The following is a 72,089-nucleotide window of genomic DNA, read 5'->3' on the forward strand; positions in this document are numbered from 1 at the left end:
CTGCTCTGGCAAACTTGCCACTTCCATGGCAGGAACAAGCACAGCCATGACCAGGTCAAGAAAATCCCCAGTGTGGGGAGAGGTTTTATGATGGCTTAGAGGCACTAATCGGTAAAAAAGGTGTCTGGTAAAGATAGGAGGTTGGGTAATCCTCAAAAGCTCAGCATTTTGGTTCAGATAGCAAGCTAAATAGTTTATCTGGAATCTTCTGAATCCCACTGAGGTGAAGCTCAAGCAGCAATCTTATGAGAGCAAGGCTTCATGTGGCATTTTGAACTTCTGCTTTTGGTCCATTTAAAAATTAAACAAGAAGTGCAAGAATGAAACACTTCCATAAAAACGAAGTTAATTCAACGTGTTTTAGAGTTAACTGAGTTTTGAATTGGTTAAGTTTGGATTTAGGTGTGATTTTGGACCATTTTATGCTTGTTTTAAACCATTATCTGTTCTCTAAGTAGTTCGGGAAATTTTTGTAGCTACCTGGACAAAATCTACATCAGATTCCAAACACAACCTGAGGTTAGCATTAAATGGAGTTAGTAATGCAAACTGCCACATCCTTTTTTTTTTTTTTTCTCCTTTTGGAGCTCTCTTACTTCCCTCACAGCTATTTATCATTGGAAGGATAAAGGAAAAGAGAGAATGGGCAAATCAAAATAAATTTTTAGAAAACAAAACCAAACAAATCCATCTTCCCCAATCAGACACTGTTTTCTTTTCACCCCACAAAAAAGATAAACCGCCTGAGAAAATCAGGTTAAATGAAGAGCAGTGACATGGTGGTAACTGTGGACAGAGACTTCAAACAAAGTGGTCTAGCTATGAGGAAAAGACGCTGATGGTGTTTTGCAGCAGAAAGGATTGAGCGTCGCTGAGTTAGGTTTTGGAGACCACATGAAATCCTTCTGCAACTTTCTCCGCAGATTCTGCTTTCGCTAGCTAAAAGTCATGCTATTTTATCCTGGCTGTAATGAATGTGAAACCAGCAGTGAACAGGGAATGTCCAGATCTCACCACAACGCACAGCCTTGCTGCAGATGTGAAGTAGTTGCTTCTCCACTTGTAGGTAACCTGCTATAGGTTGCGATGTCTCAAAATTCTTTGTAGCATTTCTGCCTTTTTGCAGCAATTCTAGAAAGGCTTATGGTTTTAGCACAGGGCTGTTGGAAAGGCTCAGCTTCCCAAAAAAGCTCGAGAGGTAGATGGATTTTCAGAGGGAAATCTGGCTCCGTATCTTGCAGCGGGAGGTCACAGATATGGACTGGTCTGTAAAATTTAGTTACCCAAACAAGAGCTGTATTGTTTTGAAATCCTCACCTCAACTGTAAAGCCTGGGACTCTGGAAAAATATCTTAATTCTGCTTGTGAGTCCTTTTGATTTGCTTCTGCTTGTGGATGTCATCTCCTGACTCCTGCCTGTGTCCTTCTGTCTGTCTTGCTCCCACTGAGAGGGTGCCTGAGCCTGGGTCTGCAGAGTTTTGTTAACTCAGAATCCCTCATGCATGAATTGATTTCATTGCTTGAAATTGCGACAGAGAGCTGCTTCACCTCAAAGAGACTTTGTTTACTGTTCTTTTTCTTTGCAGAGTAGTCTGAAATGATCAGAGGATCCATGGGGATGGAAGTGCTCTGAAGGTGGGAAGGTATGGTTTCAATTGATATTCAATTTGGCAGAGTCAAAATGTTTCACAAAAATACACTAATTTTGACAGGATTAAGGCTTTAAAGTTCAGTTTTGGTTCTGGCCTGGGAGAAATAGGACACAAAAAACTGTGAGATTTTTTAAGAGAATACAAATCAGTTTTTAAAATGTTTGAAAAAATTTTAGTTTTCCAGGATTGCAAAACAAAAGCAATGCTGGGGAATCAGAAATAGTGTAGAAGCAAATTTGGCATTCACTGGCTATTTCCTTGAAATACAAACATGGAAACCAAAGAATCTATCTGATTACCTTGGTATTATTGCTGTCTTCCAAGCTCTTCCACTCTGGAAGTGTGACTGATCTGTAAAGCTTTAAATGGTAATAAAGTGTTAGGAACAGGATTTCTGTGTGGTCCCTGTGCCAGCATCAGAGAAAAGATCCAATGCAGCTTATCTGTTCAAGTTTAATGAATGTCCTGCTGACTTTTAAGGGAGCTGGCTGCCTGACTACCCTCTGAGACCTTAAAAATCTCCTCCTATTTTTGTAGGATTTTGTCAGGAAACCAGATTGAGCGAGCCCATATAGAAAATGCCATTGCCATTCCTACAGGTTTCCACAAGACATTTGACCCTCTCCCCTCCCTTTCTTTCTTCTTTTTATACCTCTCTGGAATGCAGATATTTTGGTTAATTTTCTCCAGCTGTCACAGAGTCTCACAGGAAAATGACCTCGCAGAGTGACCACTTCCCCTGTTCCTTGACTTAAGTAGATTTTTTTCTTCAGAGCTTTCACCACATCATCCACATCACTGTCTGGTGTCTTTCATGAGTCAGGAAAAAAGCAAAACAAAATTTTCCACCCTCTAGAAAAAAAAAAGGGGAACCAAATCAGATCAGTTTGGGTTGGTTTTACCAATTTACATTGGTATTTCAGAGCAGTAAGTGCAGCAGAACTTTAACATCACCCATTTCTACTAAAAAGTAGGGAGATATTAATATTTCAATATTTTTCTTCTAAGAATGACTTTCATCACAAAATTAGTTCATTCATTTAGTAATGACAGCAGTCTCAGGAAGTCGGAGAATCAGAACTCTTAATTCTTTTGTTCTTTTCAATATACAACCCAGAGGGGGAAATTTTATTGCAGAAACTTATTAAATTTAGTTTTCTGAAATAGCATTCTGGAAAAAAAACCCCAAACCAGCAAAGCCCTGTATGGCAAATATCTATGGCTTATGAAATATGTAAATATATACACGAGATGCATCTATCTCAAAAGCTAATGGTTTATTAAGTACCAAGGACCTGTTAAGCATGACTTCCCTCTTCCTTCAAGTTCCTCCTCTGTTTTCATGAATACCTGGTTGGGGCTTGTAGAATCCCAAGGATTTCCAAGCACAGCTTTTCCACACTGTAACAGCTCTTCTCTACCTTGTGTTTTGGATGCATATCCCAAAGTCGTGGTGCTTTCTGTGGCATTTTGAGAATTTTCCCCCAGGAAATTGTAATGAATGTGTTCTTTTTGAGTGTCCTTGTGTTTACATGAGTGCTTCATCAAGACTGTCCAAGGTGAGTAGGTTGTAGCTGTGCCTCATTTCTCTAATCTTCCAAAGCTGGTATCACCACATGCTATTTTTGTAACATAGACTTTGAAATTGTTTCATTTCAGAATTTTGGGAATGATTGCTTGGTACAGCCCCCAGCAATTTTTATAAAGAAATTCAAGATAGATTTTCATGGTTTGTGGCATCAAGTAGGTCATCTGGTATAAATATATGCCTGATAAAGGTCTAAAAGCAGGTTACTCTTGTGCAGTGACAAGATTTTGGGCTTTTCTCTCCTCTGTGCAGAATGTCCACCAGGCAGAGTAATGAGCTGGCAGATTGAAAGAGCAGCCCAAGGTGCAAAGACCCAAGTGTGGATTGTGGAGGTCACTATGGCATGAGCTTGGTATGTATCTCCTGGAGTTGGGATGAATGGGAGCTAGAAAATAAGGAGATTTCATCATGTCTCAAAGGCTGCCATGAAGGACCTGAATTAGGTAGAATTAAGTGAGCAAAATCATGGTGTAACTGATGAGCACTTGGTTTATAACCCTACTGACGGTGCCACTGTTGTGTACAAACTGTAAATCCTTACTCTTTCTCTATGTTTGTGACTACACATTGCAGTGATACCTCAGCCTTGAATGGGATCATCCTAGTTTGGGATGGGGCTGTGTGTTCCCCCTCCTCATAGCTGCTGATGTATGGGAACAGCAGCCTTGAAGATGCCCTCAGCTGGATCCCACACAGGAGATTTCCAGCACTGCTGCCCAGGTTCTGTGTGTGAGCAGATGTGCTGCCTCGGCTGCTGCTGATCCAGGTTACCCTTCCTGTCCATCCCAACCACTTCACTCATCCTCTAAAGCCTCCAGCTGGAAGGAGGTTCTGTCAAAAGATGTGGCAAATCCGAGGAAGTGGAAGGGAAGAGGGATGGTGAGAGAGTCTCTGCAGGAATGCGATGGGTCACAAACTCCTAACTGGAAGTAGCCATGGCCTGGGCTGTGCATCCAACTGTGCTCTTGGAGGTGCTCAGTCATGTGCTGATCCCACTTCCTGGAGATCCCATCTCAGCCAGGAATGTGCTTTTGGAGCAGCACTCCAAGCTGTGAGCCTGAGAACTGAAGTGGCCATCTTGACTATATTGTAACTTGGGAATAAGGGAGTAAGAAAATGCCTCAAAATTGCGTGCAGCATTCCTTCACTTGTATGTATGCTGAATAGACCCGACGTTGCGAACAATCCCATTTATTTCAGTGGAAATTCTTTCAGAATAAGCTTTGGCTGAGATTAGGAAAAATGATGGCATCTTTTCCTGGATGATTCCTTTTTGCCGGAGCTGAATTTTTACAGCTAAAACCTTTGGAATTTAAGAAATCCGATAAACAGGTTTCCCAAGTCTTTCTAGTCTTAACCACAGAAGTGAAGGAGAATGGTTCTAATGGTATGATAATCTCATATCCATGCCCTATTTCAAATGCTTGCTTTGCACAGGATGGAAAACACTGCTAATAATAATAATAATAATAATAATAATAACATTAATAATATGGATGATAGGTGTAATAGCTATTTTCTTGGAATTAGTACCTGGGAGATAGTATGGCTTGGTTACTTTGCTTCAAAGAGAGACACGAAATTTCCAACTTGCAAATTTTTAGATAGGTCAATATAAAACCAAATGATCTTAGTAAATTGCTTAACCTGGAAGGTGACCATCATGTTTATGGTATTAAAATAGGTTCTTTGTACCTGCTACACACATATAATTACATAAACATCTCCCTATTAGCTTAGATGGACTCTTTGCATTTCAGACTCTAGAAATTCTAGGAGGAAAAGAGGGGATGAACCAGAGAATGAATCCCATATTCTAACTGATCAGTGTTTCCTCATGTGTATCTGTTTCAGGAAGAGACCTCAGCATATGTTTAGCTTTAAGCCTGTGCTCAGGTCTCTCTGGGTTTAAACATGCACTGGTCAGGGATGCTTTCTTAAATAGAAGCAACATGTTATCCCACTGAAATCCCCTTGATTTGCCAGCTACACCCCTCCTTTGCACAGAGGTGATTTCTACAGGCATCTGTAAAGACAGGGGAAGCTGAGGTCTTTAGAGCAGCTCCTGCCTTCAGAATGGATTTAGATCTCTGTGGTACAAAGTGCAATCTTCTTCCAGTGCCAAAGCTTTTTCCTACCAAAGTAAACGTAAAGTAGCATAATGGGACTGCAGGCTTATTTTCTGGTCTATGGGAAAATAAGAAATCACTTTATTAGGGTATTTTGCACTGTCCCTTTTTGTTCCCTGTCTTTACCATCTGACTACTCTCTCTAAAGACCAAGGCTGCACTAATGCAGGAGAAGTTGCTTTGTTATGTAAGGGGAGAATCAAAGGTGTTGAGAGTGACCAGGTCATATTCCCGTCGGTCTCCTGCATTTAGACTCCTTTCAGCTTGGTTTTTGGTGACAAACTGCACAGCTGCAACGCCTTACATTGACCAGCCTGCATGTATGAAGGATGTGTAATGTTAACTAAGCCCTTTCCCGTCCCTCATGGAAGACCACCCTGCCTGCAAAATCTCCAGAGGAAAGCACGGCATGTCCTGATCAGAAACCGCCTTTGTTGGCAGAAGTACAGTACGTTGCATTAACCAAAACAGCATTTTAAAAAACATTTTTGATGGTGGCTGCTTTCTATTTAAATATCCATTTTGCTTGTGTAAACGGATCTTGTTCGGTCCTTGCATCCCAACATCCCAGGACTATCTGAAAGCCTTGTTAACATTTAGCATTGAAAATTGCTTCAAGCCTTGCACGAAATCCTCAAAACCTGATATGCTTAGGGCAGAAGAAAGACTGGATTCTCCTCTGAACTTCCCCAGACAGCAGTTTTCTCTGGGACAACCTTTCTGGTGATGCAAGTTTTCCCTTATCGTTCCTCACCACCGACAGTGCAGTTTTTCTATTGGGTGGGAGCTGTTATTAAGCAAAAGCCACTTTCAAAACTTGTTTTGCTTCTCTCATGTTGGTTTCTCTGTGCCTTCACTTGTTGCTGTATATTCCCCAACCATGAATTTATCACTTGTCTCTTGAACAGTGAGCAATGCAGCCCCCAAAAACTGTACTTACCATAGAAATGAATCATATTCTGCTGGACACAGCCACTTACTGGCTGTGAACACAAATGTGACAACACCATTTGGTCTCTAACTGGACATCGAAAGGGAAGACCTGGGATAATTGTGTCCAGGGGAGTCACTTTTAATTTGGGCACAACTGCATTTAGAACCTGGCCCTGGGAAACTCATACCAGCACCACCAGTGTATCTGAGGATATAACAAACGTACCTGAACAGTATCCTTCTTGTTCCTGCTCAAATCATGGATATGAGGCTTCTTGCTTCAACTGTTCCTCTATATACATGTCAGCACAGCATAAAATACGCTGTCTAGACGGGCTACTTGAACTTGCAAGGTGCAAGATTTGTAGAACTAAACCCTTCTCTCTTCAACACCGTTTCAGCAGTGTAATTTCACTTAAAACAAATAAAACAAACCCTTGGTTTACCTCTGAATAACCTCAGGGACACTTGGCCAGTCTCAGGGTGTTGGGTGGAATCCTATGTTAGGAAACTAAAACTTGAATTGGTGTTTTCTGACAAGTGATTTACCCATCAGAAAGGTCTGGGCTGTAGGGCCAGTGGTGACAATGAGCTGCTTCTTTGCTGTGTCCCAGTTTTCTCAAGTGTGTGATGGTTGTAATTAAGTTAATTTACCTGTCGTGGATACTGTGACATGTAAATTGCAGGAGGGCTTATAAAGGGCTATCAAATGTGTGATTCTAGATGTGAAATCTCCAGGTTTAGACAGCTACTTTTGAAGGTCCCAGGAGAAGTGTCTTTCTTTTCCTGCCCACTGTTCCTTCATTTCACAGTTCATGGAGCAGTGGCCACCCTACATCAAAATCTTGACTTCGTTTTGTGCATCTGTCTGGGGTTTTTCCATGCTCGGAGGCAGCACTCTCATCTCTCTAATCCTAAAATCCTTTTCTGAAAGAAAAGTGAATATTGCTCTTTGCAGATGGAAAGACTGAGCAAGGAGGTTAAACCCTGTAGTTTAATAACAGACAGAGATAAGAAGCATGGGAACGAGACGGATGGGCAGAAATTTCAGGCCTCTGGAAGGGTTCAGGATCACCCTGCAAATTCACCTCAAGGCTGAACACTGCATTCCTGTGCATCCAGAAGTGTCTGCTTCCCTGTGTGTCTCCTTACAACCTGGTGTAAATCCTCCCAAAGCCAGGTGCAGATGTCATTATGGTAATAATGTTACAGAGCTTTATTAGAGCGCATTTTCCATCCTGATTCTGATCCACTCAAATGTCCATGGAATATTACCCCAAATTTTCTTTCTTGTTGTGTATCATCTCCCTCTCTTCCTGTGAGATTTAAGACCAGTTTTTGGATATATAGAGGAGGTAGCTGGCATCCTCAGCTTACTCTTCACAAACTTGTATCTTCACCGGGGATGGAAAGACCAAAATCTGCCAAGTTTCTTGAAAATCTTCCGGACTACGAGGATTTGGGGGTTTTTAATGGCGGTGGTGATTTTCAGAAAGGCTTCACATAGGTCACCTCCATGCCTTTCTGTGCACAAAGCACAAGGGATATTTTCCACTTCGGTAAAAAACCAATCATATGTATTTATTTAATCTACTTCCTGTGGTAATGTTGTGTACCAATGAAGTTAAAGAGAGAGCCAGAGCTGCGGTGACTTTCATTCACTTGGAAAATAAGAGGAGCAAAACTTCATTAGCATAGCACAGTCTGTTAGGTCCCACACTTATACCCCCCAAAAGGTCTTCCTGTTTCCTTGTGTTTTGATAAAACGGCTGATACGCTGCTAAATTGCTGGGAAAGTCAGGAATAACATTAATTTAATGAGGGAGTTAGATTAAAAATACGCCATAGAGCTGGACTGCTGCTTTTTTAACTGCTTGGCATTCCTGATGCTGGGTCTTGGTTTCTGTAGCCATGCAGCATATGAATCAGAGAGAACCCACCCTGTGCTTTGGCATAACTCTTTAAAGCACTGACAGTTCCTCTTTCTTCAGCAGTAATTAAACAAGTAAAAACTGGTTGCTTTGGTTAGCAGATATAAATGTGGAAAATATTCACAAATACATATCACTGGGCGTGTGTGTCTAAGGAATCTGGATGAGCTGTGGCTGGACTCTCCTTTCCCACATTCTTACAACAAAGGTGCTTTATCCAACAAAGCAATCTGGCCAAGGTCTTTTATTTCAGCTAATTCATGTTCTCTTCTCTCTTTGTAAGGCTTGAAGGTTTGCTGATAGTGCAGTTCAGTGCAGCCCTTGATGACAGGAGGCACTGTTGGGGATAGGGCTCTGTAGGGGGAAGAAATCAGTTAAAACCAGGATGAGACAGCCCCTAAAACTAAGGCCAGGCCTATCCTTAATTTATTTTTTTTTTCACTGATTTGACTCTCCCAGCGAGCCTGGCTACAGAGCTCATAGTTTGGTGCAATTGTAACTGAAAAGGTACCCCTTACTAAAATCAGCCCTCAGGTAATAACGATAGTGGTGTCAAGGTGTTCATGGTGGCACGGAGAGGTGGTGTGCTCTGGCTGCACGGGCAGGCACCTTCCAGAACAGGGCTCAAATGACTGCAGTCACACCCCAGCTGGCTGGTTAAACACCTCCAACTTTTGGGAGGAAGCCTGAGCTAATGACAAAGCATTAGCAGAGCTTCAAGGGCAGTGCACATAACAAGGACTTTCTTGGAGCCTCCATTTACAGCCATAGGACAAGACCACTCCCTTTGCCTCAGTGACTCCTCTATAAAATGGGAATAATCAGACCATGGTTTATAAATCCAGAAATCCTTCGTGTGATGACGCTTCGTGCTCACCTTTGCTACTCACTTTGTAGTGCAAACTACAGAACTTCCTCGGATTAGCTCCTGTCAGAAATATTTAGGGGAAATATATTATACCTTAGCATTTCCACTAGAACAGTTGAGAAGTTGACAATATCTAAAGTAAAAACATGAGCATAACCCTCGTCCAAAAGAGGCAACCTGAGACACAATATAATATATATAATATAATGTAATATAATATAATAAATACAACATAACATAACATAATTAATATAATATCCCAGCTGTCAATACTGAGGGGAGGAGACAGGACCTAATACTTAATAATTGAAATGCAGGCTTTTCTTTTTAGTCTGGTGTTGTTTCACTTCAAATTCCAGGAATACCTATGGCAGTTATGTTGATGATCTGCCTGTTGCATTTCCCATTTCCCACATGTATTTTTCCCTAACCTTCTCCTTGTTAGGTTGATAGCGCACTTTCCCGATTTCGTACTTTTCAGTTCGTCTCATGGCTCTTTTCCTAATGTCTACTACTTTCCAAAACTCTTGGTTCAACTGGTACCTTATCCATGCACAGGTTCTAGGGATCCTGCCTGGATCAGGCACAGGAATGGCAATGACAGAGGTGGATGAAGTTGCTCAGCACTTTGGCAGGAAAATCTTGTTAGGCTCCTTACCTGGTGATTCAAAAGTTTGTTGAATTCATCAGGCTTTAAACCTGATACTCCTGGACCAAGTAAGGGCAGTTTTCGTCTTTTTTTTTTTTTTTAGCAAAATAGCTTCAGTTTATCCCCGTAGGTTATTTTATTTTTCTCAAATTACCCAATTCATATTCGCCTCCCGCAGGGTTCTCTTTTCTCACTCCTGTTTATTACATGCTGAGTTGCCTCCCCTCTAATTTACCCTCGTGGTACAACCCTACTGACTAAAGAGGAGAAATTCCTGCTTTATACCAAAATAAGCAAAAGCAGAATCAGTGCCAGATTTTAACTTTGGTGAGCAAAGCTTGCTTCTCTTTGCCTGGAATCATCCAGCGATACCACAACCGGGAGCTACAGCCAGACATCCAAGTACAACAAATGTTTCTGGGTTTGCCCGCTACACTTTCCTGCTCCTCAGATTCAGGCTGGGAGGAAGAGGAAGATTAGGAAAGAAAATGTGTGCATGAATATTTCAGCGATCTGCTGTGTTAGGAAGGAAAAAATGTAGAGAGCGGATGACTGATTCATGGTGTTTTAGTTGAAAATGTTGTAGCTTTTAAACATTGCCTCAGTGTGGTCGGGGTGCTTACGGTAAATGCATTTCACACCAGATGTGGCCTCAACTGTACATGACTTAGAATTTCCCTGCACACAGTAACTGCCAGTTCTGGGAGCCTGAGGATGCCCAGGTTTCAGAAAGACTGTTCTTGTTGTAGCTCTCCTGCCCAAGGGGTGCCAGCAAAATGAGCACAGGGGTTGGGGAAGCTGCTGACCCCTAAAAATCTCGGGCTTCAAATAGTCTGTAAAACATAGATGCCAGTGTTCTGCTCCCAGGGGCTGAATAATGCCTTTTGTTCCCAAACCACGTGTCTTTGCACTTGGAGGAGCGGGCACCACTAGAAGAGGTGATCTTCCATCGACCCCACAGCACGCAAGCTCAGCAGAAGCAGAAGGGCCCATAGGATATTTTCCTTTCTGGAAAAAAAATGGGTAATGCATACACTGGCTATGAGGTTATTGGGTGCAAAACTAGAACAGGGACTCCAGCTGAAAAGGTATCGACTGCCTGCTATGCCTCTGTGAAATCCCTGCAAGTGATCTGGGCCAGAAAAATAAATATTATGATTTCTGCCATTCACCTGGCGCCTCAGGATTTCTAGAAAGAATTCAAAAAAGTAAAAAAACCCCCACGGCTATTGTTGGTGAGTTGGATGTGGATGTTGAGTTATAGAAAGATACTGAGTATACAGAAAATTCCGAGTCCTTTAGTATCAGCAGAGTGTTTTGCCAAGGGTTTATTGCTTTTGGAACCGAAGCTGGAATTAGGCTTGAATGGGGCAAACACGAAGCTGATCTCGTGCACATGAACAGGCAGCCCCAAAGAGACCCGAGAAGGAGTCTGTGTGGAGCTGCTGCTGCTGCAAATGTGGGGCTCACCCAGTGCAAGTGTGCAGACCTGACTTAAATGCTAGCAATGCAAGAGTCTACGGAATAAAGGGGTATTATTTCATAATGTTTGGAATATAAATCCCACTTTTTCTCCCAGCAGGAGTGAGACAGTTTCTGGCAGTGCCTCAGTTAGCACCTTCTTCCCTGGGCTGTCCCAAGCTGCAGTCAGGTGTGGCATTGCAGGATGCTTTTGCAGCAGGAAACCTGCAACGCCTTGGGCTTTGGGTAAGGCACAAATGGTATTCCCCACCTGAAACAGGAGCAATTATTTGCCTCTTTGCCAGGTGAAGCCTGTGGTGCTCTGACCTCATGTTTTGAGCACTCAGACCTAGTCTGCAGCCAGTCTGAGATCCCTGCACGTGTTGCAGCCGTGCCTTGCTGTCACTGAGCGGATGGTCCAGAGGCTTTGCATCATCCTGTGACAAGAGCCAGGCCCAGACCTAGATGTGAGCCTTGGCTGCCCAGGTCCCAAAGAGCCAAATTCGTGTCGCTGAGTCTCCACAAAGCCATAGAAATGGAAGGATTTAATCATGTCTGAATGCAATTTTGGGTAACTGAGTAATTGACGTAATACCGGTCACAATATGTTGGCTGGTGAAGACCACAATAAACTGTGCATGTCAGCTAATCATGATTAAACACTGATGAGGCCAGGCTAAAACTGCACTTAGCTGACATGTGCTGAATGCTATTTGTTCTTGTCTACACCGATTCACATCGCATTCAATGCGGCATAATATAGATAAGCCCTTTGGGGAAAGTGTAGCTCTGGTCAGGCCTCAGTGTTCCCTGACTGGCCAACAGCTGCTCGAGCAGGTTTATAAAGGGACCACTTACCCATCCTTTGATGGAGAGATAAGCCACTGTAATGTAATTACAACCAGGGAGATGGGAGAGGGGAAAGAACAAAATATGCCAATCATGAAGGGGGTACACTGAGAGCCTCAGATTCCTTCCAACCTAAACATTGTGGCAAGGAAAGAAGTCTTAATTAGGAAACGTGTAGGCATAGAACAGGAGCCCATCCTAAATGAATTGGGGTGTGATGAGCATAAAGAAAATGCTTTTTAAAAAGATCTTTGACTCCCACTGAGTGCTTGTTTCTTAGACTTCCTTGCCTAATAATGTCAGCATTTAAATGGCCCCAACTCCCAAATAACAAGGCTTTGAAGTTAACACCTCATTGAGGTATAGAGTTCATACGTTTGCTATTCCTATTATTTGGCTAGAAACCGTTTTCTGCATGGCTAGCTTAATAGGGCAACAGAATATTAAGCTGTATAGGGATTGAGAAAGCTATTCACACAAAGGAAAGAGCTACAGACTTCATGTATTTGAACAGAACCTGACAATTAAGAGAAAAGAGCAAAAGTCTGGGAAGTGCCCCGAATCACATAATTGCATGAAATTTTTTCATACCTGTGATATTTCCAGTGGCCAGGCACAAACACAAGGGATTTTCGGCTTGGACTGTGTTAGGGAGCTGTTGTTGTAATTAAGAGAGGAGACGAGGTGTTTTTTCTGTCCTGCCAAGGTTTTAAAGCCTCAGAAAGTATTCCATTCTTTAGCAGGACAGAATCAAGGTTGTTTGGATTTTTTCACTGAAAAAAGCAAAAAGATGCTGAAAAGTGACCTGGTGCTTGTTGGACCAGTTACTTAGGGAATGGGTGACTCAAGTCTGCCTCTGTTGTTTTCCACCATCATAGAGGAATGCCTCAGCCACCAGGCTATCACCTATTTTAGAAACTTTACCTTTTGGTTTTGGCCCCAGCATCCAGCAGATCTCTAAAAATTACTTTTTCAGTCAGCATCTTCTTGAATCCACCAAAAAAAAGGCTTTTCATTCATCTGCATTTTTGGACCAGTTGTCTCCACTCCTGGTAAATCCCTGTGGCAGAACAATTATCCTGCCCCAAAACAGCTATTCTAAGTCAGAATTATCTGTGCCATAGAAAAGCCCAGAGCCTGCAGTTAAAGACAGGGCTCTTTGGTGCTTGCTGCCATATGGCAGATGTTTTCTTACCCTGAAAAATTCATGAATAATCTGAACAGTGCAATGGAGAGAGTAAATGATGTTATTAAGCTCATTTTCAGGGGTAGGGGGCTGAACCATAATGTGACATTTCACCAAGGCCATGTAGGAAACTTTGCAGTGCCAGGATTAAACTAAATTGATGGGATGTTCTAGGCTTTGACCACAAATAAACCACCTGTGCCCTCTAAATTCACCTCTACAGAGCATAAATTAGGCATTAGAATGATCACAGAAGTGCAAAGGATTTAGAAAAGATCCTCTTGTTCCAGTGCCCAGCTCAATAACAGCTTCTACTTTTTTTTATTTCCTATGGTTTTTACAGTTTAGAAAATGCTGGTGATAAAACTGTCTTGTGTTTGGGATTCAGGAGATTTGTGGTCATTTATGTCATTCTTTCACTGACATGGGCCAAGCTTATGCTTCAGTTATTTCTCTGAATTTAGATATAAAACCATCTACCTCTTCCAGGCTTCAGTGATCGAAGGATTCCACCTTCATTCCTACCTGGTGCAATTATTTCACATCTATTCCACAGCAAATACCACAGCAAAAGCCACGCTTGGTACTCAACTACAAGCAACTGGCATCCATGATTAAATTAGACAATTATTCTGGGTGTGCAACCAGAAGAATCTTCTGCAGAAATCTCTTTTTTTGACTCTGTGAGGCCTCCTAGGGCTTGGGAAGCAGATTGAAGGCAATCTCATGTGTTTATATTGACTTGCTGCTGAGGATGAATCACAGTTTCCTCACAAATCCACTGAAGTGTTAATAGCATCTGTTCATTTTATAGCAACTTACAGATTTTAAAATGGATGAATGGAGAGGAAAAACAGCTCCATCACCCTGGTGGTCCTGTGTCCAAATGCCATGTTGTGCTGAAGAGCAATACTTTTCTTTATGCTGCTTCCTGAAAGAAAAAACACCCTTTTGCGCGTGTAATCATTGTTCCTTAGGCACTGTGTCCTTCTACGGTGTAAAATCACAGTGACAATAATTGCTCTGAGAAACAAAGGAGTCAGATTCCTCCTCTGTTGTCTAACAAAGTGGGAGATTGACAGGGTGGGCAGCCCAGGTGCCTAAAGGCTCTGTCCCCTCCACGAGCTGAAAACTTAGGTTCTCAAAATCCCTATTTAGCTGCAGACAGACTTACACTGCTTAGAGAGTTTAAGTCCCTTCAGCCCATTGAGCTGATCTTTAATTTGGGAAGTAGGAGATGTATTTCAAGTAAGAGTTGTATGTAACCTTACAGTGATGGTATTTATTGGGGAGGGGAGGGGGAAGGAGAGGGGGCACACACTGGAGTTCCAGTCCCTACAGCAAGGACTGGAAAAGATGCACTTGTCGGATAACAGGAAGAAGTTCTCTCTCCACTCCAGCAAAGACTGAGAGAGATTCACATCTTTGATCATCAGCTTGGACACATCTGTGATGGGAAAGATGAGGTCCTCAGCCTCTCTATCAGTTCCTGTGAGAAATATAAACCATGGCATTTTGTCATGAGAAGGAGCTGGGTTCCCAGCTCAGTGTCAGTGACAGCTACTCCTGCCACTGGTGCCTCTTTTTATTATCTCCTGCACTTAAAATCACTGATGGTCCTGTGTGCAGTGTGGCAACTTCTCCCTTGGTTGGGACAGGGAAGTTGGAGAGTGACAGTGGTGTGTTGGCACTGGGGCTGGAAGAACATGCAGTAAAAATAAAAGCACAGGAGTCTTGCTCCCCTGTGTCTGAATAAAACACGATTTAAAGGTGGTGATAAAATCTGGGTTGCATATCCTGAGCCAGAGGCACAGGTAACCTTTTCCAACAGCCAAGTGCTCCCTCCCTCTCCAGCCCTGATCCCAGTCACTGTCTCATGCAGGTCCTGCTTTCCTCTGACCACATGCTGAGGCAATTTAACCCACTAATCTTGCAGAAAACTGTATTTTGATGGGTCAGTTTTTCATTAGGTTTGTGATTTGAGGCTCTCACTGTCCAGTCAAATGAGCTTTAGAGCTGACACAGCAGCAGAGGGGAGGGACTGGAGCAAGAGGAAATAAGGAGGAAGGAGTAAAGGGAGAATTGTCCCCTTCTGGCAGAAGGGATGCTTTAGATTAGCTCAGCCGTATCATCTGTCTGGACTGTGAGAGTAAACTCTGCTCTGTTTTCTGTTATTGCTTGCTTTATGCTTTGTTTGTTTTGGTTTTTGATAGGAAGAAATGTAGCTGTATATATTTGGGAGAGGATTTTGGGCAAACATCCTGGTCTGACATCTGTTCAGTGCAGCTTGGACAGGAATTTGTAGACCCCCACCCCCCCACCCCCTCCAAATTTTGGGTTTAAAATGCTTCCCTGTCCAGCACATCACAATTGCCAGTGGCCCCCAGGCTATTTCAAGAACACTGAGATGTTTAATTCAGCCCAGGCTCTGTGCAGGTCGCCCTGCTTGTGGCTTCTTCCCACGGTGCCAGCTACTGCTCCCAGTCCCTTTGAGGAGCAGCTCCAGGTCACACAGAAAACCAGGGCAAAGCCAGGAATGACATTCTCCTTTCCTGCATCACAATCTTGTATCTTAATTATTATTTCAGTTCTTCCTGTTCAGTGTGAGGGTCCCTCCCCTCATCTCCCATATTACTGCGTGTCTTCTAAGCATCAACAACAGAGGAAAATCATCTGCAGAAATTCAACTCTGGGGAAAAAGAGAAAAACAAAAGGTCTTATAAGCATCCATTCATTCATATTTAAGAATGAATTTTCTTCAGCCGTGCTGTGACCTCACTTATACTGTCAGGAGAACTGCTAGATGAACTTTAAATTACACTACAGCATCCTTCTTAAGTTGCCTTGTAAAGTTTGGGGGTCTTGTTCAGAACATTATTTTGTTCAGCCAAAGAATGGAAAGGGGTTAAAATATGTCATCATCAGAGTCCTTGTGGTCTGCTGGAAAAAATGATCCCAGCTATCACTATCTGTGTGAATATAATATTTACCTCATTTCAGCTCATTTCCCTAATGCCTGCCTTGTTTTGGGGAACCTAAGCTGAACAGACAGGTTGCGATTTGTGATATTTGTACCAGAGGATCAGGCCCTGAATTTTTTTGTTGCTGAACTATTAAGCTATAACTGCGGAAAGGTGCCACCCAAATATAGGAGAGGAATCTTGTCAATCTTGCTGTCACAGAAGTCTGTTCTTTTGTCTTGATTTAAAATGTTTCGATAAAAAATTCTCATCTGTTCTTATTTCTTAAAACCTTCTCCTAATAGCAGCATGTGGCTTGTGCTCCCCACCTTAAACCCGTGGAAAGCAGCAAGCCCGACATCATATTTAATGTGCTTCCAGAATTTCTTGATCAGAGCTTAACTGCTGTAGGATAACAGCAACAACCACCAACAACAAATAATGAGAACCAAATAAACCAGAGCACCGCAGGGACCTTACATGCGGTGGGTTTTGTGAAGAGAATTAACATGAAAGAGGGTTCCGTTTGAGGGTAGAGGTCAGGGCAGATAAACTCCTGTGTTCTGATACATTTCCTTAAAGCGGGAAGAGCTTTAGAGAGCAGGGCTGTGGGAAGAAGCTGTCAGCAACGGGGTGGTCAGCGGTGTCAAGGGTGGTGGCCTGTGTTTTTCTTCTGTTGCAGCCTTTCATCCTCCATCTGTCAAGCTCCATAATTTTCAAGCCAGACAGTCGATTTTTAATACAAACCTTTAACTTCTCCCAGGTCTGAAGTGCCCCTTTTATCTTGGATTCATGCAAAAATGGCAGTAAGTGGGAGATTGTTTAAAGCTGGTGTCCCCGCTCAGGTCTCCTCGGGATGGCACCAGGTTGCCACCTGGGCCATGGGGTGTGCCCTTGGCCCCTGCTGTGGTTTCTCCCTCCACAGCCATTTGTTGCCATGCTGGCAGCCTGTGCATCCCACACGGAGCTGTAAAGGAAGGGTAGCTAGTCCGGGGAGCACGGGGGACAGACGTCCTGGTGGAGCACAGCAGGCCCCATACTCGGGGCCCAGCAGACACCGGCAGTGGGATCGGCGTGGCCCTACATGCCCTGCTGACCCACTGGCCCCACTGCTGGCTCATTTGCCCAGTGCTGGCCCCAGGGACTGACGTCCCCAGGCAGGCACAAAGCTGAGCTTGGGCTAAGGACCAGCACAAGCCCAGGCTCTCTTCATGCCCCGCTGCATTCTAGCGCGTAGCTCGAGCTGACATCTTAGCGCGGCCCGTGTCATGTAATTTCAGCACGAACAAGACTTGGCCCACACTCAAAATACACAGTGGTTAAGTGTTTAAATTAAGGTTTAACTGACTCAGACACTGAATCTAGCTCCAGCTACTGGTGTTGCCGTGCTATTAAATGCTACAAACTGGAGTTCCTCCATTCCTCTGCAAGGATTATCACAGTAGAACTGGCAGTAAGTGAAGCATCCAGATGAGTTAACAAGGTGAAGCCCAGTGAAATCGGTAGGAATCTTTCAAGTGGCTGTTCTGAGGCCTATATTTCATCCAACCATCCCAGCTGAAGTTCTCCCAAAGAGGAAGCTGCATATATTCCTTTACTCATTTCCCAACATGAATACATCGCTTAAAAGGTCCAAGGCCTAGCACTGGAATACTTGCAATAAATGGACTTATGTTAAGAAATCATGACTTCTTAGCCTGGAAACATGGGGAAAAAAATCCTCTTTTACATATATATATATATATATATATATATATATATATATGTAACTCTGAGTGTAATAGGGATCATCTTATTTCTTTGTATCTCAAGACATAGCTGCTAGTTGGACTTGTGAGTTCTACTTTCCTGTGTTTTAACAGGAAAAAATCTCCTGTTCTGTTCTATACTTGTTTGCAAGTTGTAAATAACGACTGAAGACATTTGGAGAAGGATCAGAATTCCCTTGGCAGCAGGAAGTGTTTGGATGTGGGGATATTACCTCAGGTCATGAGTCTAGAAGGACATGGAAGAGCCCACACACCTTCCTCCAGGAGAGCAGGATGAGGAAGCTCCCTGCCCAGAACTGACATTGCCCTGCTGATGTCTTTGGCCATGAACATTTTCACATGCAGCCCACTGCTGCCTTCTGCATTGAATATTGGGGACCAGAGCCTCAGAAACATGGGAAAACAATCCCAACAGTGTGCTTCAGAGTTGGACTGCAAACTTTTAGGGACTAAGCTTCCTAATCACTACCGTATGGCTCATAAAAGGAGCAACCTGATACCAAGGACCAAGAGGTTGTTATTCCTCCTCTCTCCCCTATCCCACTCCAAATGTTAGAACAATAAATACATTTACCTCTTGTTTAAGATCACTTAAAATAAGTTGTTTTAATTAAACTTCCTGGCAATCTATCTGCACTAAGTGATTAAGTGCTTCTTCTTTCAGTGAAAGGAGAAGGGATTATCACAGGACAAGACAGACTGAATTGTGGACAGAGCTAGGACTGGATAAAGCTGCTGAATATTTTTCATCTGAATTCACGTGAAAATGCTGCAAAGTTTCAATTTGTGTGATGTTGTTCCTATCAAATATTTCCCCTCCTTTCAGACCTTCCTTCCCTCCCCACCGTTCCAGAGTCAATGAAATAGTTATTTCCCTCAGGTTAAAGTTCAGCTTTGAATATCAACTTTAAAAGCTGCCCAAGAAGAGAGCTTCCTTTACTCAATGGGCATCATTTTCAGGGAATAAACTTAAAAATGGAAAAATAGCAATTGTGTTGATGAATTATAGCTATTTAAAGTTGTAAAAAAATCGAGTTTGCACAGCAATCAGTTCTTTGCAGCTGCACCATAAAAAGTGTTTGCGGGCGTTGTTATGCTATTTTTACATTTTAACTTGAAATATCTTGTGTGAATTCAAATTGGGTAATTATTCTTCCAAACCAAGCTTTTTACATCGCTCTCAGCTCAGGAATCACACTGGTGGGTTTGTTGTTTTATTGCTGGCCATATCACTTTCAGGACGGAGAAGAGTCACAATAAAAGGCTCTTTTATGTCCTGTGCCGTGTCTTGAGATGGTTATGGCAGCATCTCTCTATTAGCCTCCCTACTCTCAGTTTTGTCTTCCAGTTCCCATCTTTCCCTGCTTTAGCCCTGCTCTGGTTCCTGACATGATGGATTGGATGGGAAGCTGAAACAAAGTCTGGATCCTGGCACGGCCCAGGCAGGCAGGCGCTCCGGACAAACTGCTCCGCTAATTTATTTGGATTCTTTACCTGCAACCTCCCCGCTGTTTTAGTGCTGGGGCCTCTCTTGGGCAGGGACAGGCCAGTGTGCTGTGTGGTGCTTTTATGGCGATGGGGACAAATGATCATTAGGGACTGGCTGGAAACCCTTGGATATACTGGCGTGCAGGGGTGGTATTTAAAGGTAAATGCATTAACAGCGCGCTGCCATCTCCTTTTATCTCAGCCACCAGCACGCTGCGGGCCACGCAGGCACGATGTCACCTCGGGGACTGATTGCTGCCATTTGCATTTTATAACCCATCTCCAAGTGGGAGTGAGAGGGGAAAATGCAGCCAAAATGTGGGAGTTCAGCTGTAGCTGCAAAGTTGTCCCTCGGTTTTAATTTCTCCTATTAGCTAGGGAGGGCTGTGGGGTGTTAGGCTGAGTGGCTTAGGCTCTGACTTCCACTGATGAGCAAAGGAAAGAGACACGGTAAAATGTTATTCCCACTGTCCTTCCTCTGAGTGGGAATTAGGTAATTTTAGCTCCTAGTTTTAGAATTTTCTGAGGTGAACAAGACACAGCATCAGTCCCAAACATGATTTTTTTTTTGTTCTTTGTCCTAATGCATGGCATTGCCATTGCTGGCATGATCTCTTTCTTTGTCTTTCTGAGACTAAAAATAAAAATAAATTAACCTAGGGACTTTTTACAGTGTGGCATCTCAGAATACATGTGAGTGTGGAAGGAGTGAGACGTCACTGCTCTGCTTTAGGGAGATTTAGCAGGGACTTGAGCAACTGAGAGAATCTGCTGTCTGGCCTCCTGACCAGCTAAAATGAATTTGGGATTTTTCAGCAGAGGATCGTGGCCATTCTGCCTTTTAATCACCCAGTATGAATTTTGCATCCTGCATAATTACAGCAAAAATTTGGTCTTTTCAGGTTGGGTACAGAGCTATATGTTACTGGAATGTTCTGCAGTATAAAAAAACTCCACTTGAGAGAGTCTGTCTTGCAAATAACATTTACTTTTTTTCCTAATTGGAAAGAATCAAACTTTTATTCAGCTGTAAAGATAGGGTTTGATGTTTTTAAAGGAAAGGAATTCCCGAAGGGATGTTTCATCAGTAGAATGAATTAATAAATAAAAAGACAAAATAAAAAGAAAGAAAAAAAGAAAGAAAATTGAACAATTCCTAAATATTTTCCAATTCAGATGTCTAAAATACATGCAATCTTCCAGCTACATTTTCCTCTTGCAAACCACAGTGGGGTTTTATTAAGGACAAGTTTCATTTTATTGCCTTGTTTTCCTGTAAAATCAACAAGTTAAACCAACAGGATTTAATTTTGGGTTGGCAGGCCAGCTAAGAGATGATACATCGTGTGCCCCGCTTTTATCTTTTTCTTTTCCTTCCTCCTCCTGCTTCCTGGTCTCCTCGAGGTGCTCCACTCTGCTGCTCAACTTATTGGCCTAAAAAAGCCCAAGAAATCTTTGCAGGTGATTTATAGAACCCGATGGTTATTGTATGGCTAATGATTCATGGAACTTCATTAAATACCAAGTATGTGCCTGCTTACTGTCTGTGCACACTGCATATTAGAACCTTTGCACTCCCCCTTGCAAATTGCCCCCATTAAAGCCGCAGACAAAAGGTCCTCTCAGTAGCTTACATATTTTCCCACATGTGAGAGAGCAATTGGAAACTTCCTCTTGATAACTAAAAACTTTTGAATTAGAATTTATGAGAAGGGTCTTTTGGTCTCGTTGCCTAAGGGCTGAAACAGATCCCAGTGTGTACAAGCGTTCCTTTGATGCGTGGAGCTGCACAGGGTAACATTTTTTAACAGGATCAAAAAGCGTAATGCAGGGACAATGTGTGGAGGCCCTTGCTCTGACACAAGGAGTCGGAGCCTGTGTTTTTCCAAGGCTAAAAATCCAAAAGTAAGTGTCCAGGGCAACAACAGCATTTTATATTCTTTTTAATTGCAGTAAAGTCCTAGATAAAATAATGGCAGTGTTAGAGTGTTACAACTTCCTTTTCTTTAATGTTCCTCTAAAAATGCTTTGAAGCAGCTTTTACTTTTGGGAAAGTATTGTATATGTGTTAGGGGAAAACATATCAAAAAGAAAATAAAGGGCCAGCTCTTTAATTGGTGGAAATCAGCATGGCTCTATTACAGGTATTGGAATTTCTCAAGCTGTGGATCTGGCTAAAAACTTTCTGTCGTTTCTCACCATGGCTCAATATACTCCTGCCCACTTATTTGGTTGGACCATCCTAATGTGAGTTGACTATTGACAAAACATTTTCCAATCACATTTCTTTACAAAGGCAGCAGAAGATTTAAATCTGGATCTAACTTTCAAAGGGTGAGTATTTCCCATGATTTCAGCTGCACTATTCAAGGAGGCGCAGCCATATGTACCGGCTGATCCAAAGCCTCCACAAAAAGCTCTTGGTAACTAGAATTTTTCTCACTTAATAGCAAAAGGAAATGTCTCAATACTCATTTAGATGCCCTACATATGGTCTTCCGTTATATCTCACTTCACACTGCCTCTTTATATGCAAAGAAGAGTGAAAAAAGAGGAATTTTCTCATGTTATGGGGCCAACACACTGCAGGCATCACCATGGTGATGACCACATTACACCCACCTTGTTGTTGCATTATTAAAACAGAGATGTTTTTGAGGCCATTATTTTCTGCATTCACGCTGAATATTCATTCAATAGTTGTGAAATCTGTCATGATATCCAAGTCATGCATATCAGCTAAAAGGGACGTTTTCACCAAGCAAAAGAATCGGGTTTGAAAACCTCGATCTGTCTTTAATGGAGCACTCCAACTTACTACTTATTCTGCAGCTGATAAATTAAATGTCCCTCTCTTTACTCCAGTTGTAAGTCTTCCAAATGAGACAGAAGATTTAACCCTTGATTACTTCTGTGGTCAGTTAAGAGCCAAGTAAAGTTTTCACCACAAATTTGGCTTGGTCTCAGAGCTGGAAATCTTCTTCTTCGCCAGTAACACACTGCCAGATTGTTTGGACCTCAGTGGTGACCTTTAGAGAGCACAATATATTGACTATAAAAAGCCCAGAGAAGTCACTATCTGAAAGACCAGAAAAACCTCCCACATGAGTCAGAGAATGTAATGGAATTGGTGGTGGACAATGAGAAACTTCCCGGGGATGGAGTGTCTCTGCTTTTATGGTGACTGTGTCTTCCGCTAATTTTGTTTTCTTGTATTTGCTTATTATTAATATCTCTGAGTCGATAATAAGAGTTACACATCATATCATTTATAAACATGTATGCATGTTTGCTCTATGCCATAGCACCAGCTTACTCTCAGGGCCATATTTCAATTATTTGCCTCTGACCTCATCTCATTTTGGATGTATTAAATTACAACTCCAGTACATTTGGGCTGCTAAACTGAGACAAAAAGATCCCCCAATCCCTTTTCTTTTTCCATGGCAGAATGGATACACATAAACACAATAAAGTGTCTGACAGTAAGGGAGTGAGTGAGATGGCAAACTACCTTCCCCCCAAGCTTCAATCTGTAACTTCAATGGGAATTTGAAATACACCCCTCAACAAAGGTTTGGGTGCACATATGAAAGGTGCTTGCTGCAAAACATTCTTTTCTTCCCATATGGGCAGTGTGTAAAGCAGTGGCTTGGTCGGAGTCATGGCTTCCTTAAACTGGAGTGTCCCAGACTAAAAATTCCAGGACAGTCAATGGGGAGAAAGATTTTTCTTTGTGAAATGGTTTTGGAAGTTACAAATTCAGACATTTCACCCATTCTCAATAAACTCCTCTGTAAGTACTTCATCAAGACAGATGTAGAAATTTCTGGCTGTTAGGTCAATAGAAAGTAAGGTATGTTTAGAGCAAAATTAGGCAACAGAAGAGGAGAATTATTAAGTGTAGGTAAACATAAGGAATTTGTTACCCCACTTTAGATAAATACTGTCACAGTGGGATAATAGCAATACACTTGTTGTTGGACTAAGCAAGAGGTTTCTCTGCTTCACAGAGGCACAGGTGGAGTTGGCCCTATGCTGAGACTTCTTTTGCTGCCTCTCCTCTTTCAGCAGCAAGGTTTCGTAATTCTCACAGGGAAATCTGGGAAAGCAACATTGGGAAATGATGGTGATTTTGAAAGTTCAGTCAATTTGGGTGACGTTTGGCATCATCATTTTTTCCTTGTGGTGGGATGCCATTAACTTTGCTTGCTTTCTTGGCAATAACTAAGAACACTATATGGTTTTTAACTGCAATATGGGGACCTCTACCAGGAAGACTTCAGGGCAAAACAGCGGCACCCAGCCTGTTCTTCCTCCTCTTCCTGAGTTTAAATAAAATATGGTCTTATCTGAATATACACCCAGAAGACTGGATGGTTATTTAAGCCCCGGTTAGGGAACATATTTAAGAATATGCCTAATTTTAAGCATGTGCTTAAATCAATGCGACTTAAGCAAATGCTTGAAGTCAGGCATGTGGTTGAGGTGTTATCCTGAATGTGGGTCCTAATCCTTAAACAATAGCAAAGCCCAGAGGAAAGGGCAAGCTATCTGGGTTCCTTTCTTGGCTCTTTTGTTGGTCATGTTATAGTCTATAAAACAAGGATCATTATTCTTATCCCTCTTTGTGAGGCACATTGAAAATTATCAGGGAAAAGCACTCTGAATACTGTTATTATTGGCTATACTTCTTGAGGCTGAAAAAAAATTTAGAGACAGACATTCTCAGTGGATTTCTGGTTCTTCCTCCTTTCACTCGGGCAGGAAATACCATGAGAATGGAAAGAAGGATGCGTACCCATGATCACAAATAATCTTAATCTCCTTCTTTGCGCCGCCGCTTTAAATAATTAGATATTGCTACACTATTGTTTCTGGAAGTTCCCGCGGCGCTGCAGCCTCACTGTGTGCAGGGGTACCTGCTCTTAGTATCACAGGCAAGCTGGAAGCTGTGCTGGGAGATAATAGGACAATGGGGAGTGTTTGGGGGAGGAGGGGAGGCCCTGAGCTCACACCAATGGTAGAAAATAGGAAAGAGGCTCACAAGTCTGTGTGAGTTTGTGAAAGGAACACTCGGCTCGGGGCTGCTGAAGGGGCAGCACATGAAGGCAAGTCCTGGGCTTCACATAAATGCTGCTCCCACCAGAGAGGTGTTGCAGGACCAGGCCCCGTGGTGCTCAGCTCCTGTGTTACTGCTTGGCTGGAAAAGCTGGCGGCAGAAAAGGCTCTGCTATTGATGATAATTCAGAGTTCCTCACATTCTCACTACCTTAAGTCAGCACTCATTCCCCAGCTTCCACGTGAAGGGCCCGGAGCCAACGCTACGAGCCTGTGTGTATGTGTTCAGGACAGTTAATATTTATGATGCATCTTACTGGGAAAATTAGTATAAAGCTGTGTTCCAACAGTACATTTATCCCATGACCTAGTTTTATGAATAACGTGCTGAAACACGGCCCGCTTGATTTAAACCTTTGTCACCCTTTCTGATGGATACAGTGCCTAGCTTTGGCTCAGGCAATACAAGCCAGGATTTGTGCAAAAATGTGATGTGTATTAGTGCAAGGTAAACAGATGGTAATGCTTTTGTTAGTACCAAGTGCATACAAAGATATTTATCAAAGGACCACATGTAAGGTCCATAGTTCTTGGCAGAGATCCCTGCGCTGTTACATCAGCTAATAAGGATAACCATTTTATTGCATTGCACACAGTTTTTGTAGGGTTGCTTTAGACTGTGCAGGCGGCTCCCAAAACTTGCCACAGTTCATACACTAAGAATTTGATTCTGAATAGTGTTGAACATCTATAATACCCTGTTGTTTTGTTGTTATTTTTATTTTATTGCTATGACTCTTGGCATTTCTCCAGCTCAAATCCCTTCTAGGGAATTCCACTGCTGCTTAGCAGCTCTGAAATAAGTGTAAGAGAGCCAGGTGGTGAATACACTGAAATGTTGGAGGACAGACACAAGGAATGGTAGTGACAGATTTCAAAGGAAAAGAGGTTGAACTGTAAAGATTGGAAGGGAGCTGTGAGAGCCCTCCAGCCACAGAAAAATGCAGGCAGCTCTGAAGAAGTTTCTGAAGAAGTGCAGCTAAACACAATTTATATCAAAGAATGTTGCATCTGAAAACAACAAAGCTGGTTGAGGTTGGCAGAATTTCCTCATCTGGTTTATACTCTCTTCTTCCACCACCATCATCAGCAGAGATTATTTGTATCACATACTGGGGATCTCAGTCCCTGGAACATTGGCAATGCCCTGGGAGGGTTTAACTGGGAACTCTGCAGAAGGGGGAAAGTAGCTTTTCATCACTGCAACCACATGATAAGAATTTTGTCATCCTTTCCTGTCCCCCAGGCTGCTCCCACCCAATAGCACTTCATCTCTTAAGCTGGCAGAGCATGACTGGTTCAGTGGCCACACAGTGAAACGATTTGGAGAATCAATTTGGCTGAAAATGGACAAATTTTGACTTTGTTTCCCTGCCAGGTTTGTTTTCAGCCCGATCAAGTTTCCTAATCTGTTTTACCTTTGCACTGGCTTGTGCCAGGATGAAGAAACACTGCTCAGGAGAGGGAATGAGCAGGTGTGGAAGGACAGAAGGGCTTTTAGGTGACAGTGCTGGGCCACATTGACCTGAAGTGCTTCTACAGATATTCCAAACCCACCTGTCTGTGTTCCTGTGTAACTTGCCTTGGCAGAGGGGTTGGCCTGGAAAATCTCCCAACCCTAAGGATTCTGTAATTCTGTGTACCACTGTTCCATGAAAGCATGGAACTGCTCCTATGGGAGCTACTCCATGACCTGAAATTCTGCACTGAGACAGAAACGTGGGCAAGGTCCTGATGGAAGCCAGCCCTTCCTCAGGTGCCAACTCCCACTGACCTCAATCCTTAAGCACATAATGTGGTCTTTCCTGGATATGCTTCCCCAAACCTCAGCATGCAATGAGTCAAAAAAATGATGGAAGAGTGTGTGGGTGGGGACATTTCTGTCAAACATCCACTTTTTCACCTCACTGTCTGCAGTGGGTGAGATCTGGATCCCCTTATTCAGTGGTACTTTATTCCATAGCACTGAAGTTATTGGGATCCTCATGGGTAAAGCATCACCACAAGGTAAGTGAGGGTAGGGTCGTGGGCTGTGTTACTGTAGCGCCACTTCTGTCACTAAGATGGTTTCAGACTTCCAGCTCCTTTTTCCTTGGAGACTTTCTTTCAGCAGACATAGTTGCATTGACTTCAGAAATCTGACTACGGACTTTCCTCAGAGATGTAAGATCCTCATTATCTGGACTTTATTTTTTATTATTATTTATTATTATTATTATACTGCCTTCCTGTAATTGTAAAGATAATTTACTCTTTCAAAGACTAATTTATAGCATTACTTCCATTCTCTTCTAAATAGATAAGAAGTAGGGGTGAAGAAAGGACTTCTACTGTGAAAGACTTAATACATAGGAATTTAAGTTCACCCAACTTGACACTGCTCAGTCAAATTCTTAATTTTAAGAGCTTTAAATCCTTTGATTTTGGAACAGCGGTGTGATGCAGAAGCAAATAGTGTTACATTAGCTCTTGCAACCATCTTCCTGTGAATTTTATATTCAGGATTTTCTGAAGTTAAAATCCAAAAATCCATCCCCTGTTCACTGGGACAGCTCCCAGTAACCGTAAGCAGAAGAAACATGGCAGCAGAGCACATGTTCTCTTCAAATCATTTGCCTGCATATCTGCAGCAAAGCCACTAAACCAGTCAACTTCTTGGTCTGAGGTTGCTTTGAAACATTTTTCTGTATTGTAAACATTCCACTCAGATTTCTCCTGTGCTGTGGCAAATGCCAGGACTCAAAGGGCTGTCATCAGCTGCCACAATGACCACTGCCCCTTCCCTGAGACAAAACATGCCACTGCAACTTTCCTAGGACTGCATTCATGTTGGCAAGTTTCCACCCTACAGCTTCAACAGCTCAGTATCCTTCCATCTGATGCATTTTATGCCCCAAACTTTTTTACAGTTTAAAGCCAGCTTGAAGAGACCCTTCATGGGCTTAAAGTAGTTGGGAATGAAGTGGATGTGCAGTGGGTAAACAGAAAACTGGCTGTTCCTCTAGGGTAATGATCACTCTGAGGCCAAAAGGGAGCTGGGAGGATGGATCCAGTGGCTGCAACTCCTGCCGCTGGAGCTGTTACATTCTCTGTCAGCTTTTGGCCATTTTGATTTCTCACATTTTTGTTACAATTTTACAAGTGTTTCAACCACTTGCCAGCAGGTGTGTCAGGTGCCTCGTCTAATCTTTCCTTTTGCTGATTCTTGCTTCCTTGGGTACCTCAAAAAATCCTTAGAATTAGGAAAAGGTCCAAAACAGCGGTAGTCTGTAGCCATGACATTCAGGGAAGTTTGCATTTAAAACTAGAAATTTAAATTTCTGCTAAAATTGCAACCAGATCAGAACTTCAGGTTCGTTTTTTTTTTTCCCTCTGAAGAATATGAGTAGATTTTTTGGAAGCCTGAGTTACAATTTACATCAATCAGATGCAGGTTTATATCCATCCCTACCAATTCCCTCTTGAGTACCTCATCTTTCAAATGCAGTTGGCTGAACCTTTGGAGACCAGGAAGAAAGCTGAGGGTTTAGGCATTAGATAACCCCTGTGCTACAGCAGCAAATTAAAATAAATCTACCTGAAATAATTGTTTATACAACTGCTCTTGCCAGGAGCAGGAGTGGACATGAAATAACTTTTATTTCAGGGCTACACACGGTACCTGATTAGGCCAGGATGCCCAAGGTTCCACTGCAGTTTTTTCAGTTTGCTTGACAAGTTGAAATATGTATCAGGGTGCCACATGGAAAATGAAGGCCTTGATTAGGCAACCCATTTTCAGCTGAATGATCCCATTTGGTCAGAGTGGATCATTTGTGCTTGCAGGACCTGCTTTTTATTTTTCAATTAATAGATAAAACACTACTTGTGGAAATGGGGTGATATTTCTAAAGGCAATTGATAATTCCTGCAATTCATAGCATGACAGGGAAGTTTTATGTGGATTTTTTTCCCTCAGAGGGCTAGCAGGAGTAGCAAGTGGAAGAATAGGATGCTCTTTCTGTGACTCATTCATTTTAGAAACGTTTCTTTTGTTAAAAATTAGTCCAGCAGCCCTGGGACAAGGCAGAGGCAGGGAGGGGACTTTATTTTGCCAAGGGCAGAATGTCAAGGCTTACGGGCTCTTCTGCTTGAATGAAGAGGAGAAAATGGATTGTATCAGTGGGGCTGCTCCCTTCACAGGCAGCCTGGAAGGGCACAGGGACCCTGCACCTCCAGAACAAACCTCTCCTTCACAAACGGGTGCCGCTCTGCTCCCTGTGGCTGCACTTGAGGTGCAAGGTGTTTGCTTCTCCCAAGTGGGTGCTCAGGTAGTGTCACATTCCACATGCCTCCCGTGGGAAAAAAAAAAAAGAAAACTCCAGTAGTGAGAGGGCCAAAATTAGCTTCTCCTTAAAAGCCTGAAAAGGCAAAGAGGAGATTAAAGCCTATGTGGGTCACAGTAACCCTCTCAAAATGAAGAGACTGATACAGAATGCTGAGGATGAACTTTCTTTCCCATTTCCAGACCAAAAAAAAAAAAAAAAAAAAAAGAAAAAAAGAATAGGTGCTTCCAGGCTCTGTTTATAAATGCAGCAGCTCTGATTCCAGGTCCAGTGCCATCTATTTTCAACTGTCTGGACTGTCCCATATCAAAAGGAAAACCTTTATTAGGTTTCAGCCCAAAATGTAAATGAATTATGAAAGTCGACTGAGCCAGGTATAAGCTGGGGAGGGAGGAATTGTGTGGTGTCAAAAAGAGAGAGAACAATAAAAAAGCCAAAATTCAGAATATTTTTGAAAAGTACATAGTACTTTAGACATAGAGAGATATGGTAGAGGGTGATAAACTCTGTATCCAAGTTGATCAAAGCATTTAGGAATTAGGAAGAGAATATGCGGACATTTACTACACAAGGACCTGGTATGATTTCTGCCCCTTTGCTGGTGGTTAAATACCTGTTTAGAATAACCTAAAACTTAAAAAACTACTTTTAATAGAATTTTCGTGCCAGCATAATGCTAATAAAATCTAAATATATGTGCTTTATGAGTACAGCTGTGCAAATACATTTTCTGTAAGAACCAAAAGTGGGGAAAGAGGGAGAGGAAGGAATTGGGGGGCAGTGAAACCAGCTTAGGAGCAAGAAATGGGAGGGGAAATGCACTTCAGACTGAATGAGACAGCTCATTTGGAGGATTCCATTTTACTTTTTTTTTTTTAATAGAATGTAACTGAACTTCTAAGTGAAACTCTTATACAAAATAAAAATTTAAAATATCCCGTCTTGATAAACTGTGAGAGAAATAATTTAAATTTTCCAACTGAAACCAATATTTGAAAAAGTGTTCAACACAAAACCTTAATCCTTTTGGCTGTAAAGATTCATATAGGATTTAAAAAGCACTTGACTGAAAATTTCATTAATTTCTTGTTATACAGATATTTTTCTCATGCCAGCATTCAATTGATTGAGCAGCATTCTGGAATGTAGATATCAGAATTTAGAGACTGGGGTTTACATCAATATTCACATATTATTTTATTTCCTCTGGTCCCTGTGTAGTTTTATACCTTGGTGTAATAATTTTAGATCCTTTTAATATTTTTTCATTTCTTTTTCCTCTAACCAGAGTCACGAAGTTGGTGTTTGTGTGATTGCTAATACACTCCAATCTTACAGAACACATTTTATCTTTTCTCTTTCTGGACAGGACAAGTCAGCTACACCAATGCAGTTAAATTATAGTGCAAATCAGGGGGGTAGAGAGTCCTAAATACTGAGGCCATGTAAAATTTGGTGCTGTCATACCAGGTGTATGAGTTATTGCCTTCTCAGCCAGGATCTCTGCAAAGAATACGTGTAAGTGATTACAAGCAGTCCCTTGATACTTTTATTGAATTGTCCACGCTCTGCTTCTTCTCCAACAGCAGTAGGCACCTAAAAATAATCATGCCCGGCACAAATCTCCAGAATGAGCACATCAATCCTATTTTGGAACACAGCAATACCTCACAAAATTCCCGGGGTGAAAAGTGTTTCCTAAGTTCTCCAGAAGAGACACGGGGGAGTGTGATGGGTGAGTGGGTTTTGGGGGGGAAAAAAAGATACTTCTTCCTGCAAAAAAATATTGGCTTGTGTGATTTTTCTGTTCGCCTACCTCCTTCTCTTTTTAAAAATTAGATTAGTTTTCAATGGAAAAATGCGTCAATTTGCCCTAATAAAGGGTCTTTTGAGCTCTGACTAATGCTTGGACAGCAGGCCTCTGAGGAATGTCAGGAGATGGAGCAGCAGCATTCTTCTGGCTGCTGCTCCATGCGAAATCAGCATCACAGCCCGGCTGCCTTACTACGCTCCTGGAATTCCTGTCAGTCAGATTAGATGTGAAGCTCAGAGCTGAATCACAGAACACGCAGTTGCCTTTTTCCCTAGACTTTAAAGTCGCGGCCAAATCACTCGGATATTTTGATCTTTGGAGTTGTGTGTTCTCCTACCCAAACTCCTGTTACTATTTCTGTTTGAAATGTCAGTGTTTACTCAGTTTCTGTCCATGCTTTTCTGTCCCGTTTGCCAGCTTGAGCCCTTTTTATCCAAGGTGGTTTACACTAACTGGAAGATAAAATTATTTGGTCTGAAAGATTTCTGTGCAGACTGCAAAAAGCTATTATTTAAATAAAGGGGTGTACAAAGCCACCTTTTACAATTAAACCAGTTTATACACGTGGAACATGCAGGCTATGTTATGGAGAAACAATCGTTTCAAATTTAAAACATGCTCTCTCTCATTACAGAAATATATTCTGCTTTTTTTTTTTCTTTTGCTCTATCTTTTTACTGTTTTCTTTTTTCTTTTCCTCCTCCCCCCTCCTCAGTTCATTTAAACAGAGAGGCCATTCCTTTCTCCATCTGAGTTAAATACCACAGTATCCTTTTCGGCAGGCTTCTAAGCTAAATCTAATCAAGCTGTGTCACAGCTCTGTCAGGCAGGTTGCTCTTTCTTTGGCCTTGAATAATTGGAAGAATGTTGGCACTTGTGCCTGGGCCATGAGAACGTGACCCGAGTTGATATTTAATCTACTTCAGTGCTAGGCTGCACTAGGACTGGGGTCTAAGCCAGGCCTCGGGAGCAGTGTGTTAGCCATCAGCAGCACTCATTTTACCTTGAAATGGATTCCATTTGATGTATCATTACACCGCTCCAGGAGAATGCTTTAATGAGACAGATACATGCGCTGGAAAGGATTAAATTGTTGTCCTTTAAACTCTTTTTTTTTGTCTCTTTTTTTTTTTTTTTGCTTTTCTTGCTTTGCTTGCCTAATAGCTACAAGGTGCTGGGAAGTACCTGGGAAAGGCAAAAAAGGTTACAGAGGCGGCCAAAAATAGCTAAAACTGAAGGTATGTCATCTGTGGGTCTGCAAGCACTTTGCAACGATCGCAAATGTCTGGTCCACCCTTCTCTTTCACAAACTAGAAGCACTGAATTTGTAGTTATGTTTTCACCTCCTTTCAGGGAAACCTGGTACTGTTGGAGAATTATCAAAATTGCTCCGCGTGTGTGTGTGATTTGGAAGTGCACAAACCAAACGCTCATCGTCACTCGGGATGTGGGAGAGGAAAGCTTTCCTTCCTCTTCTCACAGGCATACATAAGCTCCAGGAGCCCTCGGGAAAGAGGAAATTCCTCCCCGATCTATGGGTCGCTCCTGCTGGGCAATCCGAAGTCACCGTGGACTTCACTCGTTTCGTTAGCACTTCCATGCAGATTTCGGTGAGAGCCTGTGAGGTCGGGGGTGGTGGAGGGGGAGAAACAGCGACTGGGACCTTCTCCAGGGAGAAGTGTAAATTGCCCTTTTCTTGCCTCACAAGAAAGTCTGGTGCCCTGGATGACTCGCTGAGGCCGAAGTGTTTGGAAATGCCCCACCCTCAGGTCACACACCCGAGCAACTCTTTGAACCCTGCCAAACGGAGAGGGGAACACACCCACGATTTGCAAAGGAGTCTGCGGGCGACGTTTAATTTGCATTAAAAAAAAGGGTGGTCCCAATGACCCTTTATCTCCGATAATGAGACGTATCCATGTGGACACCGCAGCCAGCAATTTCCGTGTTAAATCTCCATCGCAGAACTGTTTCCTGCCGTCCCCACTGCCGCACCGCTTGTCCCCTGTGCCGCGGAGGGATGCTGAGGGCCAAGGGGCAGCACCTCTGTGTCTCACCACATCCTCCGAGGGATGTGAGCAGAGGCAGAAAAGATCTTTGTTGTGGAGTTTGAGACACTAATCAGGTGTGTTACTGATTAACTCGGCCTCCTCTGGAATGTCAATGACTTCTTTTCTGCCAGGCTACAGCGTGAAGGGATGGAGTGTTTGTCCCTTTCACATGTACTCCCGCAGACTAATTTCCACTGACATTGTTAGCAGAGACCAGCACCTGCTTTGGAGTCATTCTAGCCCCTTTTACATTTTACAGTGTGTGAGCCTTGATAAAAAGCAAAGTGCTGCTTCAAAATACGATGTTAACTCTACATTTTCCCCCTCTTACTGTGATAAATCGTGCTGCGGCATTGAGAGCAGCCTCCTCAAACCTCTCAGGTCAGCCGAAGGATAATGCTAACCCTTGAAGACAGCTGATAAAACAGCCTTCTAAGTTTGTATTCCTCGGAAGAACCTGAGTGCATTAGCTAAGGTAATGCCAACAGCCTTTTTACACATCTTTTTGTGTGTAGAACGACTTGATAAAAATGAAAAGCTTCCTTTAGGACAGACAAGAGTGCTCACGGTTGTCCATTACCCACAGTTTCTTCTCTGTTTATTTTGACTATGAACCCTCACAAGACTAGAAAGTCCATTCCTCGCTGGGAATGTTTTCTCACAAGTAGGACAACAATGCCAGGCTGACCTAAAGGAAGTTGTTCTCTCTTACATTTCCTTCGAGGTTATTTCTTTTCCTTGAAAGTCGCTTGTCTCAAATTAAGTGAGGCCATCAGAGATGATCTTCTGTCACTGTCAAAGTGACAGCCACCACATTGTTCTGCTAGTGGACGTTCTGATTTTAATTTCACCTCCAAGCAGTCCCTTGATTTCATCTGCAGACCACTGGGAAAGTGTGTACTGGTCTTATTCGTGGCATGGATTTTCCCTGGAGTGCTTCGATATCCCAGATTATTGAATAGTTGAGCAACCCACCTCTGCCACACCTTTGTCATTATTATCTTCCTGCTTGACATAACCATGATTCATTTTTTTCTAAATCTTGGATTACAAATCACCTGCAACCCTTCAATTTCTCATGGAAATAAAATGTCTGGGGCCAAATTTATAGGGACATAACCAAGCCAGAATATTTGCAAGAGGGGGCATTCTTCAACCAGTTATGGTTAGAAACACAAACAAACTCTCTCTTAAATGCTAGAGAAATTATCACCTTTCTGGCCCCTGTCAGATCACCAGGTCTTTCCGATGGACTTCAGTGGAATAACGGAAATCCAGGGAGTGGAGGACCAGAGGCTTCTGCCGCTTCATTTCTTTTCTCACACCTTGTGTATAATCTTGGGCAAGACACGTCTCTGTTTACAAAATCACTTTCAGATAAATATGCAGGGGAAAATCTATTCTCTAGTTGTGTGACATCCATGGCCAATCAAAATCAATGTTTATTAATTAAATTTACTGCGTGCATTGATTACAAACAGGAAATTAGGATTTGTCCTGCTACCTGCTAATGTGAGTCATTATTTAATAATTTTCTAACTGCTGTTATGAAGAAACGGGGTTTCTTATTGGAATAGGACAACATAGTTGGCAGACATGATGCCCGAACAATTTTCACTTAAGAATTGTTTACTGGATTCCTCTTGTTGGCCCTTTGTGGAAAACTGAACCAGGGAAAAGTGAGATATGGCAGAAATAATATGGCCAAAATAATGCCTTCAGCTGGGCAGTCTTCAGGCAATGTGAAAACATTGCTGGATCCTCTGCACAACCTGAGAAGTATAAAGAGAACTAAGGAAAACCAGGAGAAATGTAAAGCTTTGAGTGCAGAGAAAGGAAAGGCTGGGATTTGGAGGATGATTCTCCTACAAAGTGGTCAGCAAACTAAAAAGAAACAAGGAATGTCAATGGAAGTGTCTGACTGAGCAAGGCTCATCCTTACTGACTGTATTTCCCCTCAGGACAGGAGCAAACCCTGACAAAGGCAAAGCTGAAGGTTTCCCGCTCTGTCCTGCGATTTTTTATTTGGAGCTAGAGGAACCCCGGCCTTAGGAACTCATCTAATGGATGGGATATGGCTGGAGAAACATTTCATCTGACAAAGACAGCTGAAAGAAAATGTGCTTTTTCACAATTTTGTTTTCTCCCAAATTACAAAATGCCAGTATTTTTGGCAGAACTGGAACACAGTCAGTTGCCTGCTACTGAGTTTGGGGGACTTTGATTTCATTATGCTGCGGAATGGTACTTCAAAATAAATATTCACAGCTTTATGCTTAACTTTAAACAGCTGCTTAAGCTGCTTGAGTTCATAGACCTGGTCTTCGTATGTCAAAGAAATGACCAGACACAAGCATAGAGCAAAAGCAGAGTTTTCAGAAAGAAGAAAAAAAACCCTTTTCTGTGGCATTTTGGAAAAGTCCAAAGCGTATCTCCACAGCTTTTGAAATCAGATGCTAAATGCAGTGGTTGGGTTTAGGAGAAACAGAAGAGTTTCCTTTGTTTTGCACAGTCCTGTCCTCTTGAGCTGAATTTGATTTTGCAGTCGTTTCTTTCAGTATTGAACTGAACAACTCCTGCAGCCTTCTGAGGGAAATCTGAATGGGAATTTACTCTGCAACATCCACTAGAGGTGGAAACACGGATCAGTGGGCTAAACACAGCAGAATGTGGTATTAATCTGCATTTCCTGCACTGCTGGGAGGTGCTGCCCAAGCGCTTCACATACATCTTGCTCACACTTGGATTCATATTTTTTTATTTTCTGTAAATACAGTTGGTTTGTTTTTCTAGGGGAGAAAAAAAAGCTGCTTTCACTGTAGAGTTCAGAGCTGCTCAGTAATACCAACTATTTTTTTCTCCTACTAGAAATGGAAATATCTGGCTTGTGTTTAGAGCTTGGACCCAATGTTCTAAGCTGTCCTAGTAAATACAGCCTATCAGAGATTCGCTGAATGAACAGCCACTGAATTTAAATGGCAACTAAATTAATTTCAAACATTTTCTCTCATTCTGATGGCTAGGCAGGAATTTCAGTAGCAAGTTTGCAAGCCAGTTCATTAGTGCCTGGCAATGTTAATGGGTATGATGCCTCTGTCCCTGTCTTTTCACACTAGCAAGCTCACACACAGAGGAGAGCTTTGCCTTTGAAACCTTGCTTCTCTTTCCTTTTTTATTTATATTTATTTTTTTGCCACTATCTCCTTTGCTCTTTCTCACAGTGGTGCAGTTTTAAATATTTACTGTTGGATACCCAAGGAGTTTCTTAATGTGGAAATACTCCTTTTAGTTGCAAATGCCCCTTTTATCATGCACAACACTGTTGTCTTTTTTATTGTAACAAGTCTTTGCAATTAAAGGAGCAAAGGACTCCTGAGGTCATCTAGGCATATTCATGCCAGTGCAGGATTGTTCTCTGCAGAATGCTTGATCACTATCTCGTTGTGAAAGGTCCAAGGGATGGAATGTCTCTGGGTGCTTATTCTCTCCAAATTCTTCGAAATTACATAGCTGAACTCTTAGAAAATTCTTTCCAACTGCATCTGGCTCAAAAAGACCTTTCCTCTTTGTCCTTCCTCTTTTCACTTCCTGTACCATGGCCATCCCTTCCTTGAGCACCTTCAAATTCTGCCTCCCGAACAAACACATCTGGCCCACGAGAAGTGTTTTCTGGAGTCGGCTCACTGAGTCTGGAAGAGCCATACCTGGAATAGCTGTGCTTGGAACACAGAGCCAGCCCCTCCTGCAAAAGGCAGAGCCTGCATCTCCCGAAGTCTGGCAGGAGGGACAGCTGTGTTCCAGTTGGTGTCCCACCCTGTTTCCATGATTATATGTAGCCAGGGAATCCTTAAGTACTCCTGCCGTCGATATAATCAGCTTCCCATGGTTTTCCACCCTCACAGGAGAAACATTCAGTGAAGACAATTCTGTCTTTGCCGTGGTAAGGACACCTCCAGCAGCAAAATGACCAAGGTGGGCAGGAGGAAGGACCAAGAGTTCAGCACTTAAAGCAAAGCAGTTTTAAGGGGCATCCCTGTTTTCCTCCCCCCTTTTCCTGCCGCTGGGAGTAAACGAGCAGGACAGCAAGGAGGCTCATTAATGCAAGCAGGAGCTCAGAAGGGACACCAGGAATGTCAGCTCTCCGTGGCCAGAAGGGACCTGGGAGTGTGAGACTGAAAGCAGAGGCAAAGGGGCTGTTTGGGAGGACTGGGTTAGCAGGAGGCTGGACATCTGAAGCCACGACAGCCCTGGGAAATCCATGACATGGGACATGCAGGGGACCCATGGCTACTGATCTCTGTGTAGAGAAGGTCAGGGTTCAGTTTCTTCCTCTGCCCCAGGGGACTCAAGGCTCATGTCCTACCTCCCGGGAGAGCTCTCTGGCCAATGAGCAGAACTCTGATTTGGGTGAGGATGCTCTCTGTCCATCCTGTCCAAGCCGTGCCACTCAGCAGAAAGGAATTCATGAAGCCAGAGGAAGGATACAAGCGAGTTGGGGTGTGCTGAGGGACTCTGGGAGTCAGAGCAGGGTGATGGGCGGGCCTGTTAGTGCTGCTGCTGGATTTGTGTGAAATAAAACCCCCCGTGCTCTCTGCAGAGCCATTCTTCTTCTCCCCAGTTGTCTGAAGCTCTATCAGTTTGGCATGGGAAAGGTGTGACTATTAATCACTGTCCCATCTCCCAAGATGTTACCACCAGGAGCTTTCATTCTCTAACAAAGTGGAAATCTTCAAAGCTACGTTTAAGGAAAACATTTCAGCATACCAGGAAGCAAAAAAAAGGACAGGGAGTGAACTGCATGAATGTGGTGCTTCTGTAGGCAGGTTATTAGCACAGACTGGTGTATCTCTGCCTTTCTGTAATAATTTCAGAACAAAAAAGATTCATTTGCACCTTCAATCAACCAACGTTAAGAACTCTATTTTTACGAGGAGAAATACCTCAACAAGGAGATTGTGTCTGTTAAACTGGAGATTGTCTTGTGATGAGCTGCTTCATACAGAAATGGCATATATGGTTTCACACCATTTACAAAAGTGTTGTTTGAAAAAAAGTTTTTTAAACTGTATCACAGGGCTTAAATTTTACTCTTTAAAATTTTACTCTTCAATTTTACTCTTTACCCTTGGTTTCATACAGTGGTCTTGTCTTTGAGTACACTTAAGATTGCACTTTTTCTTGGGGTGCTGCCTCACCAAGGGCCTTAATTACTTCCCAATTTCCTGATAACAGGGCTCCCCGCTTGAGAGGTCCTAATCTTCAACCTGCTGGGCTTTGAAATGCAGCTTTCTGTGTGAAACCACCCACTCTTGCTGTGCACACTGAGGATGGAGCTCTAAAGGCTTGGCCAAGGACCTTGCTGTCCACCTGGCAAACACAGACCTGCCCCTTCTCTGCTCCTGTTCCCAGCACCGAACAGCACAGCAGCCCCCAGCAACAACCCTACGGGACCTCCTGAGCAACCCCAGGACCAGGACAAAGGCTTCTGAGTCCCTACACCCCTGTCAGGACAGGGCACATGGCACACTCAGGACCTGCTGAATAGCCCAGGCCGTCATCCGTGTGTTTCTTGTGGTGTTGTCAGAGCACAGGGCAGACTCCAAGGTCCCAAGAATTTATAAGTTCACCAGTGTGGAGCAAAATCTCAACACCAAGGGCCAAAGGCAGCCCCTGATCTGTATAATTTGAATCCTTTCTCTCAAGCGCGGGTTTCTTGAAATTGCTTCTCTGCGAAACATCTAAATGTTGGTTTCCATGCCCCTCCCCCCATCTCATTTTGGAGAATGGGAAAGCTTTAACAAGAAAAACCCCCAAAACACATAAAACAGCCTGAGGTGAATAACTGGAAAATAGTAGGCCAGACAATTACAGTTGAATGAAGTAAAAAGTCCAAAAGTCTTTGAGAGAAAAATTTAAGTAAACATGATTGCAATTACTAGATCCTCCTTTGAAGTACTTCCTGACACTCTTTTTCTTTCACATATTAAAACAAAGGAATTAAGTGAAATATTTAAATGAACTAAAACCTGGGCTTTTAAAAATTTGGTTGTGTGAAATATTTGCCGCTGAACACGAGGATTTCACAGTATCCTACTGCTTTAAGGCGTTATTCAGAAGGCTTTTAGGTTTTATCTTTCTTATTGACAGTAAAGTTTACTATACAGTGGGGTGGCAAACAGATTAGGAAAAGCCCGAGCTCTTCCTCCAAAGCTGGAGGAGGAAGCAGGGCCTGTGCACTCTGTTCTCAAGACTTCAAACATACCAGATTCTCCCCCCATCGTTTTTTGCATAATCCAGTGGAATCTGACAAACAAAAGACTCTCAGAAGTCAGATGGCATTTAATTTGAGTAGCAGGTAATCAGTGAAAGAGAGTATCCTGGAGAGAAGGTAATTTGTCTTGAGCTGACAATTTGAGATGGATGTGCCGGGGTTATCTGCAGTGTCAGTGCAGTCAGGGAGGAACTGAACTCCATTTCTCTGGCTGGAAGTGTAAATCAACACAGACCTGGGAGATAATGAGGTATTTAACGGGTTCCCTCTTCTCCTCGCTGGAGATCTCATCTTTTCTCACAGAATGAGCGCTTGAAAGGAAAAGGAAAGGCAAAAAAGGAAAGCAACAAAAGGGAAAATAAAGCAGACATAAAGGGAAATTTGCTCAGTAAATTACCTATAAGAGCTGCATTAATCTAATCTAACTAATGGCACATTTTCCCCCTCAATTGGAGTAGATCGACAGAGTCAGATAAACCATGCCACCCTCTTGTGTCCCAAGATGTGGTTCATGGACCTCTGGAAGACTCCAGAGTGCTTGCTGGAGTCTTTGGAGAGATGCAGGATGTTTTCTTTACAAACTGTGATGTTTTGGGCATTGCCTAAAATAATGTACTGTGGAATTGGCCAAATCTGAGTCTTACTTTTTGGGATAGAAGCCTTGTTATTTTGACACTGAGTCCGGTCCAGATGAACTCTGGCCACTTCAAGTTGGGGTCCAATGCCATCCAGTTTGAGTTTAAATGTTTTCTTAAACGTTAGTGGGAAGAAATTGAATAAAATCCTCATTTTCAGAAAGAGAATGCCTAGAGAAACAGAAAAACTCTTGAGAACAAACAGCTAATGATGTTACTTTAGAAAATATGTGAAATAAATTTAGAAAAATTGACTATTTTTTTCATTTAGTTGTGCTGAGGAATGGCACGTCCTGGAGGGGAAAACCTTTGACTAATGTGAACCTATCATTTGTTTTATAGGTTTAAATCAAGATCAGCACTACCATAACAAAAAGTCTCAAAAAGCTTCAAGCTAAAGGTCACGGCTCAAGGAAAAAAATATGTAAATCCTGCTCAGGAGACCACTAAAATATGATCTTAACTTTAGAACTTTAAAGTCGATAGCACTGAGACATTTGCTTGGTATTATGCACACACTTAAATATCTGTCCTGAATGCGAACACTGAATAACAAAAGAACGAAAAGAACACAGGGTGGCAGAAAGAAAGAATATTATTAAACAATGTTCCTTAAAGAGCATGGCTTTAATTTCTGCTGTAAAATATGCAAGGCTTTCCAAGAATCTGGCATTCATTTTTGCCTGTCTCTTTGCCCCAGCAACTGGATGTGTATGAATATTCCTATCGATAATTTGAGACTCTCTCCTGCAGCAGAGTCTGTTTTCCTTCAGAAAAGCGGTATTCCGGTTTCAAAGTGGGTGAAGTATCTGCTACTAACAACCCAAACATTTGTTTAGCTCCTTGTTCATACACAGATCTTTGCATTTATACTCTAAAATAAAAAGAAGAATTCATGTTTTCCTTATGAGTCATAGATCATTCCATTTCCTCATGAATCTCAGTAAGTTTTTGTACATTACTGGCAAACAATTCAAAACAAGATCTCTGTTTTTCAGTGTTGTTTTAAACATGGCTGGCCAACACTTTTAAAATTGAAAGTTTTTCTTAAGAAATGATTTATTGTTACGAGTACAATATTTTGCCATTACAATGTGCTCTAAACTAATGTTTTGCTGTAAATCTGCTAAGGAAAGTATTTTTTTTTTGAGCTCTTCTTTTCAAGACACGTTGTGGGGGAAGATGATTTTCTAACCAGAGCTATATTTGACCTCTTACATTTTTCCCCATCAGGATTCTCGTGAATTCTCACCAGGGTGGGTGGAAAGAGGCATGTTCCCCCAGCAGACAGTTTGTGTGTGCCAGCAGCCGGGGAAACTTCTATTCCTTGGAAAGTTGGTCCCAGTGCACTAAGACTGAGTGGCCAGCCCCGGGCAGAGTTTCCCTGACTGTGGGCTACAATCCCCCCAGGGCCACAAAAAAGTTCAAAGGGGGCTCTGAAGTGTTAGAAAAAACAGTGCTGGTCAGCAGCTGCTGACTTTTTCCTGGCTGGAAGAGTGAGGCTGTGGTTTCACAAGATTAAGTCTTCAACACCAATTCTGGCTTCTGGTATTCCCTTTCCAGCCTTTTCCTACTGCTTGTTTCATCTTCCCTCCTGCAGTGCACGGGCCCCTCGGTTCTCCTGGAGTATTGGTTTGTGGCTCTGCTGTGAAACGGATCAGGAATTTGATCCAATTTGGAGGAAGACACATAAAAAACTAAGTGTTTCTCTGCCAGGCTATTTTTGAGCTGGACTTATTCCCTGCTCCAGTTCATTGCACAGATGCATCCATGGCTGTACTGGTGGAGCAGAGGGAGTGGTGTGGTGCAACCCCGGAGCGAGGGACGAGGAGCAGGAACACAGTGCTGGAGGGCTGTGCTGGCAAAACCACAGCCACCAGGGAGATTTAATTACTGGTGGCAAGAGGTTATGCTCTCTAGAGATCAGGGAATTGCTTCTCACAGCCTTAATTGCTGGCAGCAGCTCAGCTCCTCCAGAGAAGGGGAGCGAGCATTTATCCCTAAAGCCTAAATTGCAGCTGAGTCCTGCTCTCCTTCTGCCTGTGGGGCACGAATGGCTGCTGGCTCAGGGGGCTTCAGAAAGGGGCCAGCTTCCCCACATGTTTGACAACACAGGCCTTGGAATCCCAATGGAATTTTTCTCCCTGGGTGCTCATGACAGGTCCAGCCCAGCCTTAAGGAGAACAGGCTGAAGCAGAAGTTGGCTGATCTCAGGAGGACATCGTTTCTCCCACGGAGTCACGCCCCGGTGTCACTCACCGCTGACTTTTAATAACTTCATGTTGGTGCGCACAGAGCGAAACTTTGGTTCAGGGAAGCCACTCCACAGTCAACCCCAGCTGATGCTGGTCTTAAGAGTTTCAGCAAGAAAGGGTTGGTCTGAATTGCCAAAAGGTGTTTTAATTAACCTCAAGACATTGTTACAACTGAGCTGAGCTTCGTGAAAACAGAGCTAGAGTTCTTAGAGCATAGTCTTCTCTTGCAGAGCTTTAGGAGTCAGAGAAGATGTGACAAAAGAAAGCAGATGTTACGTGGTCCCACTCAACTTGCATCATAGGCAGAATAATTCGTTCTCGAGGTGAACCTGGCTTCTTTTGTACTCATGGAAAAAAACCCCAGAAATATTGTTTGAGTGGGAGGAACAAGTTAGACATCACCTGTGAGTGCCACTGTTGTATTTTTGCTGTTTCTTTTTGAGTTCTAGCACGTTTTAGATGATGGCAGATAGTCAAGATTCATTTCACTGTGATAATGAGGGAAACAAGAAATGGTTCAGCCCATCAGACAAAGGGCTGCATTCTGAAAATATCAAAGCTACCTAGGAACCTTCCTGAAATCAATTAGATTTATTGCCTAAGTCTGCTAAGTTCATACATTCCTAATATATGTGTAAATCCCTTTGGAAAAATAGAATTTAGACTCCCACATCATTTATATGCCTTTGATAATTTACCAGGAGCCGTTTATAGACCAGAGCTGAAAGCCCAAGACTCTGAGCATCACACTGGTTTTAAATTGAGAAGATGTATGAAATCCAAACATCAGCTTTATCACCCACGTGCAGCCAGAATGAAGATAAAGAGCTGTCTCCAAGGAGTGGTGACTCTGCCCTGCTGCCTGGTTCAGAGGCTGTGCAAGAGCACAGTTCCATTCCATGTGGAACCTTTTGCCTGTGGAAAAGCCCTGTTTCTGCCTTGTGCCCAGGTCAGGAACCCCTCACACTGGTTTCGTCCCAAAGCCTGTGATCTCTGCAAGTGTAGGTGACCAGAAATAACAGTAATAATAGAGAAAATTAAAAAAAAAAAAAATCAAAAATTTGCAAAGTTGGAAAAACCTGATTTGGATTCCAGTTTCTGAAAAACAGCTCATAAAATTTACAGAGCTTAAACCCAAGGCGGGGGGTTAAAATTTAGGTTCACAAACCACACTATTATTACGTGTGATGCCTCTGACCCTGCCCACACGGACACACACACAGAGCTCAGGGGACAGCCTGTAGCCTCCACCATTAATCACTCTGACTTCACAAAAACCATGGCTATGACCAGAACATGTCAACAACATGGGCCACATCGTTTAAGTGATGCTGATGTTGTTTTCCTCCCCTTTTAACAAAATAATAAACACTTATTTGCCGTAGGAATTGGAAACAATTTATGAATGGCGTGAACTTTGTAAGACCTTATCCCATAGAGGGGCTGTGGTGTATTTTTGTTTGAATTAATCTAGTACAGCCACCCCCAGACAGGCAAATTCCATGAATCAGACTGTCTAGAATAAGGGGGTTGACTTACCAATTCAATATTTGGAAAAAAAAATAAAATAATGGATGTTGAGTTTTCTCTCATTTCAGAGCCTTTCAGTGAATGTGGACCAGCATGACAATGTTTTTTATGGCAACGCTGAGGCTAAATAGTTTCCTTTCAATGGCAAATGAAAGCTGAGATTCTTAGAAAATCTTGTATTTTATATGTACTTGTTTTTTTTTTTTTTTATTGTCATGCTATCTACACGTGGAGAAGGAAATATCTGTGTTAGCAGCTGCACATAGAGAGCGTTCCTGTTCCTTAACAGGTTCCAAGTTAAGCACTAGCTGAGCAATGTTTATACATAAACAACAGAAGCTGTTTCAAGCAATCAGTGTTAGATGAAGTTACAGTTCCTTTCTCACAGGGTTATTTGTGAGCATTTTATCTGAGGAAGAGTTGAAGAAAGATAATGGAGTGACTTTACAGATGTTTATGGGGAAAACATAGAGAGAAAAGTGCTTCTTTGTGTGTTTTCCTTACTGGAGAGGGGCAGCAGCATCCCTGAACAACAGGGGAGGAAGCTGAATTGTAGCAGAGCTCAGAGGGTGAGATTTGGCTGCACGAGTTGCTGGGCCACCTTGTCAAGACTGTGCTTTTGCCAAGAAGGGTTGGACCAGGTGTGATTAAATATTAAACTAAGAGAGTCCTTTTGCATCCCAGCAGCACAGCCCATGCATGGGGCACACGAATCCCGTCCTCTGGGGAGGACACAAAGGATGCAAAAAGATCTTCTACACGCTGCCCAAGCAGTGGAGTTGCTCAGAAACAGGATGTCCACTGATGTTTCTTTAGAGTGATGCAGAGCTCTGGTCTTGCCCACCCAGTCTGGCTGCTGCTACGAAAAGAAAAAAGAAGAGACCTAGCACAAGCAGAAGGAGCCCAAACTATGTGACAGGCAGTGCCTTGCTGACAGATATTATGTGGGATGCATTGTTTTCCAAGTTCCTTCACCTCACCTCAAAGAATTATGTTTATTTTATGGATCACAAACGAGACATTTTTTTCCTGACTGTCAACCTTGGGCACATTCTTTGGTGCCTCCTTCACACAGGCTGAGCAGGAGCCTGAGCTGTTAGTGATCTGAGCTCTCCTAATTTACACATACCAGTGACTTAAAATTCCTGTGTACAACTCTTACTGTACCGTATTCCAGTGCACTGGGGGCAAACAATCCCATTGTCTCCCATATGTTTCAAACAACAAACATAAAACAGGTGATTAAACTCCATAAACAAACAGGGTTTTCCCAGCAACAAATCAACACCTCTCCTCGTCTGGTATTTGTGGAATTTGATAAGCCACCCACTTTGCTCCCTCCCCATTCTTGTTATGTCTGTCCTCAGCCTTCTTCATCTTTTATCCCCACCCTGCTTCACCCAGTCTCCAAAGGCAGGCATTCATTGTTAATTAACTGCTGAAAACAGTGCAAGCATCTTGGTTCATGGGATTGAGGTGGGAATGGAGCTTTAGGTCTGAGTTTAAACTGTTTTGAAAGGCCTAAAAGGCATATTTTCTCACTCAGGAGGAGTGAGGGAGGCAGGAAGGAGTAACAGAGAAGAGAGGGAGAGTTAGGGAATGTAACTGGAAAACCTCAAACCAGTAAATTGAGACACATGTCTTAATCAGTTTGAATGATAGGGGTTTTTGAAAAATCAAAGGTTCTGGTGTTTCTGGTACTTATGTGCTCCCAGATGTAAATACTTGCCTTGTATAATGTTTCTGGGCCAGATGCTGGTCTCAGTCAGAGTGGTGTAAATCTGGAATGATTCAGGATTAGTAGACACTGCCTTAATGCAGGAATTATGATGGCATAACAGATTAGCTGTCTCTTATTGTGCTGGTTTACCAAGAGCACTTAAAATTGCAAGAATGATGAAAATAGAGAAATTGTTAAAAGCTGCTGCCCGTTCATTTTCAGTCAACATTTGCTAAATATCTTGCCTGGAACCTTTAGCAGTGGATGGATAAATTGCTGTATTCCTTCCACACACAGAAGTTTCCATCTGTATGTGCTGTCTTATCTCACAGATTGTGTTTTCTTTTATTGACAAAATGAACATTAATAAGTGTTCAGATTCCATCTCTACATGTAATAAGCTGAGTACTGGATTATTGAAATGCTACCCCGATCTGATTACTCCTGTTAAATATTCTCTATCCAGTGGGAAGGCTCAGAGTCTGACTTGAGGTCATCCTCACTGATTTTAGATGCTGATTTTGGTAAGAAACATTCTTGAGACTTGAGGGGCTGATATTTCTGTTCTGGATGTTGAGGTTGTAGCTGCATGCACAGTAACAGCAGTGGTTCAATATTCCCATTGTATTCTGCCTAATTAGAACATGATCTGTAGTTGTCCCCAGAAATCCACACAAAATTCAGCTTATTTAGGTCTAATGTAACATTAATAACTCTTCCATGGAGTATCCTGCAGTGTTGCAAATACATTTAGCCTCTGTTGATCAGAAGTGAAAGCATTTCATTCCATAAAGAAATTAGGAGCTCTACTGCTGTCAAATTCAGCAGTTAAATGAAGCAGAAACTTAGTTCAAAGGCCAACTCCTGGAAGCATTTTCCTTTGCAACATTTCAAGAAGCAATGCTTCCCTTTTGGGATTGTCCAGGAGAACATGCCTATAAACTAAATGCCATACCTTCTTAACAATGACAAATATTTCATGTCTAGGAAAAAAATCTGGTGTATGAATTCAGCAACACAAAAGCTGAAAATTTGTTCAAAGGGTTTTTTGCTGCACTGTCTGTCCTGGGGGAGGGTTCAGACTCGGGAAGTCCAAATCTCTGCAGAAGTGACATCCACATGATGAAATGAGGGATTCTCCTCCTGTTCTCTCCCTGAGGCCAGGCATGTCAGTCCTACAAACTCCTGCATACACCAAAGAAATAAGACTCAGAGGGACAGGAGCAGGGTGCCCAGAGAAGCTGTGGCTGCCCCATCCCTGGAGGTGTTCACAGCCAGGTTGGATGGGGCTTGGAGTGACCTGGGATAGTGGAAGGAGTTGGAACTAGATTATCCTTAAGGTCCCTTCCAGCACGAACTACTCCATGATTCCCTGAGAGCAGCTCGCAGAGGCCTCAGGCCTCTGCCCACTGCTCCTGTGGGACACGATCCGTTCCCAAGGCAGCATCATTTCCCCCAAACCGTATTTCTCTGCCGCTTGCTTTTCCTTTTCCCCTCCAGCTTCCTCCTTCTCTGATGTAGGTATGGGGGAGATACCCGCGAGGAGCCAGGCGCTGCTGGAATTGCGAACAACAATCACCAGCAGGGCAGTGAGAGGGGGAAGGAGAGGGATTTCTGGCTCCTGCCTCCCGGGAGCCTCGGGTGCTCTGCGAGCCTCCTTTAGATGTGCTAATGAGCGGCGAGATGCTGAACTCGAAGCACCCAGATTTAAATATTTTGACCCACGAGCGCAGATGCAGCAGATACTCGGAGGGCTTTATCTCGGAGTCTTTTCTCAGGTGAGCAGCAGCAGCTCCGTGCCCTGGAGGGGCCGTGCGGTTGCTCTGCCCACGGCTGCTCTCAGGTCCCGGCGCTTTTCCCGTCTGCGAGGGAGCCGGGGCTTATCGGCAGCAGCATCTGAAACGTCCCTCGGTTCTACCGGCATCTTTTCGCCAATCACGAGGGTGTTTTTAATCACTCTGAACAGGAAATAGCATGCTGCATTTAAATACTGTATATAATTATCATGGGAAATATAATTAGGAAGCGTAATTAAATGGGCTTGACTGCATATCAGGCTGTTTCTTGATTTTTCACTCAATCCAGCTGTTTCTCACAAGCTCTTTACTTTGAATAGTGGTGGTCTGTGACAGAACCTCTGCACAGAATGGAGGAAGAATTACTTCTTTAAAGGCCGTTCATTTAATCTAACTAGGCCAATTTCTTTAAATGCAATCATGACATTTTCCAACACAACCTCCTTTACTTATTAATTCAGACGCTTCCTTTTGGAATGTCTAGATCCATCCAAAATATTCCAATTTGAAGGCTATATAAAACCCCAAGCATACAAAGTCCCTGGTGGCATGGGCCGGCTGTTTATTATGTCTTTGTTTAATGTGTTGCACAACGTGGGCCTGATTCTTGATTGGATTTTCTTAAGGGCTACCAGTATGTACAAAGAAATGAGGGTGATAAAACAAGAGTGGTCCCTTACTGAGTACAATGCTGGTTTATGATGATTCTTTTTCTTCCTGCTCAGAAAGGAAAAAGGGAGGAATTCTGAATTACTGGAGAAAATATTCTGTCTTCCCTCCAATAAAGCCATAATACTGCAAGAGGGGGAAATGCTGGAAAGGGTATGTTGAGAAAATTAGTGTAATTACACTAAAAAATGGCCATTTTACCAGTGGACAAAAATCTTTGGATTGAGTCATGTAGGTGGCTGGAGAAGAGTTTGCTGCCAGTGAAAGAGGCAAATCCATGCTCTCCCCTTCCAGAGCAGGACACAGCACTCAGGCCAGGCCTGGTGCTCCTATGACCCCTTAGCAAGCTGATTCAGCTCCCTGTGCCAGCAAATACCTAAACATCTTCTTTTAATTATTTTTTTTCCCCCTGTGGTGCCTGAGAGAGCTGAATGAGCTCCCAAAGGGATCAGATGAGCACTGGTGTCAGCGACAGGGGCACACAGGTCCATCCATGCTGGGCTGGGGGGACACCCCGCTCCCTTTTGGCAGGAGCAGGCGCCTCGATGGGCCCAGCAGTCTCATCTGACTCTGCTTATCACTGCAGTCATGTGGTGGAGGGAAAGGCTATCTGGAGATCGTGGTATGGCATCTCCACAGCCAGGAATGTTTGAGATGTTCCCATCCCACCAGCAGGCTTTGTTGAGTGACACTAATTCTTAAAGCAAAAGAAAACCCATTGCTTGGGGTTTTCTGCTTAGGGACAGTTTTCCTTGGACCATGCTCATAGGCCTTTCTGGACGTGTAGGATTTCATTACATGGGCATGAGCAGTGGCAGAAAATGCTTTTTAAAATTCTCAAAAGCCCGGCTCCCTGCAGGAACCAGCTGTGTCCTTTTTCCAGGGAAAGAGTGGTTAAAGCAGCAAACAGATTCCTCGTGGTCACTGGAAGAGCCAGGGCTCCATGTTTGTAAATCTTCCCCAAACCAACAGGCTGTGCAATATTCTCTGAGCTTTAACAAATATTAAATACTTTATGTCCTACTGAATGTAACATTAAAAAAAATGAAGAATCTGTGGCTGACATAATTACTTCATGCCAAAAATGCCTAAAGCTAATTTCCAAGGCGGTAGAAAAGTAGAAGTTTAATTTATAGGCACAGTGAAAGGATTTTGCTATCTTATTTCTTCATGACAAAAGCTACAAATTCTTTTTCATTCCAAATGTAACGAATTGACTTAAACAGAAGCAGTAAAATCAATACAAAGTTTCTCCTGATTCAGAGATGTCAGAGCTTTCCCAAAGTGTGACTCAAGGCAGCATTTCCTTCAGTCCAGGGAGAGAAGCTGGCTGTGCACTTTACAGATAATTAGCTGAAGAGGACACGGCTGATGCTGAGAATTGTATTCCCTTCCAACCAGAGATGCCTGGCTGACCCCAGAACCACACAGCAGCAAATGGCAGTCAAGAGAGTTAGGGGCCCTCTAATTTGCCCAGTGTCCAAAATGCCAAACCTCAAATTCCACAGTTTCTTCCCTAAGCACACAGTAGAACTAGTCAAAACAGCTATAAATACATTTCCCCTGTATCTGCACATTCCATAAATAGTACAAATATAATTTTATGGCACTAACAGAGACTGGAACAGTGGGATTATCTGCTTGAATTCAGATACTTGTATGGTTTAACTTCTGCCATTAGAGTTTGAACTCTGAAAAGATTATGGGTATAAATCCATTTTCGCTTTTATAACACAGCCATGTGCAACAGGGTGCTTGCTTGTTTCATGAACAGGCAGCAACAAAACCTTTCAAGAGCAGGGATCATCCTGCTTCCCCTGAAACCAAGTGATGATGTTGTCCCTGACTTTGTGGAAAGGGTGACAGCATCCTCTTTTATATACTTCTAAAACTACTTTCTCTCTGATTTTTGTTGTATTTTCTTTATTTCTTGAGAAATAATTCCGTAATATATATCTTTTTGTGTTTAATGCTTTGTAAGGAGTTGTACCAGGTTAGGTCTTTTTGGGTTCTGAGAAACCAGAGAAATGAATTTTGCTTGAGATGGTGTCCTTTGAGGTTGCAGAGCGAGGAGGAGATGCCAGAATTGCCAGACCTTCCTGAAGGAATAAAGGGAAGACAATCACAGCAGAGGGAACAGCAGATCTTTCATTCCCTTGGAGGGATCCTGGTGATCTCAGTGCCTTCCGAGGAGGAGCGCCAGCACATTTCAGCGACCAAAGAGAGTCAGAGCAAGAGTCCAGCCATTCACTGACCCAGGTGACTCCAGGATATCGGCTTGTGGAGGAGAAGGACGCTGGATGGATGTGGAATAGCTTGTCCACTGTGGCCATACGTTTTGTTTTATGTTCGAGTGAGGTATGCGTAGCACACTTGGCCAGCATCCATCCTTCCCACTTGTTGATTATCCTCTGAAGTCATCAGTCACTTTTCTGCTCCCTTCAGTAGGAGCTGGATGGAGTTTTCCCTGGCAGTTTCTAGCAACCATTTTATCTATCTTCTGTCAGCGCTTAGTTAGTGCTAAATTGGAGTTAAATAGGCAAAGACAAAATCTGCCCTGTAAGAGAAACTCTGTGTTTTCAGCAACTTTGTGATTAAGATGCTGAGGCTGGGGTTGGTTTTGTGTGCAAGGGCTGGGATTGAAGTCATCCATTTCTGAGCTGGTTCAAAGTTCCTTGGTGTCAGTGGCAAAGGTGGTACAAAGACGGAAAGAAATAACACTTGTGTAGGGGATAAAAACAATACTGTTTTTTTTTCTCCTTGTTAAAAAAGGCAAAAATACAGAAAATATTCTGTGGAGTAATAAAAATGCACCCTAATATAATCCATCAGTACTTTTCATGGCATAAAATTATTTCATGAGATACTGCCAGAGCTAAACCAGCACAAAACTTTAAAAGAAAAAGGAGTGTAGTATTATTATTTTTGTTATTGTTATTATTAATATAATGTATTGATTTAAAAATGTATCCTAGTTATTTCAAATTACAGTAATTATTGCTTTAAATAATCGAGTTCATTTTCATTTCATCGTGTGTTTGAGGGAAGTAACAATACATATTTGTAAGAAAAAAACATCTAATACGGGAACAGGTATCCCTAGAACCCCTTAAAGCAATGTTCCCTGTTTTCCATGTGTCTGTTCCTCATTTCTGTTCATAAAAGTGGTCATCTTAGGGGAATGATAAAAAATTATCATGCAATCAGACATTCTTACAGTCCAAATCTTGCAGTGACGGAGCCAGTGGATTTCGGGCTTTTCCCACTCGAGTGGGGTTTTTTTTGCCACTGAAGAAGTTTTTTTGTCTCTATGGTGTGTGTGGTGACACCACGCTCTCCGTGCTGGCACGACAAACCTCTCGCTGCCCGGACCACGGGCAAGGTTTTGGCGTATTTCTTACCCAAAGGACAGGGACAAGTAGACTGGGAGGGTGGGACCCGGCATTTTCAATGCTGGAACGTGGATTTCAGCGCCGTGGCCGCAGCCTCCCTGCGAACTGGAGGGAAGCAGGGAGGGATGGTGTTCCCGCGGGGGCCATCCGTGCTCCTGGGGTGCATGGGACAGGGCTTTACCGACGGCCATGGGGTTCATTTCCCGACATTTATTCCCCGCATCCCGAGCCCGGCATCAGGGCAGCCGCCCCCGCCCCGCATCCCAGAGCCGCGCTCGCACCGCCGAGGCCCGGGAAACAGCGAGGGATTGGGCGCAGGGAAGGACGGGCGAGGCCGGGCGGGACAGCGACGGGACGGAAGAGAGACAGCACGGGACAAGGATGGGACAGCGGTGGGATGGGACCGGGGCGGGATGGGACAGGGATAGGACGGGACAAGGATGGGACAGCGGTGGGATGGGACCGGGGCGGGATGGGACAGGGATAGGACGGGACAAGGATGGGACCGGGGCGGGATGGGACAGGGATAGGACGGGACAAGGATGGGACAGCGGTGGGATGGGACCGGGGCGGGATGGGACAGGGATAGGACGGGACAAGGATGGGACCGGGGCGGGATGGGACAGGGATAGGACGGGACAAGGATGGGACAGCGGTGGGATGGGACCGGGGCGGGATGGGACAGGGATGGGTCGCGACAGCGGCAGGACGGGATAACAACGGGACAGGACAGCGACGAGACAGGACAGAGGCGGCACAGGACTGAGACGGGACAGGACCAGGATGGGGCCAGGATGAGAAGGGACAGAGAAGGGACAGAGACGGGACCGGGACGGGACCGGGCAGCGGTGGCGGCGGAGCGGCCCCGCCCCGGCAGCGCCCCCGGCTCTGATTGGCCAGTCCCGCGGGCGGTGCAGCCAATGGGGAGGCGCGGCACCCCGGCTATTCATGAGCCCGCGCTTCCCGCGCGGGACCGCGCTCGGCTCCGGCCCCACCGCGACCGCGCTCGGCTGAGCTCGGCTGAGTTCGGCTGGTCTCGGCCCGTCTCGGCCCTTCTCGGCTCGGGTGGGCTCGCCCCGGCTCGGCTCAGCTCAGCCCAGCCCGGCTCGGCTCAGCTCAGCCCAGCTGAACGCAACCAGGGGCTCCCGAGCAGCGTGAATCCTGCGGAGCCGCCCGTTAGTGCGGCTGGAAGCGGAGCTCTGGCCTTTCCCAGCCATGAAGTCATTCCCTGGTGCTGATTGAAATCATCTGTTTTCAGTTCTCTGACAAATTAATTGAACTTTCCTCTGACTCAGGGGCCTTCTGACTTTTGAAGCAGATTTTGTCTACACGCCGTCTCCCAGACGAACACAATTTAATTTTCTAGGCTTTAAAGGAACTTTATGTTTCCAGAAAGGCAATGAAAGAGGCATTTGTTCGGCGATAGCGTTGCTACTTCTACAAATATGGCACAAGAATAGAAGCCTATAAAATGTTGATTTTACTGCCGCTGATAACCAGCTCCAAAGCGTGTTAGATCCTGAGATGCACAGGACTGATAACACGGCAGGCCAGGAGTTGCTTTCTTTCAAGTACACTGAAAGAATGCTCCTTAAATAACTGCGAGGGCTCTCGCGGGGCAGAGCTGGGACAGCACCGAGCCTGTGCCCGTGTTCTGTGCTGATCAAATAACTACTGATAAAGTAGTTCCAGTTCAATTTCATTTCGTTTGGCTAAGCAGGAGCTGCAAAGTTCAGCTGGAGTCCAAATCCCCGCTGCCCCCAAGCCCTGAGTCCAGGTTTATGATCCAGGCTCCCCAGTGAGATGGGTTGTTCCACCACTCGTTCCATCTACCCTGGCGAACATTTAAAACTCACCTTTCGAACATAATGAGACAAAGTCTGCTTTCGGGTACCTGAGTGTTGCTGCCTGTGCTCCTCATCTGGGCATATCCAGTGTTTGCAGTAGCTCGGGGCAGTCATGGCAAGGCCATGCTGGGCTTGGGGGCTGATGGAGGAGCACTGAGGGGTCAGACTGCCATCTACTCTGCATTTTTCAGTGACACCGGTCGATTTTCGCTGTTATAAAAGCACCAGAGCACATAATTAACTCGGTGGGCTTCTGCTCTCATTTACTGGGGTAGATTTGAGCATGTCCTTTGTTGAAAACGGAATGAAGAAACTCTGCTGTTTTTCTTGGCCTGTCCGAATTCTTGCTTCATTTTTGCCCTCACTCCCCCTCCACTCTAAAATCCAAATGATTTGTAAATATTAATTAATTAATTAATCTCTGAAATAATCCCGGGAAATAAGGCTATTATTTGTGGTTCTTCATATAGATAAAAAAAAAAAAAAAAGGTGATATTTGAAAGAATTTTATGAGGCTATCAGGAATCCAGTCCAAATTTTGTTCCATGTTTCAGCTGTGGTGGCCAGGACCTCAACCAGCTCTAACTGACTCAGAACTTTCATCATGGGCTGACCCTCACACCATTCCTAGTTTTTCACCATCTAATTTGCACTTGCTACTTTGGAAAGTCTTCCCTAGAGCACTGAGCTAATTGAAAAATCTGTGTTCCACTGAAGTGCTCGAAAGGAATTAAAACATCGATACTAAAATCATAACAATAGGTGCCTGACATTTCAGCACAAAACCTCAGACTCAAACATTCCTGAATGCCAGAGAAATATGCAAGTGAATCCAGACCGTTTCAGGCTTTTTGAGGAATATCATGGAAAGGGATGGCGATATTCATCTGGGCCACCTATCCCTATCCAATATTTTCATTTTATGTACACTGGATGCATGTAACCCAGATCTGTATTTTTGCTTTCATTCAATTGTGGCAAATTCCAGGTGAAGGAGATTTTGTGTCTTTTTTACTCAAATTTCCCACTGACTTTAAAATTCTCCTGGCAGGCTCTTACAGTTTTACTTGACTGAGAAGGAAGCACAAAGGCCGTCAAGTTGAGGAGTCATTCTTATGCCCTGGGTGAAAGCTGCTGCTGCTGCATGATCTCAAAGGTTTAAACAGGCATCTTTACAGTGTTTTGTGGCAATACCTAGTTCTGAAGTGTGTGAAAGGACATTGAAATGTTCTCAGTGATCCTGATGATTCCAACCAGCACGTTCTGTGATTCTGAGTAGAGGGGTCTTGCTTGTGTGTCTACAATAACCTGTTAGTCCTTCATGAGATTCCATCTGCTGATGTTTAAACTTTCAGCTAAGTTCCCAGTTTTGCCTGTTTTTCAAAGTATTTACATGTTATGCAACCGTACAACATAAATGTGTAGTTTAGTGTCCCAGCTTTTAACACGGTGGGAAGTACAGGTGTGTGATAAATGTACACACAGCCACTAGACACGACCCAAATACCACCCGACAGCGTCAACTCAGAACAGGATGTGAAAAAAAAAGGGAAAAGCAGTGAAGCTGCCTCCAAACCATCTTCTTCCTTGGCACAGAAATCCATGCTGGGCGACTCCAGGGAAGCACAACTGGGAATGGAGCCACGCCCTCTGAAGGGTGCAGCAAAGGCCTTGATGATAGCCAAGGTATTTTACAACAATAATTACTTTGAACTGTGAGCTGTGCTTCGGGATATCTGTGCAGCTGGGAGGGAGTGAGGAGTGAGATAAGATTTTTGTAGCTTTAAAAGAAATGTTTTCTGTTGTGCTTGCACAGGTTGTCGGTGCAGAATCTGGTCCTGTTTTATGACAGAGGCCATGGAACCAGCTATTACAGGAGGTTTATTTCTTCCATCAGCATGTGCCTTTAGCTCTCTGGCACACCAGCGGAAAAACAGCCTCCTTGGGCCAAATCTGTCGTATCTTTATCATGATGGAATAGTCCCCTCAACTTCAGTGCAATTATTCACGAGTGAAACAAGTGTCCTAAGTCTCCTGCAAAAAAAGGAATTGAAAGTACCCATGATTATTCCTCATGACATTGGCGTTTCTGCAGCAAAAGTTCACTTTCCTGGTCTAAACTGAGCAAAGTGCTCTTAGGGTGACAGATAATTGGGGAAATGAACTCAGGGAATCTTTTTCTGGCTTTTAAATAATTTCTAGTCATTATTCTCCTTTTAATTTGGTTTATTTGCAAATGGAGCTTGTCCAGGAAGGCAAAGTGTTGATTAGCAGCCAACACTTATTTAATAATGGAACAAAATTAGTTTTGCAGTGAAGGAGAATTCACTTCAGGAAGAAACAGGAGTAACTTGTAAAGATTAAATCTACCAAACAGGAAATGGAATCAGTCCCGTGGGGTTTAGGTAGTCTGATTGCAATGCCAAGGGTGGAAATTGCTGAACAGCTTTTGCTGGCCTGAGCTGCTGTTGGCTTTCCCTTCCTCCTGACTGCTCCTAGGGGTTCCGCTGCTGCCTGAACCATTCCCCTCCCATCTGGATCAAGCCCCTGAGCTGCGTTCAGGGCAAACGTGGCTGGGGGAGAATTGCTAGCAGCTGCTTGCACTGCTTAGTCACCACTGCCACCAAGAACCACTGCCTGAGAGAGCTGCAAAATATTTGCAACGTGTATTTACAAACAATTGCTAGAGAGATTTTGTCTGCCCAAAGCATTTGTCAAACAATTTTGAGCAAGGAAGTAAATACAGATAAATAGATTTTCTTTTGACCAGGGAAAGTATATGGGCAGATTTTATATCATCTCATATGCCTAATCATGCTGCCGTAATATTAAATAAAAGCAATGTAACTGAGATGTAGCAGGATGGGGCTTTTTGGTTTTTTTTCTGCTTGGACCTATTCTGATGATGGATTATGTCAGTTAAACATTTTAGGAAACAGAAGCCGCTTCTCTGTAAGAACCCAGCAGCAGAACTCCCAGCTAAACCACAGGCAGTCCATGTTTGAACGGGTGCTGGTGCCAGCCTTGGGTGAATGACTTCTGAAAGCAGCACCACATAAATGCATCTGAATAAAATAAGAGCAGACTGGAAGCAGTTCCTGAGACTTGAGTGAATGACCTTTCTTGCTGTTGTCGTTTCCAAATTTTTGGCAGACTCTCCCCTGACCACTATATTTCATTTCCGTGCACCCCTGTACTTCCCAATTCCGGTCAGGAGCAGAAGCAGAAGTAATAAAATACCGCAAGCAAAGCTATTCTTGTGATATTTCCGGTGCTACTAGATCCAGCACTAACAGGAAATCTCATGAGAAAGACTGTCCCTTCACAGTTTCCAGGCCCCACTTTGGAAACCCAAGCGATTTGGTGGAAATAAACAGTCAATAGGCATCCTCCAGCTTGGGTGAATAAACCTCCTTCTCTCAGCGTTTCTGGTGCAGTCCCTTCCACTCCAAGGCCTCGTGACGATCGTAGGCACAGGGAAGACTGTGGCTGGCTCATAAGAGTCTGAACCTTCCTTTCTGTGCAGCTATGTGAAATGAAGGGACCTGCATGCCTGCAGCATTCTCTCTTCCAAAAATGAGCTCTTGAGAGCTCACCGTGCCTCAAGACTGCAGCTTCAACCTCTGCACATGTCGTGCCTGCTGATGGTGATTTGCAGAAAGGAAGGTGTCCCCCTCCCACCTCAGCCTGCATGTGTGTGCTCCAGGAGGATTCCCAGTCTCCCAAGAGACTAAAGAGGTGGAGAGGGAAAAGAGCAGGGGGAAAAAAGGGACATTCAGGCGATTCTTCTCTTTCCTTTCCTGCTATAACCCCCACCCCTCACTGCTTTGAGTGTTACACACCTTTATGCAGGAATGGGAAGGAGCTGTGCCTATTTTGCCCATATGTTATATTTTGTGTGATAATTCAAGCAGTTTGGCCGCATGCTTGGAATGCTTATTGCCATTTCCAAGTCCAAGAGTTGCCATCCAGTCCTCAGCCCACAGGACGGGGACCTTTCCTTCGGCAGCGCAGCAGAGGAGGCCGACGGTGGTCACAGATCTCAGGGCTCCCCTGCAGTCGGGCAATGTTTTGCAGCAGCTCTGCTGCTCAGCCAGATGATGGACACACACACACATGCTGGCAGAGATGATGACTCAGATGCAAACCCTTCCTGGAGTGTCACTCTCGCTCTCTCTCTCCAGAACAAATGCCTTCCCTCTCGGTAGCTGATACAACAGCCCTGGCCCTCCAGCTGCAATGCCAGATTGCATTTGCAGTGTCACTTTGGTTGTTAAAAAATCCTCGTCACAGTCATCTGCTTCAGCACCCAGCCTCCAGCCCAACGGAGTGTGGGCCTCTTTGTTTTCCTCACGTGCAGCCGGGATGCAGGTCCCCAGTGATGCTTGGTACTCAGGGCTTTTGGGGATGGAATGCAACCGCTTAAAACTGTTTGGTTTGTCACTTTTGCATTTGCTACACAAGGCTCTGCTAGTACAAACGGGCCTGTTTATAATATTCATCAGACAGTGGAAGAAATTCCTCTGATGTCTGCATAATGCAGCGAGCAGACTCCTTGATTATTAACATACCGGTTGTGTACTCTTATTTCAGATGTTAGCTCAACACTGGGGAGAGAGAGCTGGGGGAATAAAAAATGCAAGACACATGACATGCTTGGGATTTGGTCAGCGAAACTGGAAAAAATATTTACACGGTTAGGTCGTGTTTTTTATGTAATTCTTTCCTTTTATGTAATATTTGGAGAAGCCGCTGAATTTTCGGTTCTTACCCAAATGAAGCCACACCTCTGAGCACCGGAGCAATCACTGCAGGAGAGGGAGTGGGAGAAACACATCCCCATCCCTTCTTAATCCTCTCATTGATGTGCTCATTAGTGTTGGCACGGGGATCGTCTGATGCATCTCGTCCCTCCCCCAGCACTTCCTTAAGCTCGGCATTTCCATAGGAACTTCCAGCCGGGGCCCGGGATGCTCCAGTGATCTTGCCGGCCCCTGTTTGTGGCTGCTGGATGCACCAACCCCTCTCACCACGTGTGTCTAACCAGACCTTCCCTGCCAGCCCTCAACCAATGCTGCAGAGCAAGGAATCCTGCGATGCTTGTTTGTGCATGAAAATACCTCTTGGAATAGAAAAGTCACAGCAGTCAAGGTGCTTAATGTTGTCTGACCAGCAATAACTTCGGTGGGCATCAGCCGCTGCAATCCTGTCACCGGTGTTTTACCCATTATTTGCAATACTCTAATTTATTAACGAAGCCTTTTTGATGCCTTAGTCATAGAAAGTACAGCAGATCTTTTATTTTTTTTTTCTTCTTACTCAGTGTTTTCATCCCTTGGGTATTGTGTCTTCTCTTCATTTACTGTTTGTTATTTTGGTGGAGGAACTTTCACTTTTGGTTGGTTTCAGAGCCCACCCTGGATATGCCCTGGACGGGCTGAAGTACAGTAGATAGGACATTAACTCACATTAATGTGGAAATTTAGAATCCAAATAGAACTTGTCCTGTTACCCAACAATGAGTCATTGTCCTTTTTCTCTTTTTAGCCAACAGCAGATTCAGAAGCTGAGACAGTTTCCTGCAGATAAGAGATAAATTGAAGGGAAACCTGGCAAAAAGATGATGGTCAAGCTGCAAGATATCATTTCCTCCAAAGCCCCTACATACTAATTAACCATTCCAAGCATATTTTCAACAGCATTTAGGGATTTCCTCATCAAAATAAACTTCCTCCCATGTTATCTTCATTTTTGACATCCGGTGTTATAGTCTGACATAAGAGTCAGGGTTAAAAATCCGTAATATTGGGCTGTGTGTATATTTATGCACAAGGGCGCGCACACTCACACACACACATACACACGATTGAAGCTGTGCCAGTATTACTCTGGAATTTTAATGCCTGATCCAAAGTCCTCTGTAGTCAGCAAGAGATTTTCTGTTCACTTCAGTAGTAGCAGGATCGAGCCCCTGTCCTTCCGCATCCAGATTTTTTCATTTATGCCTTATGACTTGTTTATAACAAACTACAGATGGGCTTGAGTCATAAAGTTGGGGGTATTCGGTTTGGAGGCTTTGCTTTGGGCCCATCCCTTTAATGTACTGCTTATTCCAGACCTGCCTTTTAAAGAGGAAAATATTGTCAGAATGAAAGTGTATGTGCAATAAACAAACTTCTCATTTCCTTCCCCTTAAGTTTGTTTTTTTCCCCCCCTTTTGAAGCTGATTTCTTAACCGGACAATTAGCTTTAGGGCTGCAGTTGAATGCAAACTTGTCATACCTGATTTGCAGTCCTTTCTGTTTCAAGTGCTATCAATTATTTTCTAACTAGATGCTCCTGTGGGATCAGCTGTCACTAGGAGCAAATTTGAACACAATGGGTTGCTTCCTATTTCCAAAAGAATCTGAAGATTGTCAAAGCTTGACAGGCAGCTCCAGTTTTAAGATGAAACAGATAAGTTAGGTTTCCCTGGTAGGAGCTTTTGAACACAAGCAGATAAAGGAAGTATTGTTTCCAAAGAGGGGATGCCATTTATAGTGCAAATTCACCCTTATTAAGAACAAACTGCTGTTGCTTTAAACACACAGTCAAATGCATTTGCACTGCAGAGGTAATAAAACGCTTAGAGTCTCTTCAAATATTTCTGTAGATCCTGCACTTACAAATTCGGCTTTCATACTTTTTTTTTTTTAAATGAGGGACTGAGTAAACCATTTAAAAGATCAGTAGATGGTATAATGTCTCTGTTGTGTAGATCAAATACATGAGGTGTTGATTTTATAACTGGATTAATCGACAGTCAGCTAGAAGTTAAGTTTGTGTCGCCTTGTTTTTGAATATGCTTTATACATTGTGTGCCCTGGTAATTACTTGTGCGTGTTGCACATGGAGTTCAATTGCACGTTATTTCAGGCATGTCACAAGTGAGAAGTGCCTCAACTTTTAGGTCTGAGACAGCAGTAACTTTATTTTGTGTGATGCCAGGGTGTAGTGATGCCACCTTCGTGCAAAGAAATGTGAGAGTGTCACTGAATGTGCACTTAAGGAATAAAAAAAAAATATTTTGGGAGTTGACACTGGATCAATGATCCCAAGGTCTGAAGTGTTGCAGTTGTCCACAGAGGAGACTCACTGTGTGTACTGGGAAGACTCATGGCTTAATTCAGGAGGAAAAATTGTCCTTCGAGTCCTTTTCCGTTCGCAAAGCCATTTGGGGTGCCAACAAAGATACCATCTAACGCCAGGTTGTGGTTGGTCTGTTGTGTGTCCTCACTACGAGCACGAGGCAAACCCTGAGTCATTCAGGTGGCTGATCAAATGCCCAGTGACCTCAGGAATTAGTCACATCTGCCACATCTGCTTTTATTACAAGTGTCTTGCTGAATGGAAGACTTGCCGCAGTGCAGGAGGTCCTGAGCTCCCTGTGTGAAAGCTGGCTGAAAGAGAATTCTTCCTCCCTCAATAATCTGATCCCATCATAACAGGAAACATGAAAGAGTGTGACCACTTGTTTTTACCATGTGTAGTCGGTGGGGTATTTTGAACTTTCTCGTCTTGGAAATTTTCAGTGAAAACCGACCTTGAGGATGATAAAATTTCATTCAGAACCACTAGAGTTGGGGAAACACCAAGGAATGGTAAATATTCTCAGACAGGGCAGTACTGTACAACCTGAACGTAGCTGCTCCCCTGCTGGTGGACTTTACCCAGAACAGATGAAAAGGAGGAATTTTGGCCACGAGGGCAATTCATGCAGTCTACCAATGGGGAAAAGCAATGTTATTTCCACTTGCAAAATCATAGGGCTTCATTGCCACACTTTCACAATCACCAAATTAGAATCAGGTGTTAATTAGCACTTGTGTTTGGCAAGCTCATTTTATTGAGAACATTTGCCTTGGTCAGACTTTTGATTATTTTGGCTCTGAAACCTGGTTTACATTGATTTAATCATTAGAATACCCTCTTCTAAGGCTTTCAAATGATGCAATTAAGGGCAAATACCACATCTCCTGCACAGCAACAGGGATCTGAACGGTTATGACAAAGCCAGGAGACAGCAATAAGTGCAATTTTTTACCTTTTAATGGGGTCTAATCCTGCAGGAGAGCATGTGCCACATATTTTTATATATATATATATATATATATATATATATATATTGCTTGTCCATTACTTTACCTGTACGTTGGAATTCTCACACATCTTTGTGTCATGCTAAATGAAAGTGTTTTCTAAATGAAATGTTTCTAAATGAAAAATACAATGTATATTGTATGGGGACATGACAGTCCTTACCCAATTTATAATTCCAACCATTTACAGAAAAATCTCAGTGTTACAGTTGCATCCAGGGAGCAAATAGAGGCTGTGGCACAAATGTGATACAAACGTGTCAGCATCTACCAGAATTCCTGACCTATTCTCAAGATTTCTATTCAGAAATAAGTTATTTAGGTTATTTCCTTTTAGAAGCTTCTCATCTGCTTAGCCATGTGTCCTCTCCTGCTTTGCAGCAGTATTTCAGAGAACTTGTTTTCACTTCTTTGGCATTATTGCGCCTGTTTGGAACCATTTGCTAACAATTTAAAGCTGCTATCTTTTAATTAGCTTTTTTTTAACATTTCTAATTGTCAATATTAGGGTACAAAAGTAAGCCAACAAGGCTTTATCTGCAATCAAAAAAGCTTCTGCTTGCTCGATGTGGTAGCAAGTAATAATTTGGTGTAGTCAAGTTTTTGCATAAGTTGAATCAAGCAGCAAATCATGGAGGAAAATCGGTGTTTTTACTTCCAGAATTCTGCTGGGTCATATATTGTTCATTGTGACATTTCACTGATGCTTTTGAGTCAGATGGGAAGGGCTTTTGTAACTTTTCCTCATCCTGAGTAGTACCTTACTCACCAGAGCTTTCAATAAACCCACTGGCAGCAGTGTCCCACCAGAGCTGAGGTGTCAGGATCCCACTCTGTCCTTGTTCATAATTCCATTCCCGTATGACCGAAGAAAAACACCCTGAGGAAAGGAAGCAATCTCTCTAAGGAAGGCTGAACCTTTTTTTTCCCCCTACTCCTTGAATAGCTGTACGATGGTGATTTTTATCAGATGAGTCATCTGCCAGGTTTAGAGAATCGGTGCTCATGCTGTGAATCCATTAGGGGTTTGTACTTCTCTCCATGACAATGAACTTGGAGGGAGTCATGAGGAGGCAGCTGCTTAGATCAAGTGGCAGTGTCTGTCCACTCCTCAGGCTGTAGCCAAAATCAACAGTGTGTCTTTACAGTTGATCTAGGGAATGCTGTTACAAATATGGGATGTTTGCACTAATGACTTAGTCAAATACATCTGGAGCCCTTTTCCCTGAAGAAATGAAACTGATGTAATAACACAACACAGTCTCCTTATTATGTAAATCATGAGGCAGAAGGCTGAGGACGTTTTTTAAAGCAAACTGAGGGAAGCTGAAGATTTGCTCAAGTAATTTCCCGTTTTTACCCCATATGAGATCTTGCAGATGGCAGGAAGGACTAGAAAAAGCAGCAGCCTCCTGGCTTCCAAACATGAGACAGCTCTCGTCTCACAATGGGATTTTACACCACTGGAAACCTGGAGTTTTCCACAACAGAAGCATTTGGACACGTCGTAAGAAAATCAACCCAGACTTTACACATCCCGTGTATAGAAAATAAAGGAATAATGTAGGTTGTCACATGTGATGGGGTTTTTGGAGGCATGAATTTGTCTTAAAGACATACTCTGGTTTTGAGCCCAGGAAATCTCTCTAGCTTGCAAATAGAAATCTCCCTCTTTTTACACTAACTGAAACTTGGATGCAGTGAAAAAGTGGGAAAGAACCAACGAGAACATTTTCTGTAATTTTTGGCTAATCGTGTAGTATTCATCTTTACTTCACATAAAGCTCATGGCCAAGTTTTTTGCTTATTTTATTCAAGTTTTTTTTGAATCATGATGTGTTTTGGATCATTTTTCTTCAATGAGTTTTGTTTTTTCTGTGACATTCACAATGTATCATCTATAGATGAACGTAAAGCTTTATGGGTTGCTGCTTGTGGCTGAGGAAAAATGAACCTTGGTGCCATTTCCTTTCACCCTTAGCAAAGCCAGGCCAGTGCCCTGCCACAAAAAATAGCTTTACTTTTCTGGCACAACAGGGTTTTCCTAAATAGATAAAGCAGATCTCTACAAGACACAACATTTTTGAGGGCATGACTCAGACACAAAGTTCTCTGGGGAATGCACACCATGGCAGGGCTCCCCACCCTCTGCTTGGCTGTCAAGGTCCACCCTCTTACATTTCATTTTCTGCAAGAGGAAGAGATGTAGGAGGTCTCAGTGCATCACTGCTTGGTGCACTGCTGAAAGAGCTGAAATACCTCAGGCCTGAGTGCATGTAAAGGTTTACATAAATGAGAACAAAGAGGAGTTGCCTCAAGACAACTCATTATAGTGCTCTCCTACACTCACTGCCCTGCTGAACATGCAGGGGATGCTCTGTGGCTCATTGTTTGTGGCTTAGGTATTGGTCAAGCCATTGGCAGCTTTCACTAACTTCAAACCAATGTGACTTTTCTCATGGAAGAATAAAATTTTGCACCTTTAAGATCTGCTTCACTCCTCCCCCGCCCCCCCCCCCCCCCCCCCCCGCCCTCCAATTTCTGATTTATTTTCATTCTTTCTAATTTTCTTTCTCCTCTTTGTGGACCTGGAACTTCCAATGCATGAAGGAAAATTGTTTAGATGAAAGAAAGCTATGGGGAGACATCAAGAATCACGACTATAAGCAGTAAAACGTAAGTAAGAGAAGGAGGAATTTTCATTCTTCACATAAAAAGCCTAGGATTTCATTTAGCTTCTCAAAACCAGCAAATCATCATATGTCCTCACTTTCACCACCCCGGCCCTAGTGATCTGCTTAGGGCTTGAGCTGCTTGCCCATATAAATTCATACAAATATCCATGTAGAGTACAGAGGCTTGAATATTACTGTGGTTGAAGGCTGTGAGATGTTTGTGTGTCTTGCACCTTCTAATCCCACAGCTTTCATTAATTCCAAGACCACATGAACGTTTTCTTCCTGCCTGTGTGAAGATTCACTTGCACAAACCTTATTGCTGTCAGAGTGTTTAAATCTTTTCACTTCCTATGAGCCAGATCTGCTGGGACAGTGTTTCCCCCAGTGTGGATCTTTATCCTTGAATGTTTGTGTGGATTGCAAAAAAAACCCTTCTTCCCATGGGTGCAAAATCCTTTCTCTGCACTGATGAGATCTGGGTTCGAGCAAGAACTTATTATTTCTGAAATATGGAATGCATTTGCTCTTGGAACACATGTCCTTTTTATGCCCCCTGGTTCATGAGCTGGTTGCAAAGCTACAAATTTGCTATAAAATTCCTTTTAAGGTGCAGTGCTGCTAGAAATTTGTAGAATAATAGAGATCCTTTCATCCTTTGTATTTAAACATGCAATTTGCTTTAACGGGATCTGATCAGCCATTAAAACCCACTCTGTGTTTTACGTGTCTAACAAAAAACACACTTGCCCAAGTAAAATAGACTGCATGCAAGGCTACAATATAACTATTTCTATTTAACATGTAACGAGGTCCTGCAGAGCTCCTTTTGTCCTGAGGGGGTTTAACAGCCCTGTCCCAACACGACCAGTGGAAGGCAAAGGAAGCCCTGTGGAAGGAAAGCTGCAGCACAGCACCATGCAGGTGTAAAGTGGGGTTTTGGTGGTGTTTTGGGTTGGCAGCCCCAAAGAAGGGCTTTGACTCCCTCAGCAGAGAGGCTCCATCACCTTTGTGTGGGATCTGTAATGTTGGGTGTCTCTGCTGTGGCACTGGGAAGGAAGAAGTTCGCAGAGTTCAAGGCTTGGCTGCAAGACTTGTGATAATTTGGAGGTCGACTGTTTCCTGTTAAAGCTGACTGATTTGCCATAGAATTGCCTTTTTTTTTTTCAATGAAGAAAATGCAGTTTCTTGTATAGTCCTGTTTGTTTTGCTTAGGCATGCAAAGTGTTGCTCGGTGGAAGGCATCAAGCAGGCATCAAGCACCAAGAGAGAATATCCTGGCTGTGGAAAGTCCAAAGGCCTTTCCACAGATAGCCTTTTGCTCAAAATCCCATCCAATTTGCTTTTCTCAAGATAATGTTTTGGTTCTTTTTCCTTCTGGCTCTGTGTCCAGCCTTTTTTTTTGTCCTTAATGCCCAATTGTTTTCTCTTGCTTTTTTTCCCCCCCAAACCCATAAAACTCAGCAACTACTAAATCTACTGAACTATCAGTCTGTAGGTATGCATTGGTGCTCCCATGGTTTCAGCTGTCAGATCCTGGGAAGATATTTGCAGGAGAACCTCATGGACATTAGTGGGAAACCAAGAAATTAATTGCAAGAGATACTGCAAAGACTTTTCAGACTTTGCAACTAGGATCTGATAACTCCTTCGATATCAATATTTCTCCATGAATTTTGATTCCCTTTCATTCTAAAATGAAAGCGTCAAAATAGATTTTTATTTTGGAAATACAGAGATCAAAAAACCACAATTTTTAGTTTGAAGATTCTTCTGTGCATTGCATTTGTCCCATCAGAGCTGAAGGTGAAAATTTAAACAACTTATCAAAACTGGGAGCTGCATTTTGGTAACATTTTCATCCTTTTAAGTAGCTTATGTGTTTTTTTGCTGGAGGCTTCATGCATTCTTTCAAGGAAAAGGAGAGTTTGATTATTTTTTTGTATTTGAAATATCTTGTGATCATGAGCACCCCAACCTTTCCTGTCAGGTCAGCCAGGACTGCAGCTCATTTAGTCACCACAATTTTTAACATAATAGTAAAAACCCCCAAACTCTTGTTTTTCACACATATGTATGTTTAATGCTAAGGATTACATCTGTGTAACAAGTTTTAAGAGACTATTTTACCATGGTTGTCATGAAAACTAGCACATACCAGATTTGTCTTCTTGTTCTTTTTCAAAGCCCAAATCTTTTGGCTGACCAAATAATCCCAAGACCTCTAAAATATTCTGTGATCTTTCTAATTGGATACACTGATGTCTGCTGGAAAACAGATGTGATCAACTGCAGTCATCTGTGAGCTGAAAGAAAATACAGCATGTTTTTTTCAGGAAAACTTTATCAGTAACTCTACCTCCTTCCAAGGCATAGATGTAATCCATAAATAAAAGAGTTGCCATTTGATGAGAAGGAGGAAATTCTATCTTAGCCAATGACAGGGAAAGTGAAATGTGGTCACCCAGAGTTCCTGCAATTCAAAGCCAACTCATGCCCACTTTAATTATTATGATGTATGTTCCCGTTCAACTTTAATAGCCCTGCTTGTACGAGCAAAGGATCTCAATTGCCAGGGTCACATTTGGTTCACTTTTTTCCTCTCTAGTTTGGAGTTAGAAAACCTGCAGGAAGGACAAGGACCTTTTGAGAGGACCATCTGTTCTCTGGGCTCTGCCTCCCCAAGAAAGATTAGCAAAGCCAGGGTGGTCAGTTTGGGTAGACCCCTGGACAGCAGCAGAGTGGAAGTGGGAATAGACTGGCCTCGTTTTGTCCTGAGAAGTTGTGGGGTTCAAAGCCAAAGCACAAGGGTGTTTTTGGAGAGGACTGGATTAGTGTAAGTCGGGATGGCAGAATCCATCACAGGAAACCAGCGGCTCCAGATAGATCAGCCAAGGAGGTGATTGCAATGATTGTTGCATTTTCGTGGGTTTAAGTACTTGCAATTTTAGCTTTAATTTTGCCACCGGTTTTTCAATCTCATTGGAATGTTAGAAAGCAAAAGTTTCACAGGTGGAGTTGGGAACAGAGATCTACAAAGTAAATTAAACTGGTTTGTAGGATTGTGGAGGGTGGAGATGACAGGTGCTAATTGCTGTCATTACTGGAGGATTTGGTACTGTTGAGAAGTTTAAAGAGTTTTGGTTTTGTCCAAGCTCTTCAGGCTCCAGATGGGTTGAGATAATCTGAGGCTTTAGCAATCCATGGTGCATTTGTACTTGGGCAGCACCTCTCCTTTGGGGAAGTGATCCACACAAGAGCTGCCTTCCCTGTGGGATTCTCTTCGGAAAACACAGTGTTCCAATCAACCACTCTTTCTCCTTGGAAGGGTCTTGTCTGTCTAAAAGCCCAAGGCAGGGAGAGGGAGGCCACGCTGGTGACTCCTGTGGGACTCCTCCCAGGAATGCTGACAGTGGGAATCGCCAGGCTGCCTCTGTTCCCAGCCCATTAACAGGATTGGCTCAGCTTGGAAACTCAGACATCCATAAAACCATTAAGGTTCTTCAGGCATTATTTACCTGTGAAGCCTGAGGCATGTCTTGCTTCTATGTGAAAATTCGAGTCCTGATGTCAGCGTGTGGCTCTGGCAGCGGTGATTGTAGCCAAGGACCCATAAAACATGTGCTTTTATCTTGCTGCTTTCTAGCACAAAGGTCTTGCAGACATCCAGCATACGTAGGTGGCATGTTTCATTACAGATGTACAATTGATTTTATTCACAGGAATAGTGCCCGTCATCAAACTGATATCAAAGGCCAGTAAGAATTTGTTCTTAGACTGCCACCTCACACCTCATCTAGAATAAATTAAAAATTATAACAATAAAAGAGTGAAATAATTTTTTTATCTTTTCAGAGGACACAGGCCCCCAGTTTCCATGAAAACTGCTCTGCAGCCGGCTGCTTCTGCAGCTGACATGTGCTTATTGAGCCAAATCCATATCTCAGGGCAGACCAGAGGGAATGTGTCTATTCTGGTTCCTGAGAAACAAAGCAGGCAAGGGCTATTTCTAGTGGCCTTTCAGGTCCAGTGTGGGTGGCTGAGAACTTTGAATCAAAGTCCTCCCTTTCAAACTGAACCCAGTGATACGAATTTTGAACAGGGCTCGCAGACTTAAACCCACTAAAGGAAAAATTTGAGACAGCTTGTGATGAAACAAGCAACTCTGCTTCTCGGAATATTATCTTCTAGAAATGGGGGAAGCAGTAAATAAGAAACAAACTCAGAAGAATGAATTGAAATATTAGAGGACACCAAAATCTAGGGAAAATGTCTTGGCTCTTTTTCTTCAAAACATTGTGGTAGACTTGTGATAAACTAGAAAACACAATAAAAGCTGTCAGCTTGGGCCAACAAACAAAAAAAGTGCTGACAGATGTGTGGAACACTCACTTTATTTTTTTTCATTCTTTACAAAGTTATACAATAAAATCCAGCCAGTGTATGTGACTATGATACGGGGGAGGAGGGAAGAAAGGGAAGAAGGTTAGAGACTTTCAAACGTGTAATACTTGGTCTCTAAATCTGTATTTCTTATACAAATAATTTTGAGAGATGCTTATGCATCTCAGAACTGCCTCCACAAAACCTTTAAGGTTGAATTGTCCTTTTGAGATGATGTGACATGGTGTTCTTCATTCAGGGAAGGAAGCACCTATGAACCATTTCTTTTTTGATTCGCTTTATTTCTGAATCCTCACTTATCCTAAATAAGATCTGAAATGGTTTCCCTTGAACATGACAGGGTGAAGGAGCAGGGGCTACACTGTATTTCTCAAAGGCAGTCTGATGAGAAATATATATTTGTATATATATATTTATGTAATATACATTTGTAATGCTAAAAGTGGTCATGTGCTACAGCTTTAAAGCATTTTAAAAATATGTACAGGCTGCAAAGGAGGAGATATTTCATTTTTTGTCAAAGAGTAGCCACTCATAAATTGCTGAACAATGGGAACTGCACGCACTGGTAGTGCCTGGACTTAGGGTGAACCATAGCATTCCACAAGCTTGTAGAGCTCGGCATAAAGTGCTACTATTGGGAGGCTGCATCACTGAGTATCTGCTCCCTTAAACCCCAGGGTAGAGGAGAAATTTTCATGGAGCTTATAGTGATTTATAATGGGAAGCATAGGCTTTTTCATAGACATTGTTCTCAGTGACAGTGTAAAGAAAGAGAGCACTAAATCTCTTCTCATCATAACTAATGATTAAGTCAGCAGCTTTTTTGGCGAATACAGAATGCCCTTCTACAAAAACAAAGTATTCTATTGTGATGTATTACATTTAAAAAAACCCCCATAAGTATCCCATAAGGCTATTGCAATATTTTTAACTAGATCTTCCCTCTTTGTCACCATATTGAAATAAATGGAATGTGTCAGACTGAGTAATGCTCTTTCAATAAGTTTTTAGGAGCCCACTTAGAAGTTTGTCAAAATATAAAGAAACGAGGAAAACTTTCTCAGGATCCTCTATGGCCTGAATGAAAGATCAGTTCATTAAGGAGAAAAGCTTATGCTGATGCTGACACTAATAAATGGGACAGGGAAGGATATTTCATCTTAGTTTGGGCTACCTTGCCCCAAGTTTGCTGCCTCAAGTTGCCCTGTTAAATAAACCAGCCAGCTGAAGATGATTCATTGCACTGCAAAGTTCCCATCAATATAATGGGGAAATCAGTTTCGTGTGAATGTTCAAATGTGAACCAACCCTCAACTATTAGGAGACAAAGGGTCAGCAGTTGCTGAAAAATCCGCTGTTTGGACCTGGATTTGAACTGTGCAATGCCTCTGCCTTCGGAGGGCACTTCTGTTATTCAGCATGGATGCTGAACTTGCTTGAGCATCACACTTTATTTGGAAGCAAATACCATCATTTTGCAAGGTTGCTCCTTCTCCAGTTCTTTCATGTCACATGTGATCTCAGCCCTCATGAAGTCAGTGATAACACTCTTACAGCCATCACCAGTTCCATGCTTTTTTAGTCTCTATTTTGACCCTTGAGGCAAATTTTTGCAGGGTGGACCTTCACAGTTAGATCTAGCTTGGATTTTAAGTCTCTCTTGTATGGAATATAAATACATTGTCTTTTATAAAGATGCTCCCTGAGTGATTTTCTGCAACAAAACACACAAAGAAACCAACAAAAAACCCCAACCTCCTTAGTGCTGCTCAGATGGAAAAATTTGCAGTAATATGGCAATGAGAAAGAAATGTGTCTAATTATTATCCCTCAGATAAAGGTCAGACTTTAGGGGTCCACTGACCTCCACATTGCAAGTGCTATATTTTAATACCCTCTCTCTTTCATTCTTCAGGAAAAAAGATAGATTAATGAGAATCCATTTCCAAGAGATTCTTCTTTTGTGACACTGAACCTACAGTGTGTTCTTATTTTGTTTAAGCATTTCTGAGATGTTTGGAAATCTTGCCTAGTCAGTCCTTTCTTGCATCTTTGTACTCCAGCCTTTCCTGAGTGTCACATCTGGAATCTTAGCCACAATTCACAAAAGTTATGGTTGGGTAAAGTGGGCCCTCCTCAGACTTGAGAATCCTTCAGTTTTCCATTCTCCCTCCCTCCCCTTTGCTTTACAAAGGTCCTAATCAAGACTGGGATAGAAGGAAATCCCATTAGAGCCTAATAATGCTGCTTCTTTCCAGAGGGAGTCACTAGAAAGTAATTTATTTCTCCTTCAGCGTGCGACTGGAGGTACTAATTTGTCACAGGCCTGTGCACGCTGGTGCCACGGCCTTCGTTATCCCAGGGACGGGGGGCTGAGGTGGTGACCCAAAAAGCCTATTCTTCTGCCAGCCTAGCCCTGTTTGTTCCTTCCCAACTCAAACATCACATCCAAGTCCCTGGGACGTGTAAGGCTCTGCCTATGGCTGGAATTTGTACAGTGTAAGGTACCAAAGCCACCATTCTGCTGCCTGCCCGTATTAGCATCAGCGAGGGGCTGTGGTGAGAGCACCGCCATCAGCTGCGTCCTCTGGGCTCCTGAGCCGTGGGCAGCTCTAATTTTCAGACATGCTTTCCTTCCCCCCGCCCTGCTTTCCCCTATTGTTGTGTCTTTCCCATCAGGGGAATTCACCCTAAAGTTCAGATCGCACACGCTTCGGAGGGATGCGGCGGAGAATCGGCCCTTTGTGAGCGTGTGAAGAATGCTTTCCTTGACCTGTCAGGGAACATATTTTACTTGATGAGAAAGAATGCTGGGCCAAATTCCTCCCTACTGTAAGCAGGCTGCTGGAAGTGGCCGTCCATCAGGCATGAGCATGGCCTACTTTGGCTGGTGGACGGTCTCTTCAGCAGATGACACTGTTTACAATGTGTTGGCTGCTTTTACTGCTCTCTTAAGTGATGGTGAGTGTTTATCCCAAACAATGCAAATAGGAAGTCATTTTTTTGTGAGGGCCTAACCCTGAAGCCCTTATTTGGTGTATACTGAAGTTAAATTCAGCCCTTACTCAGATGAACTCCAGTTGAATTCACATGGAGTTTGCCACACTGAGGACAAGCAGAGGGCTGTGGGAGTGTACTGCTTGTTTTTGGTCCCAGCACAAAGATACTTTGGGTTCAAGCACACACTGAGGGGACTAGAGGCACACACAATGACTGTCTATATGCATGCAGCACTATACGTGTGCACATGAGCACAATTGCACACTAATCTAATCAATACATTCATTTCTTATTAGAACATAATTACACATCCCAGGAGGCTGGAACAGAAAAGTCCCATTAACCCCTCATGCCCTTTTCGGCTTTCCTCTGCCTTTCCATCTAACAGACCTCTGTGTCACTCCACTCATTAGCAGTTACTGTCTATGACATTGTTACATAAATAAGGATGTCGACCTGTCAGAATGGGTCACCCAATTCAAGGGTGATGATAAATATCTGTCCCTCTGAATTAGGCTAAAGACACCAGAGTACAGGACAGCTACTGTTGATTATTGGATAGTTAATGTATAGAGGACAAAAGGTGCTGAGGCCTGGTCACTTTTTGGATCATTAATATGGATTTAGGCCTATTGTTTAAAAAAAAAAGCACACGCACACGCAAAACTAGGTTAGCAAGAACGTGCATAACTTTCAGTTTGGGATAGAATCTATGGGTGGAGGGTACGTTCATGGTGCTGAAGGTGTGGGTGGCTTTTACATCAAATTCATGGTGCTTTTGGATAAACAGCCAAAATACTTTGGGGCTGGGCTGAAAACAGTTTATGCACCCCCTCCCACACCGCTTACAAATGCAGGGGAAGTAAAAGGCACATGGATGCCTTTAAATCAGCAGAAATAACTCCAGGAAGGGGAGTATGTAGTAAAACATTTTCAGTTCCAAGGCAGCTAGAGAGTGCTGAAGCAAATCTCATGGTTTGC

The 72,089-nt window shown here is 43.1% G+C and overlaps 1 long non-coding RNA gene across 2 annotated transcripts; it reads left to right on the top strand.

Moving 5' to 3' along the window:
• The first annotated feature begins 1,520 nt into the window (after window positions 1-1,520).
• On the top strand, window positions 1,521-50,559 carry LOC116445972. 2 transcript variants are annotated; one of them, XR_004240974.1, is made up of 3 exons: window positions 1,521-1,643; window positions 3,493-3,592; window positions 49,631-50,559. It is a non-coding gene; the product is annotated as an uncharacterized LOC116445972 (long non-coding RNA). The 2 variants fall into 2 exon arrangements; XR_004240975.1 differs by lacking the exon at window positions 49,631-50,559 and adding an exon at window positions 31,887-34,988.
• The last annotated feature ends 21,530 nt before the right edge of the window (window positions 50,560-72,089 follow it).

Source organism: Corvus moneduloides, chromosome 6 (genome assembly GCF_009650955.1).
Source record: "Corvus moneduloides isolate bCorMon1 chromosome 6, bCorMon1.pri, whole genome shotgun sequence".
In the NCBI taxonomy this organism is placed as follows: Eukaryota; Metazoa; Chordata; class Aves; order Passeriformes; family Corvidae; genus Corvus; species Corvus moneduloides.